Raw genomic sequence first — 71,669 nt, forward strand, 5'->3', positions numbered from 1 at the left:
GAAGCACAAGATCCAGCTTGCTGGAAACTTTCGTTCTTGCTTGTTACTTGGCTTTTGTCCAGATACGGTGTTCGTGACCTGATACTTGACTTTCTACTTGTTATTTTATTCACAGCGTCCCATATCAGTTTCGGTTCATTGCGTATGTCTGAGAAGAGCTGTTCATAATACTCTTTTTTAGCTTTTTAGCAATAACATTTTTTTAACAGCACATTCCTTTTACTTAAAGGCCGATTTGAAAAAGGAATTTCTGAGGTCTTGTTATTGACCGTTTCACTTTGTAGAGACGTGGCGCTTTCTTTTTTCGGATCGTGAGCAGGCAACCGCCACGGAGGAGTAGAGTCCTTGCAAAGTCTGCTGCTTTCTTCCAGTTGATTACCACCATATAGAGAAATGTAGATTGTGTCGCAATGGAAAAAAAACAGCGCTGTATGCTAGCAACAAAATTGCTACAAGCGCGGCTTTCTTATTATGAGAGAAGGCTAATACTAGGTGCTCCTTCGCTCAAGAAAACGCCAAGGACATTAGCAGGCCGTTCAGATTATCTATTCCAGGGGTTGTCAGCAGCTACAGCCTTTCGCTACAGCCTTGCGTGACTTGAAACACAAGTTCAGAGTGCCTGCTTGTCGGGAGCAGCAGCGTTATCAATTTTTTAAGCGAATGTTTGACCGACGCTTACTGCTTCAAAGAGATGCAACCGACTACTCTGATGCGAGACAGTGTAGATATGTGGCAGTGTAAGAATGGTATTGTATTTATTATCTCCGACAAAGCTTGAGTATTAAAATGTGAGTAAAGCACTATTAAGCATTGATATCAAGTTAAGTCGATCACTCCTGAAAGTATTTCTTCATGCCCCCCTTCCACCTAGTCTGACCTCCACTCCTCTCATTACCGAGCAAAATTGGTTTGGTTTATGGGGGTTTAATGTCCCAAAGCGACTCGGGCTATGAGAGACGCCGTAGCGAAGGTCTCCTGAAATTTCGACCACCTGACGTTCTTTAACATGCACTGACATCGCACAGCACACGGGGCTCTAGAATTTCGCCTTCATCGAAATTCGACCGCCGCGGCCGGGATCGAACCCGCGTCTTGCGGGCGGGCAGCCGAGCGCCGTAACCACTCAGCCACCCCGGCGGCTCCACGGAGAAAGAAAACAGGCAGCCTCGTCCTCCCATTTTTCACGATTTCGCTGCACCGAGCATCTCAATTCCCTCTTTCGTGCATTCGGTCACTTGTGGTGGCCCGTTCTCCATAACATCCGTTGTTGGCGTTGGAGTCGTGAGGGAAAAATAGCGAGCATGGCTCTGGGTTGTGGTCCCCAGGGAGTAAACTAGGAGGCAGATGGGCCGCGTAGGTCACGTCATCTTGCGGCGTCAACACAACCTGACCACCGGATACTGAGCAAACTGCACACGATGGCAGGTCTGAGATAAGAGAATGATTGGTCGCTCCCGAAGAGCAACCTGGACTACAAAAGGCCAACCGCTGGGAACAACTGCCATCGTAGAACTGTGGCGCGCCGCTTAACCACTGCACCACTTTGCCAGGAGGGGTATCGGGACTCCCACGGATCTATGAATGTAAAGTAGAAAATGACCTTTTCATACATGGGAATTTACCCATTATGTTATCGCAACATTTGCCCCTATGGCGAAGCTTAAGTGTCCCTTCCAATATTTTTGTCTGTGCACTTTTCATCCCACTAAAGCCTGATTCGCCTCTCGCAACCCATATTACGCCAACGGACGCCAAATGCTAGAGACCATTACGAAAGCTTATATCGACACCTCTACACTTCAGCGCGTTGCACGAGCCGGAGTATCGCATCCGCAAATAGCTTTGATGCTCTGTATACGCCAGCTGTACACGTCGACCGAGTAGGGATCAACACTGGATGGACGATTGGGGCTCGAGTTAAGAGGCAAACGATGCAGGTGACTGTACGCGCCAGTTCTCCGGCATCGCACCATAACAGCGCACACGCGAAACAGGGGACACGTCTCCATGCCATCTAGCAGTCTGTGTGTCAAATTCATCTGTCCTCCATACAAGCGATCGTTCTGGTGCAAAAAAGCAGTATGTTTCTACAGATGCAAAGAGTTTCGTTGCAACATTTGCCATGTCCACGGCGCTTTTCTGCTTAAGGTCTAAACTACGTAATTGTTATCAAGGAGTGCTTTCGGTCTTGACGTCGCTGGTTCGACTGGAGCCACTGGAAACAAATGTTGCAATTTTATTCTATTTTTTCCAGCGATAACGTGCATGTTTTTGTTAGTTCATAGAATGTGCTGTGGCTGTATTTCTTTGTATTCACGGGGTACTACACAAAATGCTTATTTTGTTAGGCTACAACATATTAAGAGCGAAAAGGAGGAGGCTCTGTTGTTTTTTTTCTCGTCTGCTCCTTCCTTCGTGCGGGATTAATCAGTTGTGGCAATGAGCCATCCAGCCCAGACAAAAATCCAGTTTCTTATGGGTACTGTCTTTTATTTTGGGTGGTTTCTTATCATGCTTTCTAAACTATACGTCAAAAATGCCGATCTAAATTGAGTGCCTTGGCCTAATCATGCTATAATGAAGGAGTCTTTTTCGTTGCAAAAATGAATTAGTTGAGTTCTATTTAACGCCTATCAATTGCCGCAATGATCCAAGGGCCGATCTTTACTATGAACAAAGCTGTAAGCGTCCACCGTGTTCCCATAAACGAGCGAATGCAATCGACATTCATCGTTTCTAGGTGAAGTTATTTAAATGATTTCGCTTTTCAAGTTTTTGGTGTCTTCAAGTGCTTATCGGCACTTGAGATGAAAATAATAAACTCAGCCGTTGTGACAATTGCAGTTATGCACAGGTATTTAAATTTTATTGCCCATAAAGATGCATGCAGACAGTGGGAGACAAAGAATCGCAATAATTTCAAACTCATGGGTTTCTTTAATGTGCACTCAGAGGCTTTTTGCATTTCTCTTGCATCAAAATGCAAATGGCACAGCCAAATAACGGAGCCGTCACGGCTACATTTATTGCAACCAGATAAAAACATGCTTGTCTTGCAGGCAGCACTATTCAAGGGCACGACGACACCAGGATCGAACATCCTCAGGACCATCGTGCGGGGTCCGGCAAAATCCGGACACTCGAAAAAGGAACATAAAGGTAAACCTACTCGTATATACACAGACTGGACGGCGACCAGAGATATCATACACGGTTACTTTTCGTGCACCGGTACGCCTTTTCCGCCACCAATCCGTGCTGCCACCTTTGTTTGATTTATATTTGTCATGTTTCTTTACTATGCCGCTCTACAGTTTGCTTGCGTGATATGCATAGGAAGTTAGAATGCTGAACATAAAAGAACTTATTCAAATACGCTGACTTTGGGCAGGCGCTGTTGATATTATTAAACCGCTTACGTTACCTTGACATAGTTATGAATGATTTTGTTAATATGTTCAGGCAAGAGGTTGACCTTCAAAAAACGTGGTTTTAGACAAGAATGCCAAACATGAAGTGATAAAATATCGCAGAGAGGATGATTCTTAACTCTGCGTTCAGTGAACAAAGAGGAAATAAGAACATCAGCATCATGTTCTCCTTGTGTGCGCCAGCAGGTTTTTGGTCCCATATTCCAGATCCTGAAAGTGTCCACAAAACCATAGGAGTTTTCGAGTGCCCAGCGTAAGCCGGTGCCCGTGCGGTACTAGAGCTGGTGCCCAAAAACATGCCCATGCACACTCCGAGTTCTCTTATGTCAGGCACAGTGGCTCCGCCCATGGCTATGCAGGGTACGAAGAGAGTAATCCTAATTATTTAAAACGTTACAATGGCACGGATGAGACTAGTTTAACGTGGTAAATTTTAGTCCCAGGATATCGGGAATGCGTATGAGTGCAGCTTACTTGATGAATTTGAAGGTTGTGCACGTCGGAACATTTGCTATCATAACGAACTAGTACAGTCCGGAAGAAAAGTCTCTGAACCATGTTTTCCTCTAACAAAGCTGATAGCTCTGCTATTAGCAGGCAATTGGAGACCAGACTTGGGGAGATGAAAGAATAAATTTTGGTCTCTCATCTCTACAAGTCTGGTCTCCAACCTGCTGGCTAATAATAGAGCCATCGGCTTTGTTTCAGGAACACGTGGTCCAGAATATTTTGTCCGGACTGTCCATATTAAGATTGATCGCTGTGACACATTCAGAGAAACGCATAGTCTACAGCGTTTTTGCACCATTTCGCATATCCCCATCGATGGGAAATCGAATTCAACAATTGCACGCTAGTGCTAGCGCGGAGCGGAATTGCACGCTAGTGCTAGCGCGGAGCGGAGTGCTTAGGATATTCTCCATTTTGTTTCTTCTGTGCTTCCTTCAGGCTGAATACCTTAGTCTAAACACATACATCATTAAGACCACATATCATAAGCCGGTTGACATTAGTACAGTATACATGAAAAGGGCACCATATGCCCTGCTAAGTGCACGATTTTCGTAGGCTAAATTGAAGCTCGGGTCAAACCTGCTCTAAAAACACGCACACTGTGAGAAGAAGATAAGCACAAAGTAGAGCTTTGTTTGTCTTCTCCTTTCGGTGTTCGTCCTTCTCGAGGTGATCAACCTGAGTATGAGTCCTTACGAACTAGACAAATTCGACGCCCTTACAGCTGAATACAAAAGTGATTCGGCTGAAAGATAGCGATCCCATTTTCCTGCTCATTGAACGCAGCGCCAAGCCCAGCCAAGAACAGTGCACCCAGTTCACCACCCGAGGCACCCTCTGTCCGCCCAGCACCCACCCCGTCGTCAACCCTGAGGGCCTTCGAAGGGGTCGTATCGTTTTTTGCGCTTCGGTCAAAGGTAGGCGTTAACGACAAATAGTTGGCGTAAAACATGCCGTGGTTGTTGGTAATTAGTCTCAAATTTATTTCCAGCCGCTGAAGTAAGGTCGACCAAAGGACAGTTTGTTATTCGTTGCTGTCTTCTATGGAAGGCAGGCCGATCGAGGCTCGTACATATGCTAGAAAGTTCGGCCGGAACGGCGGTCTATAATTCGCGGGTTCTCCAGCGACAGCCAGCAAGGCGCCCAGTTAATGCTCTTCACCCCAATGTAGCCACAGTGGCTAAGACGCCATTATCTGCTCTAGCAGGCGATCAGTAGTTTTGTTCATTAGCAGAACGAGCTGCCACGGTGTCGTCTTTGCGGCACTCGTTGTCGAAGCAATCAATGACAGTGAGTAAAGGCAGAAATTACTAATTGCTGACTGCTGACCCGAAAGATGCGGGTTCGATCGCGGCTGCGGCAGTCGAATTTCGATGGAGGCGAAATTCTAGACGCCCGTGCACTGCACGATGTAAATGCACGTTAAAGAACCCCTGCTGGTCTAAATTTCTGGAGCCTTTCACTGCGGCGTCCCTCATAGCCTGCTTCGCTTTCCAATATTAAACCCCTATAGACCAAACCAAACTGAACAAGATTTTTAGATGCATTGTTTTCATTTTGTAGTTTTATAAAGGAGGCCTAAGCGTTCAAAGTTGGCGCTTTTGCTCAACTAGCATGTTTCATCACGTCGGGTCGACAATTTAGTTGACCTTGAGGCGTCAGGAATGATAGGCCCTTCCACTTCACCACCTGTCCACCTGTCACCGTGGCCACAACTTTACAGCTGCCCCTGGCAATCCGGCTTGATTACATGTTCAAACTTTGAAGTTGCGTGAAACAAATATCGTAGGTTTGCGTGTGACGTTTTAGGTTTAAAGGAATTTTTTGTTGGCTGCTTCAGCTTTCTTGACGAAATCTCTACTACTCTCATAAGTTTTAAGTTATACCTGCAAGTCTCGCAAAAGTTACGTTGCATATGGTTCCGTGACTGCCGCGTTCGTTCTTTTAACAGAATTACTCTGAGAACGCACTTCCACTATTGAACGCATTTACATGAAATAAAAATGCTTAAGCCCCTTTGTAGCTCTATTTTAACTTGCTTTAAAAACTTTGCTATTCAATATCAACCTTAATACTGTCGCATCAGCGTGTTTCATACAGCCTGCAATATAGCCTTGGCACAAAAACATGCCTTGTTCTGCAATTTTTTTATGAGAAGTCTTTGACACACCCCAAAAAAATTAACGCGGGTAAGACCTCCAAAAAATCTGACCCTTAAATGCTCAACATTTTCTTTCTCGTTGAACAAGCTGCACTATATTAATTATTAGCAGGCACGTTCACGTGTGTAAATTGGCACAATTGTGAAACTTTTACGTTTCTCTGATGTTTGCGCCTTTTCTCTCGCTTGAAAATGCTGGAGTTCCGAGATTTATCGTAGTAAAGCCAAAAGTATTCCCGTCGATTCGCCGTGCGTGTCGTCATTCCTTTTGTTGCAGTGGGTATGCCTTGTAGGGAACGTGCTGAGTAATTCATCTCTGGACAGCAACATATAACCTCCAATTTAAGCAGTTCTTGCGACGGTTGTACGAAAATCAGCTTCAGATGTTGATTGGTCATAAGAAATCATACTCATACCGCAACCGTCCGGTCTGAACAAAGTTGATTTAGTCTTCTAAATGTGGGCACGCCTGAGCAATATAGTTTGTGAGGCCAAAAATGTACAAAATTCTTCTTTAGTGTGATGAAGGTGTGTCATCGAATTCTCACTCTCCTAGAGCTCCCGAGGGTGGCGCAGCGATCAGCTAATTCTCGCTTTACACTTCCATTCGAATTTACACTTCCAGCCGAATTTGAGTTCTGCGTTCTGCCTGCAGCTTTTGTTTTAAAATTCCAAAAAAACAACAAAGAAACTCGGTGCGAACGGTGTCATGTGGCAAGAAGAACGCAAATATCTGAACAAATACGGCAGCTGCGTTGTTCTCTGGTTAACACCGTTCGACTGCCTTCGTTTTTACCTACTATAAAGATCTGCACTCTGCCTGTCCGTAGAGAGTCGCAGTAATCATGAAATGTTCCGCTGAGAAGGCGTAGATTATTATACGGTCGTTGGTGAATTGTACAGCTTCTGCACACGGCTACTGGCATGTTCCTCGAGAGCTGGACGTGCCACTCTGTATTCAGCTAGGCATTTTGTATTCAGCTAGGTAGCGCACACTGACCCCTTGGCTCCTTTCGCGAATCTCAGTCAGAACACATAGCTTGATGAACCGTGGTAATGGCCGAGTGGTCTTACGCGTAGACGCATCGTCTCTGTTCTTTCGTTTCCGACGATAGATGGCGCTGGTGGAAAAGCTTTTGCAAAAATTGTTTTCCGAACGAAATCAGCGCAAAAAAATCAAGCAAAGGCCTCTCCGGAACTCCAGGCGCAAATAAAAAAAAACACTCCACCATATGCGCGAAACTTTCTGAGCCCGCGGCACTTCGAAACGCATGGAAGCTGCAGATTCGATGGGTGCGTTCGCCCTATCGATGGCTACGCAGCATTTCGGTACAGTCCTCCTCCCCCCCTCCCCTGCCCGACATTACGACAGACAAGGGACCGCAGCAAATCTATGAATGCCAAGCCGCGCACTGACCTTCTTTGCAATGCATGTCGCGCGTAATCCATACGCTCCCAATACGCCCCTCAAGAGGAGACCTAATGGTATCTTTGAGCCGGACATGCCTGGAAAATTCTGTAATTACGCTACACGCTTCCAAGTTTATGCGTGGTCTGATACAGAGCTTTTTAAGCGTTTGCAACTACACGACTCACTTTCTAAAAAAAACAATTTTGGTACAACAGGTTTCACAATATGCCCAAAACAGCACTCTTGACAAAGGAAATTTCTGTAGTTGTAATAACCAAAATAGAAAATACGAAACATATGTGTATACAATATAACAAGAAGCATGCTTATTAAATTGGCCAACACTTTAGGCAAATGTCTTAAAAATGAAACCTGGCGCAAACAAACTTCTTACCTTTTTATGATATTGGCGAGAAAACTTGGAAGCAACCTCACGTGCCATTGCTGGCATTCAGGCCACACTTGTACTCACGAGGAAGTGGGCGCGGATAAGAGCTAAGGAGGAGGATACCACCTTTCGTGCAACGTTGTCCAACGCGTTTTTCTCGCAGGGAACTTCTCATGTTCCTACGCCGCAAGCGGAGCCTGCCGCCAAGGATGAAGATCTCTCAGTCTGCCTCCTTCCCGACGAAGAAGTGAAAGAAGCCCAGGCCTTGTGGCAGACCACCTGCAAGCTTCGAGAAATGGTAACGAATATCTTCTAAAGCTTGGATTCAGCGGTGTCGTTCCAGCCCAGCTGGGGTTCAGTGCTGTCGCTTCCGTCCAGCTGGGGTTCAGTGGTGTCGTTCCAGTCTAGCTGGAATTCAGTGGTGTCGTTTCCGTCTATCTGCGATTAAGTGGTGCCGTTCCAGTGTAACTGGGATTTGTTGGTATCATTTCTAGTCCTCCCTCGGTCATATGTGAGTGGTCCTACTAGCCAATCGAGCTGTCAGTCAGCTCATTTCAGCACATTAGTCGAAAGAACTCTGGAGCAATGCCTCATTGTAATCACGTAAAGCTTCTCACATGAATTTGTCTCTAAATAAATTACAAGGCAAAGAGAAACGAAGGCCATATACCAAATTGTGTACTTCCCCCTACCTCCACAATAAATATGTAAAGGCAGGCCCTCAAATCATCCCGTTCTCCCGAAGGAGCAGCAAGCCGCAGTGGCCCCATTTCGATTGAGGCAAAATGCCATACCGTCTGTGTGCTGTGGCATCGTCTGGGCACGTTAACACAATTGTTTAAAATAATTTATAGCTCTTTTTTATGGGGACACCGCATAGCTCATGTAGCCACTGTATTACAAAAGGCTCATCACTACACATCGCGGTTAAACAGCGCTATGAAGACAACAAATCGAACAAATTTTCCTTGAACGAATAAGAATGCAAAGAAGAGAGGTAGTCTTTAAACGAAGAGAATTCTCTCCTGTCAGTTCTGTGTTGTTGTAGATTAGCGCTAAGTTTACAGATGAGCAAACTGGTGGCCAGCTCCCCTATGTAAATGCGACTTCATTGGGTATTTTTTTATTTTGCATTCAAAGTTATTCAAAGAAGACTGGCACAAAAAATCTCCTTTTGGTTGACCACTTCAATGATTTTAATCGAAAATCATCGTTCAAAAACCCATCAGACGACCAGAGAGCGTAACGTAAAGGCTTGGCTCAGTGATCTTGAGGGAGATGAATTCTGCCATGCCGTCTAATTGGCTCGCTAATAGGCTCACAAAAGGCACACACACATAAAATGTTTTTGCGAGCGCACCACTTGTATAGGCGCCTACAAGAGTTTTTAAGGTACGAAGAAAGCAATTATGTTCAAGTTCCTCTTGCCCAGACTGGTCGGTTTTGATTGATTTGTGCATTGCATAGATAGGGCACGAAAGAGCATTACATGTTGTTCGTTTAGTTGCAGCACGTGCAGGCAAAAAAAAGCTTTTCCGAAGCATTTCTGATTAGGAATCTTATGTGGGCGCAACTGCGCTTGAGATCTCGACCTCCGTATTATGAGGCGTTCTCCAGACAGCCCTAAAAGCCCACAAAAAATTGCCACAGTCGTTACAGTCTTCCAAGGCTGTAAAAACAGCAATAGCGTCACATTGCCCGGAGTTTTCTCTCAAGAAATCGTGCCCGCATCAGTTCCAAGATAGCTTTCACAATTAGATGAGCCGACTTTCGGTGGCTGGGTTCCCCTGCTTTGTGTTGGTTGCTCTTTGCGAGACCCTCCTTCAAAAACTTAAGCACGGAACCCGAAGAAATACCAGGGAAGGTCGTTTCAGGACACAGAAATTGCTAGTGTTGCCTTATGTACACAAGACCTCGCACAACTTGAGGAATGCGGCCAACAGGTATGGCGTGAGAGTCGTTTTTTCGGCTCCTAACAAGCCGGAAAAGTTGTGCCCCCGAATTCGAAACTCTAGGAAGCGGGGTTGCCAGATAAAGCACGACACTCCGTTTATCGAGTGTTCGGTAAGAGTGGTCTACGCTGTCTCCTTGATTTGTGGGAAGTTTTATGTCGGTCAGACTGGCCACTGCATCAACTATCGTTTGGGGGACCATCCCCGACATTTGTCAGACTTAAAAGATAACAACGCATATTTTGTGGCGCACGTAATGAGCTACGACTGGTGTGAGGCGCTTTTTAATGAGACGAAGATTCTCGGCAAGAGCTTAGATAAGACGGCGCGTGTCAGCCTGGAGGCTTTCTACATAAAGAAATTTGGCTGTAGGTGCATCTGTACTCCTTTCTCTTTTTTTGCCTCCACTGAAATGCGACCACCGCGGCTGGGTTAGAACACGCGTATTTCGGATTAGCAGCCGAGCACCATAACTACTGAGCCACCATGGCGTCTAGTCGGCACATTGTATACCTGCAACTTGTGGATGCTGATGCTTACCCCCCAAACGCCTAAAAGTGATTCCATAGTACTACCTTCTGTAACCGAGGAAGATGAGTATTTGTCAAGACTGAAGATAACAGGGGCTTTTCCTCTAATCCATGTATTGGTTTTAATCTAGCACCCATGATGTGTGAATTTCTTAGTTTCAAGATTCAAGTGTCTTAGACAGGTGGCGGTGAGTTCCGGATCATACAGTACGCCACACAAGTAACTACATTAGGCTTTACTTATTACAAAAGCTGTATTTGTGCGAGGTACCAAGTTGATGCCACATGTGTTGTCTATCCTCTCCGCAGATGGGACCCACGGCCCAGACGTCCCCTCACGGCTGGCAGTTTTACCTGAAGGCGCACGGCGCCTGGTTGGCGTTCATAGTCGGCGCAGGTCTATTTGTGGCGTTTATGTTGGCGCTGTCCATGTTCGCGCGTTACCGCAATGCCATTGTGACAGCGCAGAAGATCTGCCGAACCGAGGACTGCGTGATCCACGAACGACTCCTGCGCCAAAACATTAACGGCAGTGTGGACCCGTGCCAGGACTTCAGTGCTTACGCATGCTCGGCATGGAGCCCGTCCAAACAGTTTGTGAGCTACGCCGCGGCCACCACAAGTTACGCCATTGAAACGTGGTTCAAGGCACGTGCTTGAACACGGTCTCTTATCTCTTTAAAACGCATATTCTTGCAAGTTGTAACGTTTTTGAGCGTCTCATAGGCTTTTTATCACTTAGAGCGTGACCATTGGAAAGCTATTGTCGGCTTGATAGTCGATAGATTTCAATGAACGTTTCTGACAGCGAATAAAATGAACTGCTTTTAACTTCCGCATATTGAGACTCAAAAATTTTTCAGCAATGCCGCGGGCAAATCTTAAGCACCCTACTACACGAATCATCCCTCGCGCAATTCCATATCATGACCACTCCTGGAAGATTCTCACGGCTAAGGCTGTAAAGCCGGATCGCAGAGACTGTTCAATATATGTTTTTAAACAGCAGGTTATTCTCTCCACTTTTCAGTTGCTCTTTACTCCTTCTGACGAGCCTGACTACTGAAAAATAACTGGTTACCAATATGGAAATGAAGTGATTTACATGTATGTATCATTGCAAAAAAAAAAAAATCTCGGTCAGTGCTCGGGTTGTCCGCTCGATCCCCGTTTACGTTCTCTTTTATTTCCTTCTGGCGACTGTTTCTGGTCTAAGACTTCCCGTTCCTCGAGCCCCCCCCCCCCCCGTGGTTTGCTCCTCGTCGCCACTCCTGGAAACGGCACCGGGTGCCTGTCAAGTTCTTGGAAGGCCCAGCTGCAACGTCAACTGTCTTCACTTGCAAACAGGCGGGCCTCGCTGGCAATGGCTGCGAGAGGATTCAGTGTCTCTTTCAAGGTCGTCGCGCTCTCCTACATCTGTTCCCACTTCCGCTATCCTTCTGTCCGGCTTCAGCTTTCCGACCCCCTTCCACTTAGAGCTGTTCTGTGACAAGTTGCGACCGCGAGACATGGTCCCTACAATCCAAACACACACACAAGCACACACATTCGCGGTGCGCTTTCCGTTCGCTCTCTGACGCGGTTGAGATCTACGCACAGTATGTTCTATTGGTCGTTGTTTTACAAGTGAACTTTGGCTTAGCTGAGTACGGAGAGCGAAAAAATTCCAGTGTCGTGTATTTTGCGGAGCCTGAAAACGCACAAAGCGATGTAATCGGGGTTCAGTCTCTCTCAAATGCTCACAATAACCTCCAGGACGAGCGGTGCTAATTCTGGTAGACTGATATCTGGTGCGTATGAATGTAACGTGGCAGTATCGAAGGAAATGGCAATAAAATTTCTTAATGCGACATCAAACATGCACCGTAGTCAGTCCTTAACCTATAATGTTGGGGCATGCCCTTTGAAGGACATGTACTAGTAAAGTGAGCTAGCACCATGAAACAGATTGTCGCCATTTTCAGGGCTATGTCCAGTTAGCATCCGTTAAGAATATTTCATGCAAGCTGCAGGGTATCCACGCGGAACCCTAACCCTTTCGCCATTCGGTTTGTCACCGCTTCAGGGCTTCGAAACGCTCCTAAGCAAGGGATCCCAACTGAGAGTCACAGGCAGGAAGGCGCTGGCCATGTACAGAGCCTGCATGGACACAGAGCGCATGGGTTCCACTGATGACACCGGCATGGCGGACCTCAAGGCGTTCATGCGGGAGCGCCGCATCCCGTGGCCCGGAGAGCCCGATGCCAGTGCGAGTCCATTGGGCATCCTCCTGGACTTGGCCTTCAACTGGCAGACGCATTTCTGGTTCCACGTACAGGTGCTGTTTTCACAAATTGTGGCCTTGACAGCACGTGGCATTTGGAGTGGTGCGTGGCATATCAGGTCTAATGTCGCCAAGGTCCACGTGGCAACGAGAGATGATGCAGGGGGGAAACGGGTAAATGTCGACCGCTGAGCGTTCTTTAAAGTGGGTTGCAAATAACACGAACGTTTATTGCGTAGAGTACTTTGATATGGGGCCGCCGCGTCCGGGATATCATACAGTGACCTGGGATCCAGCAGCTCAATGTCAAGTCTGCTAATCTGCCGCAGCTTATGTGGCATTTAACTTGATGAATTGGTAACATTAAAGCTTACAGCAGACACCATGAATCGCAAGAGGAGCCTTTTGTCATGTAAGGTTTTCACCAGAGAACAGAAGAATTGTGGAAAAAAAATAATTAACCACGAATCTGTGCCATTTCAGTCGCACGATTAGCTATGACAAGCATCGAATGACTCATTTGCAACTTTTTGGGGTGGCGGGTTCGGCAAATGAAAATGCCTATGCAGAGAAATATCAATTTTCAAAATTTTTTTCGTAATCCACGAGTTTTATCCCCTTCCGTGATTGAAAATTATAGAGAAATATGCCGTACAAATTCAGGAAAGGACATTTTTTAGTGCGCTGTGACTGAAGATTTTAAGCAAACCATGCTAGTAATGGTGCCGGCGCTCCCGCATTCGTATCTTAGCGACGATCAAGATACCATCATTTTAATAAAATGGTAGTTAGGGCTTCTTGGCAAGGAGCACCACAACTGTGCTCTCCTTTTCTCTGTTCTCTTGTGCTGCGCTGTGCATTCAACTGACACCATTTCAATGACACTATGAAGAAAAATTGTATCTTCAGCTGGATCCCATGAAACACTTCTCTGACCAAAAGCAAATTCAAATGTTGCGATAAGTGAGGCAAACCGGGGAATAAGATTTAGGGCCCTTTCCTCATCTTTTCCATTTTCTGCAATTGCTAGCAGTGATTACTTTGTCATCTCTTAACGACGGAATTCACTGAATCCAAAGACATTCAGGAGTGCAATAGAGGTCTTGATTTTTGTGTCCACAGGTGCCTTAAGTTCTGAAACTTCTGAAAGTATGAAACGCTCTCATTAAAATGTGCACGCTGTGGTTTAACATATGTTTATGAGTATTGTGGAGAAAAAAAACCTAATAGCCTAATTGCACGCTAGTGCGCTTTATGAAGCTGTCATCAACTCTTTCTCGCTGGCAGTTTTACCCATTGGGAGGACTTTACGATGGTGTGAGCTGTGATTACTGGTTAACTACTAGAGATAACCGAAAATGTTATACACTTCAGAAATAAACGTACCAGCTTGCACGTCTGTGCCAATTTTGGTTTCAATTGCCACGGGCCATATTTAAAAACGCTCATATGCTGCAGGTGCGGGAGAATCATAGCGGAAACCGGAACGCGCTCATGCTTCGCTCGGGCAACTTCATGATGTTCTGGTCCAAGTTCCAAGAGAGCCTGATAGCTGAGCGCGTCTACTACAAGTACTACATGAGCTACTTCGAGGCCTTTGCTGTCGTTAACGAGTCGAAGCCTACTGAAGAAGAAGTCGCGAAGACGGCGGCAATGGAATCGGATATCCTCGGGCGCTTCATGGAGGTGCTGATTCGGAAAAACAAGGCAGGTGAATTAGAAAGAATTGTGAACGCACGAAAAGGAAAGCTAGCGGTCAAGAAAAAATACCATGAACTCTTAATAATCTTATAGGCGGCTAGGTCTCGTATCTTCTTGGTTTTGAGCCGAAAGAATATTTAAACACATATGCTGCGAAAACTATCGTGACATGAAAAAAACAGAGAGCTATCTAGGCTAATTGCCTAATGTCTTAAGCCCATAAAACTACGCATGCATGTAGTTAAATATCATGTAGTTGTATCTATGAAAAGTTTTTTCTGTAGCTGCTTGCTCAGGCCATCCAGTGCTGACACTTACCTAATGGTCCCTTCTATTGTTTTCCATGCAGGGTATGTGTACAAAGTAGTCATTAATTATGTCGTGCAAAGGGCTATTTCTTATTATTTCTAATTTTGGTTTCGTACGCTTATTTCAATTCCCGCAACATCATACCACCATTACAAAATGGAGAAATGTCACGCGACAGCAGTGCATCCTGACGCAAACTCACAGCTGCAGACTCGAAACCCCTAAGAACGATTCTTTCCTTGCCCCGACGGGCCTTTGCGCAGACTCCGGCTGAATTCCCTCTGTCGGAGATCGAACGCCTGACGCCGAGTATCAACTCCTCTGAGTGGTTGTCCGAGATCAGCTTGCACTTGGCGTTGTGGCCCGATTTCGGTGCTGGTGACCACGTCCTGGTCGAGGACACAGCGCTTCTCACGACGGTCGACCAGCTCTTCGCCAAGTACAGCCGGCACGAGATGGCGCGGCACATCGCGTGGTTCTTCGTGCAGGTATTCAGTAACTTGAAATGAGGCAACAGTGCTGCAGTTTTCGGGTCCTCAGGCTTACGGGGAGTCAAAAGAGCTGATAGGAGGGCACAGTCAAACCTGACGTCCACCTGGCGACATATCTGTTTTTACATAGTTTTACAAGAGGTCTACACATCGTTTTGCCTGAGAGATGGGGTATTTTTGTAAGTGAAAATGTAAAATAGTCACAACGACATGTATATCTCTAACACTTCCTCTGCAAACAGAAAGGCGAAATATAATCTTCGCAAGCTGCAAAGCCTTTTTGGTAACATAGCCATTAGACGCACGTACTCTTCTACCACCACCGCACTCGTGTTCACAAACCCTTCTAGAAAATGATGGTGGCCATTTTGCATTATTAGGGAATATGCCAAGGGCACACTAGTCGCATGGTGCGAAAAATGCGCAGCTGATGGGCACATCATCGTATGAGATGCAAAATATCGCATGGTATGATTTCCTTACTGGTGTCCCTTTGTCGCCGGTGTATGTCCGGTGACATTGTGACTTTTCTATGTGATGTCGTAAATTAATTCTTGACGGGGACAACTAGATATCGGGTAAACTGCAGGTTTCAACAGCTAGTGTTGTAAAGAGATTGGGACACAGAAGAGTGCAGCCGCAGAACAGGTTTTGTGCCGCAGGTGTTCGCCCCACTTGGTAACATCGAATTGCTAAAGAACAAGTTCGGCGAATTCAATCGCGGCATCAGCAATCGGCCGGTCTTCTGTGCCACCGAGGTTGAAGCATCCTACGGCGTGCTGATCAGGTTGCTGTTCCTGGAAGAACTCGTCACGACAAAGGTTAGCGTCATGATATTGTATCTTAAGGCAGAGATGCTTAAAACCAGCAACCGCAATCACATTTGGATTGTGTAATAACCTGAGAATATTTTTGCTGACCGATTCTCACTTATATAGGGTGGTAGGCTGGAGTTTAGCGTTAAGAGAAATAACCGGAAACGATTCGTAATCTCACTGGCTATAAGAATCAGATATGCAAATGACTCTGGGAGCGGTGAGGGCTAATTTAGGCGACAACAAAACTGTCACCTGCTAAGCTGCAATGTGCTTTACACAATAAAGAACTTGCAAAAAGGAGTGTGTTTTAAATTCCACGCTTCCTTTAAGGGGAGACGCGGGTATTAAAATTGACATTTTTATTATTAATGATTTAGTAATGAAATCAGATGTGCATAAGTGTGTTTTCTTCTTGTTCTTAAAACATAATTAGTTTTAGTATATTTCAAACACTTTGTAAACCTTCTAAAGCCATCTAAGCATGATTGCTTAAAACTCTGCGCTGACGAACATTCATAGCGCGCATTACTGTACAAATTTTGGCAGATGTTACCTGATATGCCCTGTATTAAAATGGCAGCGCAGTATATCATCACATATGATTTTCCATTCAAGCATGTTGAACACAAAATCTGTTTGCCATGCAAGCATCGATACTTCAAGCATGAGTAAAAACCATTATGGGCTTTGTTTTCTTTTTCTGAAAACTTACCTTGACACTTATAGTATTTTCCATCATTCATCCTGGATGTTAACATAAATAGATTTTCTTGGGCAGGAACTAAAGACTTGGTTGCGTCTATCGGTCATTTTCCTAAATAAAAGTTGTCACACAAAGACACTGTCAGCCGTGGAAGAGCGCAGCTCTTGCACCTCTTAAAATGACAGGAAACCAGCTTTTGTTCTTGCATATGAAACGTTTGTTACAACCTGTTATGCCAATGAATTGTCAAAATACCACCGATCATTTACTGTCTTCTTATGTACTGCGCATCGTTTTACATTTGTCACATACATTAGCTGCGCACTAAGTGGTTCCGGAGACATTATTGAATGTGTCTGCGAAGTAGATTTATAGAAGGGAGAAGGATTCCAATGCTATATTCTGTCATTTTTTGTAACGTTCATCAGTTTACGGGAGGAAAAATGAATGTAGCATACTTACTGTGCGTTTACTGGATTTTGGGTTGGTTCAGGAGCAATAGTTTTGAATATTTTTATAAATTCATAAATTTTCAAAGGCCCGCTCCATTGTGGACCGCACTCTGGAGGACATCACAGAGTCGGCCAGGGAAAGGTTCGCCACAGTAGCCTCGGGTAGCAATTCGTCGGGTTCCAACGCTTCTGCCGCCGCCAAGAGCAAGCTGGACAAGCTTCGCGTCTCTCTGTGGCCTCCCGACTCGCTGCTGAAGTGGCGTGCCCTCAGCGAGATGTACAGCAGCTTCGCTCCCGCACAGGAGTCGCTTGCCCGCTACTGGGTGCACGGCCACGAGCGCCTGAGGCAGCTCTCAGAGCAACCGCAATACGCTCAAGCACTGGCGCAGCGAGCGAACTTCCTCATGCCATTGATCCGCTACGACTACCTCCGCAACGTTGTGTCCGTGTCCATGGCGACGCTGCAAAGGCCACTGTTCTACCTCTACGGAACGCCCGCCATGGCACATGGTGGCCTGGGATTCACATTCGCCAAGGAGCTGGTCAAGTCTTTGGACAGCACGGGGCTCATGGTGAGCGGTGCAGTGCACAGGCTTTGCAGATCGGCGAATATATATGACCAAAACGTTTGCATAATGAGCTTATAATAAATGTATCCCAGGATATGTGAATATTACTGTCATAAAATAGGTGGCGTTCTGGGTTGAAACGCTTGTAAGTGGAGAGGCGCACCAGAAGATTGGATGCTAGAGTGAACACTTTGTACAATATAAAATTCGAAAATAGTGTCGACGCATAGTTAAGCGCAAAGAATAATGTATCGTTTATAATGTAGTTACGACCCAATGAAAGTAAAGCAATCTAGTCCACGCATTGCCTTCCTCTCATGAACAACATCGGTCGGTTCCTGTCTTTCATGCCAAACAGTCTTTCAGTACCGTCAATGCAGGCCTGGCCGATATGTCACTCTCCATACCAATGTTGTGGAATATAGCTCTGTCAGTATTTTTACAAAAAACACTCATATGCGAACATATCGGACTGGAGGCTTTTTCACGGATCCAGAGTAATTTCTGGAAGGCATTAAATAAGCTCCTCTGCTAGTTCGTTATGTCTGGACCATTAAAATCCGCTCGAAAGCAGAAAAAGTTCCATCGCCAGAAAGGTCTTATTACCTTTTTTGGAAAGGCTTATTTTTGGAGTTTCGAGGCAACATTGAAGAAACCGAACTCATCCAGGGCACGTCTGGAATCATCTTGCAGGGGCGTTCTTTATCCGCATTATCGAATCAAACTTTCCGTTGTCGGGAACGAAGCACGCACATGCTTCTCAGAGGCATGGCTGCTGTAGCCGCTTTGTCAAGGTGAATGTTGATGAAGCGACATCAAGGCGGCACAGGGCTTCCGACTTGCGCTCCTAGACCTCTATTATTGCAGGTGGATCCGTCCGGCCGCATCGATGATTCGTGGGTGCCGGCCGAGTGGCGCGAGCACACAGCGCAGAGGGCTCGCTGCCTTCCCTCCGGCGACGACATCTTCCCGGAGGTGCCCGCACTGCGCATCGCCCACGATGCGTTCCTGCGGCGCCGCCGTCGAGAGGCGGGTGGCACGCGCCTCTCCCCGCTCTGGTCCGACCAACAGGCACGCCCTACATTTGCCGCTTTCAATGTGACAACCGCCAATTCAGGACTTTCTCGAGAGTTTGAAGTACCACCATCGGTTTATTCCGCCGTTAGTGAAACGTCTCGACCTTACTTGATGGTGATCTGGAAATGAAATTTAAGGCCTTTGTAATCAGGCATGTGCCAGGAACTGGGCGCTTTGAAAATTGTGCCCTTTAAAATCATATCAGGGTGGGTCCGGTCCCTGTAGCACCTGATATGCTAATGGGGAAGCTAGAAAGGGAGGAAGTGGATAATGACTTTGTGGGGCATGACATACTCATAGTGTGCAGTTCATTTGTTTGGAAAGCAAGCAGAAACTCATCTGGGGATGAAAGAGAGGCCCCGGAATATGTCTGTAGCATGATAAGACGCGAAGCTTAAAATATGCAAAAAATTGCTGTCCTTTGAACACGTAAGCGGGCAGAACGGCATGTGCGATGTTTAGCCTGTCTTCTCGGTGCCATCCACGTAGCAAGGTGTGCATACGGAGTCAGGACAAAAGTAGTTCGCAGTCACGAGCCAGCAGCCCTCTGCACGGAGGATGCACGAATGTGGTAGAGATCATTTTCTCGACTTGCTTTCACGCCTTCCCATCTCCGTTAAAGTGTCGACTAGAGTGAGACACATTCGGCTCCTTCTCGCCACTCATAACCTAAAGCAACGAAGTTTGATCTGTCCGCATATAGTTACACATTTTCGGCGCCTTTGCTTTCTTGCGATGGCAGACGATAGAATGCATCTTGCATGAGTTCCGCCAATCGACTCGCCGCCATGGCTATTAACGGCGTTTCGTTAATGACCACGTAGAGCGAGGAAAATATCCCGGCCACGTCAACCGCACTTCGATGGAAGCAAAATCCTAACGTCTGCCACGCTCTGTGCAGTGCAAGTTCGCTTTATCATTCCCGCGTGACAGAAATTAATCCGGAGGCCCCCGCTCCAGCCTCTAGTTCTCCTTTATTGCTTTCCTCATGACATATGGTTAAGGTGCGTTGAGTTTAAGTGTATAATTTTAAAAACTGCAAGTTTGGGCTTTAATATACAACAATATTTATCGCTTTGATTATTTATCTATATAAAGACTTGGTGGAACCAAGTGTAGATGTCACTTAGACGAATGATGTCTCATATGCAAGAGCATTATTGCCAGAAACAATCCAAGCTGCCGGCAAACAGCAGACCGCCTATTATCAGAGCACCATTGTCCTTAATTGAAGGCGGTTAGCCTGTCATATTTGCCAATCAGATTACATCGTATTGAATTAGGCAGAAGTGTTATAGAGGTATTTATATTTATTTTAAAGCCCACTGTGTTAAAAACGCCTTAACTGTCTTTTGCAGGACGGCGGAATTTTCAGGTCAAACTTTCTTACTGTATGGGTATCTGCCAGAACCCAGTAAGAATCGCTCGGATAATACAATCGGCATAATGAGAACCACTCATGCGAAAAGCGTGTTGCTTTCTCGTCTGTGTCACTGAAAGCACCGTTAAAACCCTGGGCATCTTTAAAGGCCCGCTTTGAGGTTTTTTTTGATAAGAAAGAGCTTTTAGTGATCAGGCACAAATTGAAGCTCATCATGAAGAAAGTAAAGACTTAGTAGCTGGCTTACTTTAGGTGTGCAACTTAAATATAATCTAACCTACTATAATATAAAGGGCACTGACATTTGAAAGCACGTTTAGATTTTTGCATTTAGGCTTCTTCGACAGGCAGCTTCCGCTGTAGATATTCGATCCTCAGGAATATATTACTAGTTTTTTTTTTATGAGGAATCTAAAGCTCTCTATGGCTATTTCATTCCCGGTGAACACTTTAGCCACACTGTCAGCGAATGGGTAGTAGAAGATGTGAAAGAGCGAAGAGAGAGAAAGAGGCGCCACAGTACAGACCTGAAGAATAATTTGGCCATCTTAGGTTATTAAACGTGTGCCGATATTGTACAATATACGGCTATCTTTTGAAGTCGACTTGGATCAAAACATGACTTCCCCAACCAAGACTTAACCCCGACTTTCTTGCTCGGGATAAGAGCGCACAAAACATTCAAACACTACTACAGGTTCTCGCCAACACTTCCTGCGTGACATTCATGACAACGTGACGATTTAAATCAACTTCATAATCACTGGTCGAAAATTGATGCCGGTTTGACCTATCCGCAGTTATCCACGTCCCTTCTTTGACGAGTTTCCTTTGTCACACGCAGGTGTTCTTCATCACGGCGTGCTTCAGCATGTGCGGCCGCAGGAGCTCTGCCGGCAGTCTGGAAGGAGACTGCAACAAGGCGGTCAGCAACCTATCGCCTTTCGCTCGGGCCTTCCAATGTCCCAGTGGCTCACCCATGAACCCGGAGAGGAGGTGCACCTACTTCGAATGACCCGCACCTCTTCACACCGAGAGCAATGCTTGACATCTTGCTGCGCTTAAGTTATCCGTTTTCTTTGTGAAACCTGTGTGCACATCTAAGTAGGACTTCTTTAAATTGACAGCGCGAAGCCACTACCTTCGCTTGTTCTCAGCTGTTTCCTGATATTGCTGATGTAAGCCATAGCTAGTGCCCTGCTCTATTTGAACGGTTGCTACTGTACACTTTTGCATCTAGGCGTTGTTCTGTTCATTGTGGAATAGCACAGAGAACTTGTAAAGTGTTTGTGAGAAAACGCTACTGTGCTGTGATTGTGATGATGATCACCCTAGTGATGTTTAGTGAATGTCGCTCCTCAGGACCTGTTTTTCTGTGAGTTCCCAAGCGAGCTTCTGGTTTTCTGCCTTCAGTTCGCCTGTTACAGAACTATTGTGTTCTACACTTTTCTCTTTATTGTCAACGCTGTGTTTGTGTTGTGGTGGATCAGAGGTGATAATGTGTTATTAGGTAGCGCAGTCTTGGACAAAAGTTTGCGGGAGTCAGATTCGAGGTTTAAAAACTTTATTTCAGCCAGATTAGGCAAAATCATTTGAATAAAAATTTAGATTTATGCGGACACATGCGCACTCTATAGAATGGAAACAATACAACCTAACTGGATAGCGAGATGGAGCAGAAATCTTTGATGAATTCGAATCCTGCAAACTTTTGTCCATGACTGTGCATGAATGAGGTGCTAGTGTTCATACCTTGATATGTTCAGTATAACTCTACACAACAAAGTATGATCTCATCTCAATTGAGAGGTGAGAGGAAATGTCAACCATTAACGCGTTGGTTAATTCTTACGTGAGAAGGCGATCGGACATGTTTGTCTTCCAATACGAGCCTTCATTCATTTGGCGCTCATTATCATGCGACATGATTCTGTATGTATGCTTTTAAGTCTTATTAGGCCAATTCAGCTATGTTCAACCCTCCGCCAATCTGTGACGGTGTGCATATTGCAAATTACTAGCATTTCTTCGCGGTGATTTTACGCTTTTTAATATTTTGACCTCCAAGTCGAGCACAATCGTTACTCTTGGCTTATATGTATGTCACTATTGTCCATAAAGGCTGTGTACTGTTTTTAAGCATACGCTACTTTGTGTATTCGTCGTATTTCGTCCTCAGTTTTTTTTCCTGAAATTGTTATCTATAGTTCAATATTCCTTTGACACAGATAATTTACAATAAATCACTATTTAAACGATCGGTCACGTAAATCTTAACGTCGTATACCTTCTCCATACCGTACCATGCCGTCCACCTGGGGTCCATTATTAGGTGATGGCATCGCAATCCAAGTCCATTATTAGGTGATGGCATCGCAATCCAAGAATTTTCTACTGGTTTTCTTATCAACCTTTTCGATTAAAGTGCCGAGACTCGCTCCCTTGGCGAGTGTAATTGACGTCTACTCGAATGCTCGCTTTCGAAGCTCACTGGCTTCACGTCAGTACCGGTTTTCTAACCCCCCCCCCCAAAAAAAAAAACCTGTCCCACACGTCCATATCGTTTGTGTGAGTGCCTCATCAAGCATATTCTGGGAATCTAGTGGATTCTGCTCAACAGTTGTTTCTGAAAGATGCATTAATGGGATTGACTTTCAACTTCCTTGTTTTCCTTGACTCAATCAGCTTTCGACTGCACACTCCTGGATGCAACAATTGCACCTGCCTGGCTTCTGAAGAGAATGTAATCTCAGCGAATTCCTGAAACGCTGTCGGGTAGGAATTGAGCAGGTGGCCCTCCGGCGGCCACACCCCGCCCCTTTCATTATTGATTTGCATGTTTTTTTGACTCATTATGACATTGAGTGCCGACAACTGTCCCCACCATCGACCCCACACTCCAGCGACGGGCTGTTTTCAGGGAGCCAAATCTCGAGGTAATAAAGGATATATGTCAAGACGATCATGAAAAGGTTAATTTCGGGCTAAATGTCGGGCATCACTGCACAGAAATGTTCTGTATATTCTTGTTTTCGTCATCTTCCCAATATTTCTAAGATATTTGGAAGAATACACATTTTTCCGCGTGTTTATTTTGGCTTTAAAAATTTTCCGCACATTTTATACTTTTAAATGGAAGAAAAATGGCTGCAGCAATAACGCAGCACCGGAGGTTACGGTAACAATGCCTCTCTCCGCTGGCAGCGCGAACCCCGTGACCTATGGTTTTGTCCCTTAGCCGAGAGATGACAGGAAAGGTATTGTTAACGCAGGGAACACTGCCGGTGGGCCGAGGAGGAAGGAGGAGGGAAAAGTTTTTTTGAGGCCAACACTAAGGCCCAGTTAAGACCTGCGCTTGTTCCGCCAAGGCCTACTGACAATCTGCCGAGCCCGAGTGAAGCCAAGCACTCCAGTAAAGAGGGGGAGGGTAAGGCAAATATGGAGAAGCCATGACGATGTTACATGAGAGGGGGAGGGTAAGGCAAATAAGGAGAAGCCATGACGATGTTACATGAGAGGGGGAGTGTAAGGCAATTAAGGAGAAGCCATGACGATGTTACATAAGAGGGGGAGGGTAAGGCAAATAAGGAGAAGCCATGACGATGTTACATGAGAGGGGGAGGGTAAGGCAAATAAGGAGAAGCCATGACGATGTTACATGAGAGGGGGAGGGTAAGGCAATTAAGGAGAAGCCATGACGATGTTACATGAGAGGGGGAGGGTAAGGCAAATAAGGAGAAGCCATGACGATGTTACATGAGAGGGGGAGTGTAAGGCAATTAAGGAGAAGCCATGACGATGTTACATAAGAGGGGGAGGGTAAGGCAAATAAGGAGAAGCCATGACGATGTTACATGAGAGGGGGAGGGTAAGGCAAATAAGGAGAAGCCATGACGATGTTACATGAGAGGGGGAGTGTAAGGCAATTAAGGAGAAGCCATGACGATGTTACATAAGAGGAGCAGGGTAAGGCAAATAAGGAGTAGCCATGACGATGTTACATGAGTAGAGAATGTAGTCAAGGGTTCGACAGAATCCTGTCAGACGAGGGGAAACATAGTGGATGAATAAAACGTACACTCGCCAAAAATGGGTTCTGAAATATGACGTTTCGGGACCACTACGAGTCCCTTGTTGTGAAGGACGCGTTCTTGTTCCGTCTTCTGTGACGGGTGAGGTTGGAGTAGCATTTTGAGATTTTTCTGGTGTTGCAGTAGTGTTCAGCTCTATGCGCTTATTAAGTTGCGGCGTCTTCCACTGACGTTGCATTTGGACAGGAGATCGAAGGCACCGAATGTTGATGTCGTGGGTCCGTTGTTGCACAACTCATTTCTCCCGATCCCAGAAACGACGTGTTAACGCAGGGTGATTGTAATGTTCGAATTACTCTTATAGGATTGCACTAAAATGTCATGTGGGTGGGTTTCCGGTAGTGCGCGTTGTATATTGCGGACGGCTTTTCTGTAGTCGGTATAGATGCTGTTGTTAGTGCTGTGATGTTTATTGAATAAAGAGGCGTCCTGTATGGCACATATTATTCCGTGAGTTTCTTGAGTGGTTAAGTTGGGAGGATTGGAAAATGACCCACCTGTGCGGTTGATTTGGGTCTCTCTGTCCGAATGCGTATATTGGATACGCTTCTGAGCTCTCCTCATTGCCTCTAACAATGGCCATTGTTCTAGGTTCCTTAGCCTGCGCTATAGGGAACAGACATGCAATGAACTTTTTGTTTGCGCATCCAGAGGACATTGGATACCTTGACACGATCTAATTTCGCCTTGCATGTTGCCCTCATGCACTCTTTACGCTGTGAGTTTTGTTAGCTCATTTATCAGAATATGCACTTCATCATTTGATATGTAACCTCATTAACCGCTGATGTACATTTGTACGCATTTAATGGCTGCATTTTATTTTTCAATATTTTTAGTTGTTTTATTTTACTTTTTCCGCCTCCCTCTCCTTCCGCCTTTATCTCCCAATGTCCTTCCGAGCACCGAGTAGCATGCCAGTGTTTAAACACCGGATAAATTCTCTGTTTTTTTCATTAAAGAGCTTCTCTCTCTATCTCTCTTACTGGCGTCTAGAACTTGTCGATATGAGCGGTTGTCAGCAGACCCCTGAGCGCTAAAGGACATGTACCGAACTACGGACACGAAAGTAGCAACATGCACCACCTCAGCTTTCGCAGTTCTCGTCCTTATCACGTGCTTGTTCTTTCCTGGACCAAGCACCTTTCTGATGTGATCGGCCAAACAACTTTCAACACACACCCTGTTAAGCAATATGAACTTTTTAGGCGCTGCGGCTAGCATGAAGGTTTCATTGTAAACACAGAGGCGGTCGCATTTCTAGGCCACTCTCTTTGCTAGGGTTCTACTAAGTGGGGTCCAAGGTATTTGCCCCCAAGGTAACCACTCGTTTCGCATAGTTACGCACGCATGGCGGTGGCCGTCGGCGTTAAACTCCTGCCTAGTGTGACACAGCTGCTGCGTTGGCGTTTCGTCTATTTCGACAGCCGAAAGTGAAAGGGAAACAGGTATTTGCTTCCCCGGTAGCTCGGCGCACCGTAGTCAGACTAAACGCAGCGTCACGCCGAGAAGAGTTTAACCTCGATTGCAACCGCCTTGCGTGCGCAATTACGGGAATCGAGCTGAAATCATGGCCGCGAATATCTCGAAATACAGGTGTGCTAGGATAGCGACTCTTGTTGCTGGACGGAAGCTGCGATCACATCCGACTATTGCGATTTGTGTTTATGTCTGAGAAAGTTTAAGAATTAAGCGGATAATTTTTGAGCGTTTCTGAAAATCGAGAGGAAAAAAGCAGAAAATAGATTTGCGCTCATATGAAAAACGCCCGGCACGCATGCGTCACGCTCTCAACAGTGCGGCGGCAGCCAGGGGCAAGAAAATCCAGCTGGTTTCGATCTCAAATACTCCAGCACACTCTGGTGACTGAAGGACTTATGGCTAAACTAGGATAATTTGAGCGGATGCAATTAGCGCCAGAAACGCAGAGGTGGCCTAATTATCTGAGGCACCGGAAAATGAATTCGCTTCGCGTTCGAAGACAGTAGTTCGAATCCCGCACAGGCGTGAAGTTTTCTCCGCTTGATACCGTTGCCTTGACAGCGCTACGAAGATCCGGTCGGCTTTTTTTCGGCCGATATGATAACTGGCGCTGACGTCTGGATTATCTGGACAATGCTGTCAAAGTTCCTAAGCTTGGCGGCGGCAGTTTTCTTTGAGGCAGTTTCCAAGCGCCAGCGACGGTGAATGTGTACGTCGGGACATTGCCTCGGATGACAGACATCTGGTCAGTGTCGGGCAACTGTAAACAAGTGATGCGGAAATGATGAACGTACTGTTTAGCAATATCTAAGCAAGCTCGCCGCGTACCAGCGCAGTTCGCAGTTCTTGCGCACGCTCCAAGAGCATCTGCCGACACTCACAGAAAGACCTCGCCACGACGGAGCACCTGAAGGTGATTGCATTTGATGAAAAATTAAATTCAAGCGAAGAAATTTGCCGACGCAGAGTGGAAAGAGTGCTGAACATCTTATTCGTTCGAGCAGAAAAAGGGATTACTTGCCTTTATTCGGACGCGTGTAACTTACACGTGTCTGACTAAAGTGTAATAAGTGATGCGTAGTACGAAAAAGCTGCGTTTGTATTCCTCAGAGGTAAGCAAATTCCGGATTCGAACCAGAGTAGGTAGTTCATGAATACTATCTACCTGTGGCAGCTTAGGTGTTCATTTATTTGCATGTGCTGAACGATAGTGCAGTGTAATGGACATTTTGTACGCATAAAATAAAAGTGACGATACAAACGACTGGTTACTTCGACTTTCGCCCAAGCTGAGGCGCCAGCGACAGCGCTAAGATAGGAACTCAGTCGAATGGTGCAAAGAACAGCAGATGAAACGAGTAATTTGAGTTCTGCTCCGCAAGCAACGCTGGGGTGCAAGCAAGATATTTGGAAGAAATTTGTTTTTTATAACTTTCGACCAGATTGGATACACGCACCCACTGAGCATGCGCTTCAGGTAGCAAGTGGTGGTGTAGCGAATGCTCACGAAAAAAAAACATGAATCCCGAACAATCTCGGAGTAGTGGCGCATGGCGCGACTGGTGACAGGGTTGTCCTAATGGCTCAGTGAAGCGGGTGCTCTCAAAGATGCAGAGTCCACTGGTACGCATGAGCATAGACGATCTGAAAGGCGTGCCCTCAAGTTTTTGCGCAGACGGACCAGCTAGCATAGAAGAGGGCGCAGTATTGCGGACTATTAAGAAGTATATCTGGCCGGCTCACGAAGTACTGGTTGTTATTTAACGCTACAGCATTAAGGGCCTGTGTCAGAAAAGCCGGCGTCGTTGGCTGTGAGCGAAAAATTTCAGAAGTATTAATAGATAAAACCGTGAAGGAAATTGTTCGAGTTGGGAAATCGAGCCAGGGCCTCCGAAGTGCGAAAGAAGCATGCTAACCACTCCGCCACGCCAGCTCGATGGTTTGGAATGAACAAAGGCGCGTTTAATGAATACGGTGTTGTCTTAGACGGGCGTTTCAGAGGCATATACTGTGGTGTATATTAGTAATTATGAGAATGGGAATTACAGAAGGCGCAGTTAAGCGAGTAAGTTTTGCGCGCACGAAGCGCCATCAGGCGGCGTGCACTAAACCCACTCCCTCATTCTCCTCCTCGCAACGTACGTCACACCGCCACCAGATGGAGCGCGACGGCAGCGCCTCCCTCTCGTCTCGTTCGGGCGCAGTGGGGCCGTGCGGGGACGCAGGAATCGGGCGGTGAACGCCGAACAACGCAGTGCACTTCGAAGGCGCGTTCACCACGAAGCTTGCGGCTCGGTGCCCGCGCATTCGGCGCGGAAACTATGCGGCTTTCGTGGCATGGGGTTCGTCAAGAACGATGTGCAGACGAACTACGACTGCAAATTTAGTCCCACGCGTTTCGGCAAGGAGCCTGGCAGCGCTTCTACGTCGTTTACCGCTCCACGCGTCCGTTTCACCGTACGTAGCATCAGCGGCATCAGCTTCACGCGGCGTCGAAGGCGTTGGACGTGAGCGAAAAATCCCGGGAGGACTAATAAATAAAAAAAGAATAGCAAGTTGGTCTAGCTAGGGAATCTTCAACCCATTTCCCTTTCGCTACATACCCTTGAGGGGGAGCTGATGTGTCCCCTCCAATTTTTTAAACCGATGTATCCATACCCTCGGAGGAACTCAGCGACCTTCGAGAGCAGATGACCTTTGAGAGGGAAAAGTTTAGGATGCTTTTTTCCTGTTTCTTTGTTCTGAGAGAGCGGGTGAGTGTAGTGTCCATTAATTCCTTTCGATAGACCAGACTGAGTAGGATCAACGATATTGAAGAGATTTTGGGATTTGCGTGAATAATAACAAGAATTTTGCTAAGAGGGGCATAATGCTGATCTCTTCAGAACAGGCTCGTTTTTACTGGGTCAAGATAATTTTCTAGCAGTGCTTCCGGTTATTAAGTTAGTGAGAACTTTTTCTCCTGCCCAATTCCATCTGTGTCTCTTATTTTTTTTCTGGAGAAGATGTACGTCTGAAATTATCTGTGTAACAACGTGATAAGAGAGATATTCATGTTATGAACATGAATATTTGATTTCGTTTTGCGGTGTTTGACGTCCCAAAGTGAATCAGACTATGAGGCACGGCTGCCGCAGTGAAGGGCTTCGGATATTTTTGGCCTCTTGGGTTCTTTAACGTGCACTGAGATCGCGCAGTACAGGGGCTTCCAGCACTTCGCCGCGACCGAAATGGAACCGCCACGGCAGGGATCCAAGTTGATGTGTTTCGGGTAACCAGCTGAGGACCATAACTACTGAAGCACCGAGCACCTTGGTTGAAAGCTCAAAAACATGCGGTCTGCGTGGCGAGCACGCAGTTATATTTTTTGCTCTTTACGTGCTAGTGCTTGCCGGAGAATCTATTTAATATTTTATAATTCATTACTTACTGGTACAATACTCACGTTTTCCTCCTCTGAATAAAGTGTTTCTACTTCAGAGTTATTGTGTGTGGAATGTAAAGTTTGACCAAGCACTGTGCGAGAAAGTACTGTAATCCACACTTGGTTTAGTCGAAGTGCAGTAAGCCATATAATCATAATTTAGGTAGTCGATCCAATGGTACTTTGAAGACTGCGCTTCCCTCAAACGGGGGCATCTTAGAGCATCCAGGTACGCCTCCAGGCATGAGATTCCCGGTGCAGACAATCATGAAGTGAACACTGGGTGTGACTGTTTCAGAAAAAAAAATGTCCTTTCTGTGCATGTGGTGCTGTCCGGCTGTAAAGAATGGCGCTGTCACAATGTTGCAGCTTGCAGATACAGAAAAAGAGCATTGGATACTCCTTTGTCATTTCTTCATACCAAGCTTTTCGGCACAAGAGTATTTTAAAGGTTAGTATTTCAGAAGGTCTTTTCATATATTGCGAGATTCCACTGTAATAATCAATAAATCGGCAGATCCTTGCTCGGAAGGCTTGCATTTTTTGCTATTAAGGTTCCTGCTGTAGTCGAAGACGTTACTGATTGGTTTACTATTGCTGTCCTAACTACTCGATGCGAATGGTAGAAAACTTGAAAAGAAAGATTTTGCCAGGCATCAGACGAATAGATCCTTACCTGAAGTTTGTTCCTAAGTGTACATTACGACATCCCACTAGTCAAAAATTTTCACTAAGAAATCTGGTCAACACCGCTAATTTCTGGCGTTTACTTACTAATTCTAGTGAAAAATCATGGTAGTGAGCACCTCAGAGAGTGCTTTCGCCACTCTGATTTTCACCGAGCCGAAGGCAATGCAAAATAGAACACGTGCATCCGTCGTCGGAGATCAGTGTAGGCGCCTATCTGTCGATGTGCCTGCTGTCACCATGTGAGAGTTTCTGGTTTCTGTTTACTTAAACTATTTACTGTAGCTCGGCTCCATGAATTATTGATACGAAGTTTTTTTTTCCCGCCTGCACGATTAAAACAGACGGCTTTCAGACCTAAAACGATCCGTCATGCCAATATTAGAGTGAATAGTTGTACAGCACAATCTCAAGCATCGGCGCAAAAGTGCTTCGAAATAAAGGAAATCTATTTCAGAAAATATCCTGCGATTGTGATGCCTTTTCTACCTTATAACAACTCCGCGTCCATTGAAATTGCCTCTTCTTAATTAGAACGCGGAAATCTACTGATACATGCTAGCATCAACTGGCAGTTGGAGTCTTGTTAAGTGTCTGTAATCAGACTGTCCCGGGACAATCCTGTTCGCGCGTATGCGAGAGTCCAATCGGATGACGTCTGCGAGTTATTTTGGCTTCGTTTTAAAATCAGATTGCATTGGGGGGAAAGAAACGGAATTGAGTGTGTTTTTAAATGTTTGAGATGAAATATTCAGTGTTCAATTTTTTTTAGAATGAGTGCTTTATTTTCCATAAGTATGCACTGGTGGAGTTGAAACTGATATAATAAACTCTAGTTCCTCACGCGCATGGACACGATTGTTTAAATACTTTTATTTTGAAGCTATGTGGGGCAAATTTACGTAGGTTTCTCTATGCGTCAGCCATCTTGCAAAAAAAAATTGGAGGGGAGAGTTGAGGGTATCGCGTGAAAACTTTAATGGATCAATGTCCAAATGTGCAGAACTGGTCATTCTCTCTTTAACGATACACCACTCCCGTCGGAGTGGTGCAGCTGTTGAGTGATGCAACATTACCCTGCGATGGCGGGCGCTGCCATCTGTGGGGCTTATGCGACCCATGTTGCTCTTCCCGAGGAACCTCTCGAGACCAATCATTAATTTAACGGCAACCTGCCACGGTGATCAGTTTTCGCGCAATCCTTTTTGATGTGTGTGATGACACCACAAGGTAGCGTGTCCTAGGTGGCCTACCTGCCTACGACGTCGACACTGGATTCGCGACCCGATCTCCTCACAGATACCTCTTTAAGGAGTTCTGATTATCTTTCGGAGGAAGTTATCTAGCAGTATGATTTTGAAACTTCCAACCACCTCTCCGCATCTTATCAACAGTAATTTTCTCTCAACGGGATCCGAACGGAAATACCTCAAATCCTTGCATTAATAAAATCTGCAATAAGAGCTTAAACCTTCCCATTTCTCCTGGTTTCCCTGTGGGGCCGACTGCATACATTAGTCCACGGCACTATTGATATCTTACAAGCTCTAGCGGACCCGTTGGTCCGTGTGTGCTCGTAATCCTGGCTATGCTCGTGAACGACCGAATGATACAGAGCGAATTAATGTCAAAGCGACTGTGTGCGGTCTTGTTCTATTTGGTGACCTGCCCTGACTGCTTGAATCGCTGTGGCTGTAAATGTATAAGTGCAAGTTTGTTGCTGTTTACAGGAATTGTCACTTTTTACTGTTGCCAAAAATAGGAACGTTTTAGAGCGATCGCAGTACCAAGTGCGATTCACGATTTTAATCAGCTTCGGACTCAGCGATTTCATAGAAACAGCCTTAAATGAGGTGCGGAAGCATACTTTGACTATGGCCAATGCGACGGTGTCCTCAAACTTGTCCCTGGTCAATATCAACATTGGCCCACCTCGATTCCCAACATTTAACCCGCCCCAACCCCTGAAATTAGTATTTCGTCGATTTAGAACAATATCGATAACCAGGCTAATTTGACTATGGCCAACACGATGATGGCGTCCACATTTGACCTGGGCTAATTTTACCCGGGTTAAGCAATTAAATCTTGCAAATGTGTAATTTAACTTTATACAAATAGCAGCCAGAAACAATTCAAGACAAGAGATAAGAAACAGCAAAATATTAGTAAAGCAGGCAAAGGCTTTCACTTGGCCATCGGTGTAACGGACGTAAAGCACTATCATTCTTTTAACAACTCGACGAACACCTTGACAGCTAAGTTTATTCTGCATCGTGGGTGCAAGAGCAATAGCGGAACTATTCTGCCTTTTTACAAGCAGAATGTGCGCTACTAAGAAACAGAAGTCAGGCACAGAGTGAGAAAAAAAAACGCCATGTGGTGTTGCATAGGATGCAACTTCCCTCCATCACGTTGCTATAGTCGGACGAAAGCAATTCTATTGAGAAATAGGCGTTTTTTTGTCGGAAAGATATTAACAGGGCTAAAAACGAGAAAGAGAGGGCCGTGGTTGGCACAAAGCAGCTGGTAAGTATTTTCGTCTCGCAGAAAAAGCGCGTTATATGCATTTCATCGAAATATCAGCTGTGGCCGGCATTTCTTTAACAGGTATAAGAATTAGGATAGCTGGTGCTTGGCATTACTCCATGAGCTTCATGACAATACGTAGCTCCAATGCGCTTGTCTGGAGACCTTGTCCCGCCATTTGTGAAAGCTGTAATCACCTCCTATATCTGGGCTTGGAGGCATGCGTTAGTGAAATGCTCCGGATGTGTTTAGAGCATTCTAAGGCGCTCGTGTGCTGTGTGATGTCAGTGCACGTTAAAGATGCCTAGGTTAACCAAATTAATTCGGAGCCCTCCAGTACAGCACCTTTTACTCTCTTTCTTCTTTCACTCTCGCCTTCCTCCCTCTCCTTACAGCGCGGTTGAGGAGTCCACCTAAGTTAGAGACAGTTGCTGGGTGATTTTTCTTTCGTTAAACAACCAAAGAATCTTATGCATTAGCATTTTTGCTTCCGACTTGTTGAGACGCCACTTAGGTAGGAATGGCAGGTGTGTATTAATCACAGAATGAGTTCGACGCGGAACGAAGCTAAAGTTGCTGCCAGCCTTTAGGACACAGGTACCATATTGGGTGCTCTAGACTGTCATCAGTTGTCAGGTGCGGCAAGCTCATGATGATGAAGAGTTGTTGCCTGCAAATGGGTGCTCTCTTAGGTGTACATCTGCCACCTATTTTTCGGTGTGGCTCCTCGATAATGACGGAAGGAAAAAACTCGAAATGCGGATCTGAAAATAATTTACTACAATTTATTACGCTGTAGCCCTCATGCCACTTTTTGCGAAAGCTGAAGTTGAAAAACTTGGCCATAGCAATAACGACGTAGTTTGTGACTACTGTTCAGCGCGCGTGCACAAGATGACATTGTGGACAGCGAGCATTCGGGCGAGTTCTCCTTATTATTCTGGAAGGATTTTTGGTTCAACTCGCCGGATATGCCGCTGTAAGCGTTACAGCCCTTGCTGGATTATTGACTACGCGCAGATTCAGGCTGATTCTCGAACTTTCAGGGCCCGGAAAAAATGGCTAGCAAAACCACTTGACTTCCGCCAGTATGAACATTGATTTGGATTGGTTATTGACCATGTTGTACATTAGTTATTGGCAGTGTATCTAAGGCGCATTTCTAGTATCGGGAGCCCAGGTCGTATTTGTAGGTTTGTAAAAGAGATACTTCTATTGTAAGCGTTAGAGATGAATTCAAGCGCCTCATTTTGTTTCCCTTCAATGTGGCTTATTGAGGCAACTCTCATCAGGCCACATGAGTGTTGCAATTCAACTTGCTTTGATTGCCATTGGTGACACTTGTGGTTAGAAGGCTTCGATTGTGCTTATAATTGATGAATGGAATGTGCACTACTCATCTCTCATGGAGTGATCATAAAACCCATTGTGGCTGCTCTGTGCCTTTCCGTTGAGCTGCCAATCCCAAGGGCGCTATTATTCGATGCCCTGGGGCGGCGGCCGTTAATAAACTATAGACCTCCGAATCAATCCTGAAGCCTCTATTATGGCGTCCCTCGTTGCCCGTGTGTCGCTCCGGCACGTTAAAGCCCGCAGTGTATAATTTACAAGCGACCATGAAGCTTTAGTTGCACTTATCTGGTGGAATTCGCTATCTGCATGCATAAACCAAGCAAGTCAAAAACCCCAGCACTATACCGTTAATGGCTTGTTTGTGGTAGATCATGTTGAAAATATGGGACAATACTTTGTCGATTAATTGTCATGATTCCCTGAAATCCGTTTATTTGTTCAGGGTGGTCCTGAGCTGTGTTATCTACTGTTTTAGCCTTTTATATGCCTAGCTGCCAAAGCTTAAGCTATGTGTTTTGCCTTAAGTCTCCATTTGGTTATGAACCCAGTGAAAAAATGCAGGAGCTTACGGAATAGTGAAAGTCCGGGAGCATTATTGCAGGGACTTGTGAAACATTTTTTAAAACTGTTGAGAGCTCCTGCACTGAGGTAGTCTACTCAGTGTTGCTGCTCTTTATGTATGGTGTCTGTGTGACTATGCAAGGAAGTGGCCTCTTGGCATGTAGGGCACCTTGACTTTTTCGGTAAACCATTGCACCGTGTACACGTGGCATTGTCCCTACTTCAATATTATAATAAATTTTGGGCATAATCTGCTCATCAGTGGTCTTCAGATGACCGCCTGTCCTGCTGAATTTCTCAACTTTTGTAAACACTCCTCACTCTTGATGCTTTTTTTCTTTCATTTAATGCTTTCTTGTATAGGGGCAGGCTGTTTGCTAAAGTTTGTTTCACAAATCCTGTTTTCTTGACATGATATTTTGTTTTTGTTAGATCCGCTACAGTTGTGCAGAAGAGCAAGGCCTTGAGCTATTTTCATGCAGATTCATTGTGGCAGCTTGTGCATGGTTGTTTAATGACACCGTATGCATAAACTCAATGAAAGAGCAAACAAAGAACCCAAGCCAATTAAACTTGACGGCTTATGCTACCAAGGTGAGTGACAAACTTGGTAGTAACAATGCAGCCATAGTGCAGTTAAGGCGCTCATTTTATGTGACTGCTCGGGGATAAATTTTTTATCTTGTTTGTTCATCTCCATACCTAGTTCCTGGAGCTTATGTGGACATATTATATACTGCCTGAGGTCTGCTGCTGTTGCCTATAGGATAAATAAATTAGCTGAAGGAACTGTTTGCCAGCACAACAGCCTGGACCATTTGACAAACTTTTGTTCTAAGTGTTCAATGTTCTGGCAGCTAAGCGATCTGATTCAAGGTCATATTTATGTATTTTGGCACGTTGTTTATTCTCCTGGACTGAGCTGTGCTGCTCTGTGCAAGTGCAGGCTGTTAAAGGTTTTTAAATGTCGCCTGACCAGTTGGGCTTCTGACATTTGTGAGCCAGATGTGCAGCTGGCACAGTCGCTGCCTCAACCAGGAGTGGACTGTCACTGAAATACTACTTATTAGGTTATGCTCACAACTGAAACCTTCACATCGGTAACTTTTAAAAGGTTTCGTATCTATAGCATGCCAAGCTTATTTAACACAATGAAATTGAAGAATACGAATAATGTAACAAACTAAAGATATCCAAGATTGACATTCCTCTAAAAATGTAGAGAATAAACGTTTGTAGAGATATTAGAAAAAGTAAAGTTGAAATGCGCACCTGAAACTAATCAAAGCAATTAACGGATAATCACGATAAACAATGCTGATGCGAGTTCGGCGCTTATTCATTATAGTTCAGGCTAATTGTGGCAGATAGCTAAGGCAGTTTCATTTTCAATAAAATCGGAGTCTAATTTCTCGTAGCTAACTTCAGTATGCGTGAATTCAAAATTATGGGGAATAAAAACACCAAGCACAGATAGCGTAAAGCAGTGCACTAAATGTAAAACCAAGCTGAACAGGTCTCACTGGCACCAAAAATAACTAATCTTCGTGTTTTTTAGAAGCGTAAAAGGCAATTAGTTTTAGAAACAGTGCAAATACAAATTGAGATGCACATGCCCTCACAGAAAAGAAACATAGTAAAAACACTCTTAAAAAAGTATGTATTTGCAGGCCTCTGCTCTATGTAATGTTTCTGAGAACAAAAATACAGCTTAAATATGAACTGATGATGTAGAAAGGTAAATAGGATTGTACGAAACAACAGGCACACACGGGCACTGCGTCTCAGAGGAACTGATAAAAAGTGGCTGGATCCTTAACTCGAGGACCGAGTCAATCTGGCATTGCCGTTACTGCAGGCATTGCAAGAAAAGGAAAACCACATGGCAAGAGGGAAGTCTGTGAGAGTACGGATATTGCGCTTGAAGGAAAGGCAAGGAATTAATTTTCAGTTTATCACAAAGTGAAAAATAATGCAAAAACAAAACTTACCATGGCATCTGAGCAACTACAAGGACTTGTGATTTGATGAAAAATTGACTAGCTGAATTCCTGAAGACCTGTGAGCATGCCCATTTTACACTTGAAAGCACATAGGTCTATCAATTCCGTCGTCATATCGAGTTATTCATGTTTATTCAGTGCGCAACATGTATAAATGCCAGGAACTCCGCCAAGTTTGAGCAAGGAAAGTCGACTGATAAACTGTAAAGAAAGACTGAGCTGATGATTCCAGGAAGCTGTGCGAACTAAATTCAAAAAGACTGACTGAATAGCCTACAGTAGCGGAGGACAGAGGGAAAATGCGGTGACAATTTACAGCGTAAAAACCGTTATGGGTTTCTTATTTCTCTTTCGTCTTTCTACAGTGTCACATAACACAAGTACAGCCTTTGTAACAAGTTTATAAGCCAAAATTTTGCTTCCCCGGCTTGAAGTGCATGGCTTGAATTCTCTTCCTGACCAACCTGAATGTCAGGGCGTCTAAGCACGCTTTAGGGCCCTATTACATGGCTTAGATGTTGGAGCCTTCAGCTGTTTACGATTCACAAAGGCTGTAAATCAGATTAATCACGAATTCTTGATATAGTTTTTCTTTTAATGCAATTTAGCCAACTGCCTAATGTAACATGTTAACTTCATGAGATAATGAAAGAACAGTTCTTGTTAAATTTGCGTTGTTCGAAGCTATACTATACAACTAGATATATACACTTCCACACGTAGCTGTGGTTCAGTTCGGCCGGACAAAGCAGTTCAATAAAAATCAATAAAGCACGAGGAGACATAGGTGTTTCTTCTCGAAAAATATCAGCGGAGTGGCTAGCGGAGAACTAATATTTGTTCTTACCCGCATATACGTGTCACGGAAACATTTGTCCATGCCGGTGAACAATGCACAAACAGCTTTTTCTGGAAGATTGAATGGTTTTTAATAAATTTATGATTTGAAGACCATTGCAGAATGACTTATATTAAGGCAGATCTATAAAAGCGGCTAAAAAAGCATTGAAGAGAGATTGTCTTCATTAGGGTCTTTCACATGAAATACTCGGAATGCTGTGAGGAGAATGCGCTCCTGAAGCGAAGGGGTTTTTGATGAACAGGAATGAAGAGGAAAGCTGCGCCTTGATTTGTGAGGAGACATGGTGTAAGAAGTAGCTGTAATTCTGAAAATAAAAACAAAAAAACATTAAGAAATCTAACACCGGTAGCAGAGAAAAGAAAAACTCTTATAGTTAAATGTCTTCCATATTACCTGGCTGTCCTATCCTAAGGACGGATTTCTCTGAGCGAAAGATTTTACTTAAACGCCCAATCTGAACAATATTTTTCCAGAGAACAAGCCATAAGAAATGCATGGTTCAAACGTGGTGATAAGGAAGTGACTGGTACTTAATGATAAATTCGACTAAGTGAATGCACTTCGAACAATCAACGCTTTGTGCAGGTTCCGCTTTACTGCCCACTACTATGTGCTGAAGCAAAGTATGCACGAGCTTTAACTAACAAATTTTGTTGTCTTCTTTCGTGATTCGTTATTATGGATGATTCGCTAGATGGACTGTTTTGATCGGAGGCCGAAATGTTCACACAAAAAGGCACAACTGTACACAATATTTACCTCTCATAGCCACGATCACAAGTAGGGGATCTACACATCTGTCGACAAAATGAGGAAATGCGGCAATCACTCCCCAACAATTAAGTAAAAATCCTTCCATTGTAAAGACCGCACATGGACCAACAACACATTTTTATGCCTAAATGTCCATAAAAATGATAAAGCTGCCCTTGTACCATATCTAAGAAACTGGTGTATAGTGATATAACCAAAAACCCTAAATACCTTCTAGGCCAATTGACTGGGTCGAAAGACAAGATAATGGGAGGCTCAAAAAGATAAATTTTGAAATTCGACCTGGCCGTGAATTACACCTTGCTTATTGCTCATACGAAGCTTCACAAGAATAGTTTCCTGGAAATTGATATTTGATGCACTTTAATCGTTGTATTTACATGCAAAAAGGCAACCTAACGCTAGCCGCCTGCTTAGAAGCAATGTATTCATAAGCTGTTTAAAAAAAGCTACAAAACTAGGTTGCAATCTGCATGAAGTACAAGGTTCATTTAGCAATCACTTACTCACTGAAACAAAAAGCCATTCCCTGTGAAGTTCCGCAAAGAAATGAACATACTCCCGATAGGAATCTTTCTCAAAAAATCTGTCGCTGCGGCTTTTGAAGCGAAAGACTGTTCCACTTCCTAACTCGAATTTCATACCTGTCTTATTGAACTCATTCGCATGTTCCCTTGCTGAGGGCAACCACCAGCTCTTTTTGTTCAGAGAGTAGTGCTATTGTTTAATGAATCCCTGAATGCTTACCACATTTATTCAGCGTTCCACAAACAAAATATAAACCCGGTAGATGTGACACGCACAGACAAAGCGAATTATATACCACGGATAACCTATGCTGGGCTTATACTGCAAAGTGTCAGCTGAACACTTGGGGTTTCCCGACAGGAATTAGCCTTTGCGATTGCCTACGGAATAATTTATTTACACTACACGTTTAAAAAAGTAAAGGCCCACCTTGTAGACTGCGGGTCTCTTGATGTTAAAAGCATCTGTAAGTGAACTCGACGTAGTATCTAAAAGTTCCATCAGGGGTCTGTGAGAACAAGCGTCCAAACAAGCAGACAGCACTGCGCATTTTAAAATGTGCACATTGTGTAGAGGCTCGTTACCAGGCACAGGTAGGCTAGCCATATGATTGATACAGGCCTATTTTATTCTGTGATTTAATTATCCCTCCGGCCGTATATATCCCACATAGCCCTGAGTGTTCCTGATGACAGCCACGCCTGTTGTCAAGAAAGCAATAATTGTGGTCATTATGCTGAACATGTCACCACTTCTGAGGCCACAGGAGAAAATATAAGAAACGCATTCAGAAGTAATTTTAGCCTATACGATCATCTTAATAGTTAAAACTCCCGCTGCACCCACTATATGACAAAAAAAGCTCCTGATAACCTGTGTTAGACATCTCCCGTGCCAGATTCAGCCACTTCATCTCCCCAAATCATATGATCTCATGACTGCATCCCCGTTCCTCGAATACAGTACGCTTCCTTCCTTTATCAAAATGATCATCGATTATATGATCTTTAAATCAGACGCCTTAGTCAAGTACATCGCCTTTTGTCGATTTCGGTAAGGATATCACTAATGGTGTAACCTGTGAGCGTTAAGGCTCCTTTCCTGCTGAGAACCCGGCATCGTCAGAGTTGTCGTTATCGTGTGCTGAGTTGAGGGCAATAATCAGGTGGCCCACCAGCTACATAGTTCACGCAACCTTGTGACGTAATCAAAACCTGGCCACCACTGCGGGTCGGAACCTGCCCACCGGAGAGTGAGCAAACTTCTCACCGTGGAAGGTGGCGTTTAACGATTGGTCGAGAGAGGTTGGTTGGCACGAGCATCTTGGGTGTCGCAGACCCCACCGATCGCTGTGTTTACAACGGACACCTGTCGGGCCATGTATTGTAAAGTAGAGAATTACAAATTACGTATGGATAGGAATGTAGGAAGAACATAGGCGACAGAGGAGCACTTTTGCGGGAGGAATCTAATTATATCACGTTGTAATCTCCTCTCAAGGGAAGGTAAGCGCTATGGGATGATGATAAAAAGAACAAGTGTGTTTCCGAACCTATGCAGAAAGAAGGCTCCAGGCCATCGAAAGGACCGATTAATGCTATTGAGTAAAATCACGAAGCAGGAGCTGGAGTGCCGTCTTTTAGTGCTAGCGTTCTGTAGCGATAGTGGCATTACGGTAACATTATGGTTTACCATAGCCTCAGTTGGTTCACTTCGTTTTGTATATTGTGTATTTAGCCCTGTTCCTTTTTTTTCTCGCATGCACTTTGTTCTGTTAATAGCCTTCTGCCATCGTACCCGTTCAATGTTTCTACGAAGGGTGATGTTCTAGTTCTTATCTTTGTGTTTACATGAAATGTTTTTTAACTGTTTTTGTGAATTTATTCGTTTTGGTGTTGGTATTCCTAAATATTGTATTGTTTCGCTTTTTTGAATCAAGTATTTTCTTGCAGCTAGCTTCCTTTTTTTTTGTAGGCATGCCTATGTATCCGTTAACCCCCTTTTTGTAAGAGTTTCATTTTATATCTATGTACCACTCCCCTCAATAATGCCCTGTGGGCCATGAGGGTATCAGAAATAGATAAATAAATTTGCGCCGTCAGCGTGGCGAGGCCGCCACCCTGTTGTTGCACTGCCAACCCGCGGCTGCGCCGCCCGCAGTCACGTGTAGGTCACATGGTGCAGAGCAGCTACCGGCGGCGCAGCGCCGTGTCTGATCACGTGGTTCATCACCTCGTTGGTCATGCAACCAGCCACGTGGCGCGGAGCAGCGGCTGCTGCCGGCGGCGCGGCGCTCCGGCGAATTAGAGCTGCCACAGCTGTGTGCATGCGCCCTGTCAAGTGGGACGACGATGAAGAAGAAACGCCCAGCGAAACGGAGCGGAGAAAGACTGACTTTGAAGTTCAACTGACCAAGTTCTACACGGCCAGCTGTAGCTATCGTGTTACTCCAGGTACAACCAGAGCTAAACCACCACAATTTTTTTATATCACTTTTCCTGTGAATTGTACTAATGGCTCTTATTATTAATTGCGCACTTGTTATACCTTCTTACTTGATGCTTGATATCTGTACTTCTAGTAAATTTGCCTATCGGTGCAGTGCACAAACTGCATATTTACTTCGTTCACTGCCGATTATATAAGTAGAGCTTTTGCCTAACCTCTCTGTGAATGAAAGTCTGGGCGCTATGACAAGGAGAGCCTTTTGTTGTTACCTTTTACTGAAACTTTATCAGCTAACTGCTACTGCCATTTCAATTTAAAACAGTTTGTGGGTACCCCCAGCTGCAGACTATTTTATTAAATTACTACTTTTTTTCGCCTTCCTTTTTCATCCATGGTAGTTACATTCCAGCCTTCAAACACTGTATATATCTCATATGTAAGAATTTTGCTAGTGCTTCAGCTTTTTGACATATTAACAAGTGTTCTCCCATCTCCTAAAGCATGACTTCCAGGGATGTTAAAAGAGCCCCACTACACGAATTGGAACCTAACCCTTTGGGACCTCTGCCTCTGAGCAATGCCATGACATTTTGGACAAAGCTAGTGCTTCAGATTTTATACCTATTAACAAGTGTTCTCCCTTCTCCTAAAGCAGCACTTTCATGGATGTTAAAAGAGCCCCACTGCACGAATTGGAACCTAACCCTTTGGGACCTCTGCTTCTGATGAATATCATTACATTTCGGACAACAGTGAGAAGAGAAAGTGTTTGTTGCTGTATTGGAAAGACTAAATATTGCTTAAAAGTGTGAATAATATCATGGATGAAGAGAGACGCTGCTATTGTTGGAGTGTCTAGTTAAGTGACTATGGTCCAACAAGCGCCCTTCTACCACCTGCACTATTAAATGGCACTCTCACAACCAGTCTGTAAATGTGCTTTATTAATTGTCCACTGCAACCCGTTCCATAAAAAGGTACAGGCGCGGCCAGAATAATACGGAGCACAGGAACGGTCGCAGAACTGCGGGGTACTGCTTATGCGCGCTACCTAGCATGAGCGTGGGGAACTATTCGTGTCGGCACGCGCAGAGGTGCGCCGGGGCACGGACCCACTTTTTTGCCGCAGGCCTATCGGCATCACTGCTGAACGCATAGTCTGCGTGCCTGCAGCAAAGGAAAGGCTGCGCGCTTCGTAGCGCAGCACAGCTTGGCGCTCCACGCGCGACATCGACGATAAACTCGGCCCGCTTGGAGGAAGGCATCACCTGGCGGAATTGCTCTGAACAGCTCAGCATCTTTCGAGAAAAGATAACGCCACGGTTGAAGCAAATATTGGGGCTCGGTGGCGGGTAATCTCGCTGCGCGCGGAGAGCCAAGTGTTTTTTTCTGTCGTTGATAGGTGGCGCTTAGATGCAGTTTCTCCTTGACGCGTCGCCTGTCGCGTGCTCCGTATTATTCTTGCCGCGCCTGTACATCAAGATTTTTTGATCATTCCAGACAGTTGGTAGTATGTGGAGGATTTTTAATATTTTGTGACTGTGAAACGTTTGCACGTCTGCGTTCTATAAAGTGCGAAATTGAGAGATGGCGTAAAAAGACAATAAATAGCCGCCGTTTAGTACTCGTAATTGGGCGTGTTAGTGCATATTCCGGAATACACAGTGGAAAAGTGCGCACACGGACATAGTGAGGCACACAGGATGTAGTGAGCGGTCGTCTCTGATGCGTCGTCGGCAAACCTTGGCTTGACCACGTGATCACAACGTCACCTCACCGGCGGGCTATAAAAGGGGCTGCCTGAATAAATCGTTCCTTCTTGTTGTGTCATTCCTGCGTGATGCTATATTGCAGTGGCGACGAGATAGCGCGCCGGCGCTAGGCGAACTTACGTGCGCAAGAATGAGTGCCGGGCGGCCACCGGAATTCACGGGTGCAGAAGGTACGTGGCCTACGTATCGTGTTCGGCTGGAGGCTTACTTCGAAGCCCATAGCATCGCGGAACCAACGAGGAAGCGAGCGCTGCTCATAGCTTCGCTCACAGACAGTGCGGTGCGAGTGGTGCAGGGGCGGTGTCATCCAAAACAAGTGAATGAGCTGAGTTACCAAGAAGTCGTCCAGCATTTGGAAGACCACTATGCTCCGCAAGTTAACGAGATCGCTGCAAGTTATGCTTTCTTCAGGCGCTCGCAAAAAGACGGGGAGTCTGCCCAGGACTTGATTGCGGAAATTAGGCGGCTAGCGGAGAAGTGCAACTTCGGAACGTCACTGGAGCGCATGTTACGGGACAGAATTGTGTGCGGTGTGCAAGATGAAGACGTCCGGCGACACTTACTGACTCAACGGAAGCTTACACTAGAAGAGGCGGAAGACTTTGTTGTCTCGGCACAGAAAGCCTCCCAGAACGCCAAAAGCATGCACTCTTCAGAGCCAGGAGAGGTACATTTTGCCCGTCAAAAGAGTCGTTCATCGAAGCCGCGCCCAAGGCTGGAGAAGTGCGATACATGTGGCAGGTGTGGTGGCGAGTCGCACACCGAGGCGGAATGCAAACACCTTCACGCGGTGTGCTACCGGTGCGGCAAACGAGGACATCTGCGCCGAATGTGCCAGTCCAGCACAAGTTTCCTTCGGCACGCATCGCACCCGGGAGGCCAACGACGCCAGGGCTCCTACGCAATGGCAGCAGCAGGGGACACGAGCTCGGACGACAGCGAAGCCCTGTACACTATTGCAGCGGTTCTCCACCAAGAAGCCAGCATCCGCAAGGTTCGGCCAATTTACAAGGACATTAATTGGAATAACGTCCCTCTTACTATGCTGGTGGACACAGGATCACCCGTGAGTGTCATCTCCGTAGCGACGTTCCGGAAGTACGAGGCGCTGTGGCCGCCGTTGCGCAAATCACAGCTTAAGTTATCCTGCCTCTTGGGCGAACTTCCAGTTGTCGGACAGCTCAGTATGACGGCTACATGCGACGGGAAAGGCATTCCGGGTACGGTCGTAGTGGTCGACAGCGTCGGACCATCTTTGTGCGGCAGAGACACAATCAAGGCATTCAACGAGGCTGGGGTGGCAATGCTGTCGAGTGTGGTCGCGAGTGTGCAACCAATCGAGATAAAAGCTGTCAGCACGGAACTGCAAGAGCTGCTCAACGAATATGCTGACGTGTTTGCTCCAGGACTCGGCGTATGCAAGGGACCACCGGTCACATTGCAGCTGAAAGAGAATGCGTGTCCAAAGTTTTTTAAGGCCCGTACGGTTCCCTAAGCTTTGAGGGACAAGATGTCTGAAGCGCTGGACCAACTGGTTGCGCAAGATGTCCTGGCGCCTGTGAAAACCGCCGAATGGGCAGCACCAGTGGTACCCGTTTTAAAGGGCGATGGGTCTCTCCGAGTGTGCGGAGACTTTCGTATGACAGTGAATGCAGCCACAGTGATGGAACAGTACCCGTTGCCTCGAGTGGACGACATTTTTGCTAAGCTGAATGGCGGAGAAGTATTTACGACGTTGGACTTACGCCAAGCCTACAACCAGCTACCTTTAGACGCGGATGCTATAAAGATAGCAGTGCTGAACACTCAGAAAGGCCTCTTCTGTTTCAACCGATTACCTTTTGGCATAAGTTCTGCTCCAGCTATATTCCAGAGGCGGATGGACGCGCTGCTGGGCGATATTCCAGGAGTTCAGGTGTACCTGGATGATATTATCATCGCTGAAAAAAAGGACGATGTATCAAGGCTGAAGAGGGTGCTGCAACGCCTGCGGGAGTACTGTCTCCGACTGCACAAGGATAAGTGCAAATTCCGGCAAGACGAAGTCACTTTTCTCGGCCATCGGATCGACGCTAAGGGTCTGCGACCAAAGGACGATAACATCAAGGCTGTTATCGAAGCCCCAGAGCCTACTTCAGTGAGTGAGCTGAAAGCTTTTCTCGGACTTGTAAATTATTACGGCAAGTTCTTGCCCAATCTGGCCACTGTGCTGGCTCCACTGTACGCCCTCCTAGCTAAAGGGGCCAAGTGGGAGTGGAACAAGGAACAAGAAAAAGCTGTTCAGAAAGTTAAGCAGGCAATTGTGGCTTCCAAGTTCCTTGCTCATTACGACCCGGATAAGCCACTGCGGCTTGAGTGCGATGCGTCATCAGTAGGCATTGGGGCCGTTTTGTCCCACCGCGTGAACGGTGTTGACTACCCCATCGGATTCCGGTCCAGGACACTCACAAAGGCAGAGCGTAACTACTCTCAGTTAGAAAAAGAAGCACTAGCACTGGTGTTCGGCGTCGCACGGTTCAAGGACTACTTGTATGGACATCGGTTCGTGTTAGTAACCGACCACAAGCCTCTTACTGGCTTATTCAATCCAGGCAAACCAATACCACCGATGGCGGCTGCGAGAATCCAGCGCTGGACCTTGTTCCTTGGCAACTACAGCTACACATTGCAGTACCGCAAGGGCAGCGAGACTTCCAATGCAGACGCCCTCAGTCGCTTGCCATTGCCGGTTACGGAGCCGCGGGATGTCGCTCCCGACGAGTACGTTTTGTATGCCCAGTGTCTTGAGGAAACGGCGGTCGGCGCCCGGGAGGTTGAACAAATGACAAACCGAGACGCCACTCTTCAACAGGTCAAAAGGTGGATTGCCGACGGATGGCCTCCGTATCTACCGCAGGATCTTGAGCATCTCCGGGCGTACTTCAACAGAAGAACAGAGCTAACCGTGAGCCACAATTTGGTGTACTGGGGACATCGCATTGTTCTACCTATGGCGGCGGCAAAGCGTTTATTGGGGCTGCTCCATGAGACGCACCCTGGTATGACGTCCATGAAAAGCACGGCGAGAACGCTGTTTTGGTACCCGGGTCTGGATTCTGACATAGAGCGACTGGTGAAATCATGCTCTATTTGTGCACAGGCCGCTGCGATGCCACCGGCACAGATACCTTTGGCGTGGCCAGCAACCGGGGAAAGATGGAGCAGACTACACGCAGATTTCGCAGGCCCAATGGACGGACATATGGTATTGGTCGTCGTAGACTCTGAAACAAAATGGATAGAAGCAATTCCAATGAAAATTGCCACATCGCGAACAACGGTGGACGCACTACGGTCAATATTTGCACGCTTCGGCCTTCCAAAAACCTTCGTTTCAGATAACGGTCCACAATTTGTGGGCGCCGTTTTTCGTGAGTTTCTGGCACGAAACAACGTAAAGCAACTCACAACAGCCCCTTATCACCCACAATCGAATGGTTTAGCCGAAAGAGCTGTGCGCACGCTCAAGGAAGGGCTAAAGAAAAACCCTGGAAAAGACCTGGAAATGCGTATAGCTCGGTTTTTGTTCCGATATCGCCGAACGCCTGTTAAGCATGGCAAGTCGCCCGCGGAACACTTATTCGGCTACCAGATAAGAACAAAGATGGATTGCATCACGCCCGGTGAGAAGTCGGCAGAAAGCCAGCGAAGAATAGGTGCGTCTAAATTGGATGTGGGAGAACCGGTCTGGATGCGCAGTTTCGGAGCAGGTCGCAGGTGGATTCCAGGAGTAGTGCATGGTCAACAGGGCTCCAGGATGGTCTCCGTTGACTCGGAGCAAGGTCTTCAGCGGCGGCACTTGGACCAACTGAGACGTCGGACTGAATCAGAAGACAGAGCCCCTGGAGAAGTTGGCAAGCGGGAACCTGCGGACGACGCTCCGACCACGTCGCAAGATAGCCCAGAAGCATCCGGGACGGAAACTGGCCCGCCTGGTTTGCGAAGATCAACCAGACAGCGACGGCCACCTGTACGCTTTCCTCTTTAAGGGGGGAGAGATGATGCGTCGTCGGCAAACCTTGGCTTGACCACGTGATCACAACGTCACCTCACCGGCGGGCTATAAAAGGGGCTGCCTCAATAAATCGTTCCTTCTTGTTGTGTCATTCCTGCGTGATGCTATATTGCAGTCTCGTTCCCACACTACGTGCGTGTTCGTATTTTTGAGGTACCGTGGCTTTCCTGAATATGCGTGCACACTGTTTCCAGCAGCAGAAGGGCTCTCTTTATGATACGGACCTGAGGACAGGTTTTGCGCTCTACAGAGAGGCACATATCTTAACAAATAGCGAAAGGAACAAACAAGAGTCAAGACCTAGGTACCGGAAAGCTTCTTGACCGGCTTGTATGATCCTCTCTGCAATACATTTTGCAATTGATTTTATCCTAATTCCCGAAGCAGGCAACAAGTCATAGTTTCAAGACTTTTCTAACGCAGACACAGTTGCCTAGAGAGACATGCTGCCGGAATGACAGCATGCAGTGGGCAAAGCAAGTTTGCATCAACATTTTGGGCGACTTCTATGTGCGGTTGCCAATGCACTGGCGGTCAGCTCATTTGTACCTACCAGACTCGCTTGTGTGCTGGCTTCAAGCTTTGTTTTCTGATGTTTATGCCAGTACTTTCCTTCAGAGAAACCGCGTATTATCTTTGCCTATAGACCAAAGTATTGCCCTAAAGTATTTGCTGATAGCGAGGTCTCATCCTTGTCGAGCTTTATTTTTCTACTCTGGTCGCTCTTTCATTGAAGCATTGATATGCCAATTCGTTTTGCAGCCAATTTCTCGAACTACGCTTTCCCACCAGATGTTAACATTATTTTGCTCATATCACTAGTATTTTTATTATACAATGTGATATTGGAAATTATTATTGCTAATTAGAGATTTTATAGTACAATTTGTTTAAGTAGTTGGACAACTGAAGAGCCGTCAGAATATAGCTGGCTGCACAGTATGTTTTAAAGTGCAATATCACTGCCCCTGTTTTTCAAGGGTACAGATTTTGTGTGTCGGTTCAGTATACCGCAGCGCTACATGAATGACACGATTAGAAAAAACAGTCACAAGGCATAGTGCTTACCCACCAAGAGCTCTGCATAGTTAGGTAAGAAATATGCAGACACCTGGCTAGAAGCAGTAGCTCAGGGGAGGTGCTGAGAAAGGTACCTGCAAGGCAGATCGGAAAACAATTGTAATAGAGAAATTATAAATACTTGAGGAGAACTCTGCAAGTAAACACATTTTCGGTGCGTAAGAACACTTTCGTTTGCACTTCTCCCTTTTCTACTGATGGTCGGAGCTGCACGAACAACAATGTTTCATTGCCCAATTGGCTTCAGCACATACGTTGCACATGAATATGTAAGCTTCATTTTTCAGGCGCTTTAATACACACCGTTCGCCTCATCAAGCAACACACCAATCAAAAATGCATCAATCTGTGCAGTGGCGAGAAGGCATTGCCCATGAGAAAATATTTATTCCATGCAAAACACAGATATCAATCCATAAATTGTCAGACTTGCACAAAACAGTGTTCCGCTTTTCGTCAAAATATTTCGCTTCTAGTGTTCTGGCTTTAACCAAGCTATCATCGATTAAAAATGCTCGAAACAATGAGTAGTTATCTTGAAAGAGCACGAAGTATGCAGCATGCCATTGTTCTTTCATTGTGTAGTCTGCAAGAAGACGAGAACACAAATTTCGTGTAATTCCTGGAATGACAAATAACGCAGTCACTTTATTAACACAAAGCATCCCTTAAATTATATAATAATCAAGAACAGTTGCTAGCCTAACAAAGTTCCTTTTTGAAATGCACCTAGAAGACACAGAACTTTGCAAGATAGAACTCATGTCAACGAAGTCAGTCTGAACAGCGACTGTAAACCATTATCGGAAGAATAACAAAAAGTAAATGATCTGACAAGATTCCTAAATGAAGACAGTATGCGTGACATTACTTAACTGTTTCTAACCGTTAGTTCAAATAGTACAAATTATTAGAAAGATTTTGCGCAAGCTTCGTGAGTACCAACTTTTCTTGGCATTAATATTGCCTCCTTCAAACTTGTGACAAAGATAAGGAAGTCTATTTAGAATATGGCTTAGCGGGCAGTTCATATAAGTTCTCGAATAAAATCAGATAGTGAAGGGCGTTAAAAGAGGGAATATACAGCGCAAAATTTAGTATGCTTCCTTTGGCAGCGTTCAGAAATGGGAACGGATATGTAGGCCTCCTTTATATAAATAATCTTGCCGTGTACAATCACGAAATGTTTATTCTCGTTCCATAGACGAATGCCTTCTTTCACACCATAATGCTCTCGAACCTTGGTCTGTAGATATGTTCAAGAAGTCATTTACTTAGTCTACTTGTAATACTAGAAGTGCAGTTCCAAGGTATTGGTCTGTTTGAGTGGGTTTTCGCCACTTTTCTTAATGATTAAGTGAAGCTTTCGCGTGCAGTAATCGGTTGTGAACTTCAAGCACATTTGGAAAATAGTATTACCACAACAATAACTTGGAAACAAAATTTTTAATACCTTTTTTATGTGCATTAGAATTGAAGAAACTATGTTTGGGGCTTCAGACTAGACATTTCAACGTCAGTAAATACATAGCTTCTTAAACTACCATTGAATAAAGAAGAAATCAAAAGAAAAAATCGCGCATAAAGGTTAGTGCGAAGTTTCACTATTACATTACTGAGATCTCAACAGATCTGTACATCACAACCGATTCAGCAGTACATGTATGAAAAATGATTTGTTGCAGTCATTCTTCTTTTTCTTGTTTGCTCCCCTTATTATAGGTTAACTGCACGTCTTGAGAAGAACTACGGCTGTTCAGCAATGCTCAAGTAACAGGTTGTTTCATTATACGTATAAAGTTTTACGCTACCCACCGTGAGTTGTCTGTTCAGTTTTCATGGCCTGCTGCGGAACTGTCGGCAGATGTGGTGACTTGAAGACTGTTACGAATAAATAAATAAGAGATTTGAAACAAATGAGAAAAAAATCACTGTATTCTGCTTTAGCAGCATGCAGAAGTAAAAAGTAACAATCTTTTCAAGCACAAACTATTATCATTATTTAATGTATTTCCAAAATGAGAAATATGCAATTTGGTGTATGACATCATTTTAAAAGAAAACTGATCACCCTGGCTTGAAGTGCGTAACTCGCATACACAATACCAGAAAAAGAGAGTATGCTGCCACAAAGAAACATTTCTCTAGCACCTGAAGCATTTTAAGTGTAAAACTAGCACGAGTAGCCTGTTTAAAATATTTTGATATGCCTCAGAGTCGCTCCTATCTGTAACAGCTTACTGCAGTGCTGTATAAAAGACACAAAGCTTCTTAATCCATATTTATTTGCTACTAGTGTCACAGTCACTTGAATGAACTGAAACAGAGTAAAGAAAGGTGGGTGACGCACAGCACATAAGGAAGTGTTGTGTTGCGTTAGTGGCTCATAAGCCTCCAAGGCCATAATGCGCCGAGCTCGAAGTGTAGGAAAATTGTTTTCCGCAGAAATTTACAAATATGTAAAAAATGGGGGAATAGTGTTTAACGTCAGGCTGTGAGGGACGCCGTTGTGAAGGGCTTCAAATACTTTGGACCACCTAATATTCTTTAACGTGCACAGTACACGGGTCTCTAACATTTCGCCTCCATAGAAATGAGACCACTGCGGCCGGGATCTAACTGTCCTCTTTCTGGTCTGCAGGCAAGCACCATAGCTACAAGCCGCTGTTCCGTCCTTATGCAGAATATATCGACAACGTAGAGGGCCTAAAATTTAATTCTGTCTAGTTCGTAATGAGAGAGGAAAGAAATCTTATAAATGGCTAGTAGTGAAAGTTTTAAAGAAGGTCGGGTGACCTCAGCGGCCATTGTCGGCTGTTCAAGAATCGGGAAGCTCCCAACGAATAAATTAAAGGCGTTAGCTATTTTCTCTGGAATGATAAAGTAGACGATATAAATAGATCAGTCGAAGCAGTCGGTCATACTTTAAAGTTTATCGAAAAAAACGTGCTTCTCTTGAAAATTGGAAACCGAAGACGTGCCTCGAATTTCATAATCCCCTAAGAGCGATGTTGTTTGAAAAGGAATGCATTTATTATAAGTTATACCAGAGTGATTTTTTAGTTATTATACTTTTGCATAGAAGAATAAAATGCGATTTTCTGGAACTAAACCTCGAGAATTTTCATAAACCGATGTCATTCGTTTTGTCAGCAGGAATGAGCTTAAAAGATTGTGTCCAAAGTGAAGTGGACATAAAGTTCCTGGTGCATGGAGGTGTTCCGTTCCCCCAGAACAGGCTTTACATAATTCAGCCTGTTTATTTCGTTATTACAAGTTGTCTGCCATTTTTTCTTAATGGTATTGTGCATCGAATTCATGCAGTTTCTATGCGGCATGCTGAATTTCTTGTTCTCAAGACAGGGAGCTAGTGCAACACATAGATCGGCTATATTATTTATTGTGACAAAAGTAGCGTACTCACACGCTGCCTTTTGTTTATTCATGAAGAGATTATTCATTTTTCCGAACAGTTAGTAGTGATGAAATTTCCACTGGAGCCGCCGCGGTGGCTGAGTGGTTAAGGCGCTCTGCTGCTGACTCGACAAGCGAAGGTTCGATCCCGGCCGCGGCGGTCATACTTCGATGGAGGCGAAATTCTAGAGGCCCGTGTACTTTACGACCTCAGTGCAACTTAAAAGAACCCCATGTGGTCGAAATTCCCGGGACCCTTCACTACGGCGTCCCGCATAGTGTGAGTCGCATTGGAACGTTAAACACCGTTAACGATAAACCTTGGTAATTGAACCAGCGGGTGTATCTTAACGGAAAGTTAAAGGCCCTACTAACTATACATATCGTGCTTAGGACGTAACTAGCCCCACATGAAAAAATTGGCTGTGGTTTAGCTCTGGTTAAACCTGGAGTGACCCGATAGCTGCAGCTGGCCGAGTGGAACTCGCTCAGTCGAAATGCAATGCCAGCCGTTCGCCACTCCGTTTCGCTGGCGCTCCTTCATCTTCGTCCCACTTGTCACGGCTCATGCGCGCAGCTGTTGCAGTTGTTGCCCGCCGCACCGCCGGCAGCTGCAGCTGATCCACACCACGTGACCAACCCAAATGACCAACAGCGTGACCAACAGCCGCACTACGTGATCAACCCACGTGACCAGCCACGTGAACAAGGACGCAGAAACGGAGCTCAAGTGGTGTCACGCTGAAGGGTCATGAGTTGGCGCAGTGTAGCTGTCGCTGCAGAAGTGAGACCTGACAGGAATCTTTCTCTCTTTCCGCACTTTTTGGAGTGACATCTTATTTTGCTGCCATACTGAAACTGACGAGGAATCAGGATTGAATGCTAATAATGATGGCGGCATCGGTGAGCGGAAAAAAATCGGCGGTGGTGTAGCTTTGGTTACACCTGGAGTGACGCGATATCTACAGCTGGCTGAGTGGAACTTGGTCACGTGACCAACGACGTGAAAGCGCGGCGGCGCAGACACAGGGTGGCAGCGCCGCCATGGCGCCGCCACGCTGAAGGCTCGAAATGCTACCATAATGTAGCTATCGCTACAAAACGTCGCGATAAGGTGTTTGCTGTGACGTGCACAATAGGCGAAATTGTATTTTTACCGCATTTGTCACAAAGCGCAAACGTTTTTAACAGAAGATGCATAATTAGCGATGCCACATGTCGCTTAATACGCGCAGCCAATAAGGAAGCCGGTCCAGGCCAAGGGGAAAAAATGAGACGAGTGCTTCCAAGTGCGCTAAATAAAAAAAATGTCGAAAACCTATCTCCCCTTATAACTGGGAAGTTGAGTGCAGATGTGAAAATATGTGTACAGAATGTTTCTGCGGTGCTTTGAGGTGTGAAGAAAGGAGACTGCAACGCGCAGCTACTGAGATTATCTTACAACAATGGCGCTCGAATGCAGACGAATGACCCCACAAACGAGAAAAACTTGCATAAAGACGTTTCCCAAACACTGTATAAGTGCGTTAATACTGTTCTTTATTCCCTCGAGCGTTCAGGACAAGACATGCCATGTCTGAAACCCGCGACACTTTTTAACACATAAAGACTTACCATGGCTTTTACCGAGAGTGATGCCAAATCGGGCTTCAGGTATATCCTTGACGGCAGCCTTGTCGACGCAGAATGTGTGTAACGCTAGTCAGAGGTGCGAATATGCAAACATCTGCTTCAATCTGTTGAGAGCGGAGCCAAGTCACAATTCGCAAACCAAAGTGAGCCACAAACTCAACCCAAGTTCACGATATTCTCAACTGAAGTCACTCTGAAGGCGTTCACCATGGCGTCTTCTCTTTCTCAATCGCACATTGAGAAACAGTGGAGGCAAAAACATAGTTGGCGCTCAGAGTATCAATTTAAAGAGGCGATTTTATAAATGATTGCACCGTATTTGTTTAAAGAGAATCCAAGGCCCTAGTGTTAGACCGGAGGTGGTCCATTCTGTGGCGTGGCACAACAACACTCTGCTGGCACTGCTGGGCCTACGCAGCGTCTGCGGGCCCTCTCGCCGGCGTCTCCCCCCCCCCCCCCCTTAATCCTTTGCAGCGTTTGCCAATCACTACAGATCAAAAAATTTGAAAATTGCCGCTTGGTGGTATGTGTTAGAAACAGTTAAGGGAAAAGCACACAGTTCCCTCTGGCCCGTGCTTATAAACCGCGGCGGTGTTTCGACCTGGCTCAGACGTCATTGCCCGTACGTTGTTTTTAAATCTCATGCATTTCCAACCTTGAGTGAAATTGGTGTTTATAAATATATGCGCTCCGCTTTACCCGAGTTCGAGCCCGGTGAGGCGGAGTTTGAAAACAGACCAACGCCGCTAACCTCCCATCTCATGACATTAGCGTGTAGTGTTTTGCCATCCTCCGGCTATACTGCTATTCACTTTCTGGCCACACCGTTCCCTCCCGAGCGGAGAGGAGGATTTCCTGTTTTCCACTTTGGAACCTGCCCACCATCACAGTTTGAAGCTGGATCTTCTTTGTACCCGCGGCTGACCGATAAAGGCCCATGTCGTACTTGATAGGTCTCTCACCAGTATGCGTGCGCATATGAAGACTAAGATTATAAGACGAAGCAGATGGGAAAGAACACTTGTCCTTCTGGAGGGGTCACTCATCACTGTATATGCGTTTGTGCTTAGTCAGTTTCAGATGAGCTGCTGCAGATGGGCACCTGCCATATTTGAAGGATCTCTTGCCAGTATGCGTGCGCTTGTGCTGAGATAGATCCAGAATGAGCTCCTGCAAAAGGGCGCAAGTTGCACCTGAAGGGCCTCTCACCAGTATGTGTGTCCATATGCACAATGAGAGTATAAGACCAAGCAGATGGGAAATCACACTTGTCCTTCTTGACGGGTCACTCATCACTGTATGGGTTTGTCCTTAGTCAGTTTCAGATTAGCTGCCGGAGATGGGCACATGTCACATTTCAAGGATCTCTTGCCAGTATGCGTGCGCTTGTGTTGATATGAATTCAGAATGAGCAGCTACAAAAGGGCACACGTCGCACTTGAAGGGTCTCTCACCAGTATGTGTTTCCATATGCACAATGAGATTATCAGACCAAGCACATGAGAAAGCACAGAGATTACAAGACCAAGAAGATGGGAAATAAAGCTTGTACTTTTTGAAGGGCCTCTATTCACTGTGGCTGCATTTGTGCTTAGTTGAGCATATTTGAGCATATGGACACAGGTTAGCATACCAAGAGCTGAAAAAGTGCGCTTGTCCTGCTTGTCTCTCCAATATGTGTTTTCTTGAGCTGAGTTAAAGCTATAGACTGAGCAGCAAAAAACTGCAGAATTCACAAATGAACGGTTTCGCCATTATGCGTGCGCTTGTGGACAGTGAGATCAGAAGACTTGGCTGGTGTATTTGAGGACTTGTGGCACTTGAAGGGTCTCTCCGCGCTGTGCCTGAACTCGTGGATTATTAAATTGCAGACTTACCAGCAGCAAAACCGCACAAGTCAATCTTGAAGGGTCTCTTGCAAGTGCGAGTGAGCGCAGATATAAATACGGATTTCATTTATGAGATGCAGAGGCTGCAAAAGAGCACTTGTCATATTGTATAGCCGCTCGTCACTCTGCGCTTGCGCTTGCTGTGCTGAATATTCAGACTGAATAGCAGCAAAAGAGCACAAGTCACCCTAGAAGGGTCCCTCGTCAGAATGCCAGCGCATGTGGAGATTGAGAGATTGACGCGTAGTAGTTGCAAATGAGCACCGGAAACAAATGAGGGGTGCGTCTCTGTTGTGGCTGCGCTGGTGGCTTACTAAATTTGAATGCTGAGCAGCAGCAAAAGGGCATAATTCACACTTGTAGGGTTTCTCGCCAGTATGCCTGCGCATGTGTAAACGCAGACTAACAGGCCAGTAAGATGCAAAAGAGCAGTTGTCGCACTGGTACGGTCTCACGTTCGTTTTTGCAGGCTTCTCAGGAGTGGTAGGTTTAGACTCAGCAGCTGTGGAAGGGCGCATTTCGGATTTAAATGGTCGCTGTTCTCTATGGCACGGCATTGGGCTGCTATAGTCACGCTTCACAAGCGCCAGTGCATGTATCGGGCTTTCAAAGGGCTGTGCTCCCGTGTGACACTGCTCGTGTCTCCTAACATCGGCATAGTTCGCTGAACTGTATGGACATTGATCGCACATGAAGAGATCTCCTTTTCCCGGAGGTCTCCACCCCTGAGCTACTGCTTTCCATCAAATAATTCGAGAACTAAGCGCCTTTGCTGGAATTGCGTTCGCTGCTCTTCCACGCTGGTCGTTGCCGCCAATGTGCCCGGAACCAAACTTGTGTGACGAAATTGAGGAAAAGCTCGTCGCTTCTGGAAATAAGGTTAGTATAATTAGCACGGTAAAACAATCGGTGTGTTTGTCTTTCTTAATCCTACATCTAAATTTACATTCAAAGGCCCAATCGTGGCGGCCGTTTGGCTGCAGGGAAACAATATTCGGACAGAGACTGATGCTAAGTTAACACAGAAAAAAAGGCAAATTGAGGAAGCACACTACGTCGACTACATCAAGAACTATAAGCAATGTATTTATGCAGTCTTTCAAATTATGCCCGTCATGTGTGAACAGTGTTCGCAGAATTTTTAATTAGCCCCGTGGAAAGTTGTATCCATATAATAACGAACTGTAGAACTATGTCTTTAACATTGGGTCGGAGCAGAACGCTGTAGAAGCGATGGTCTTTCGCCTCAACGATGATTATAATGCTAGAGCCTTCAACAGGCCTATCTGCAGAGAAATCTGAATTTTTCGGAAACACGTTTGCAAAGCGGGCATTTCTAAAGAGCACTGTTCCGATAAAATTGAAAATATTTGCCTGCTTCGCTTCATTGTTAAGCAAACGGTACATTATTCGATGAGGCATTTCCTGTTGACGAATGAAATTATTATTGCATGTAAGCCCATCCCAATATCTATATGTTTAGCACAAATCTCACAGCATGCCAGAAGGTCATCTATAGTGTGGCAATTAAACACAGCTGGTGCAATAAAAATGTGACGTACAATACCAACACTCAATGCAATGTGCAACCCATTGATGTAATATACAGAAAAAAAACGAATTAATGCTTTTGAAGAGCTGCAAATCTTGACGTTTACCCTAAACACTGAAAAAAAAAGAACTCAGCCGAGAAAAGAGCGATTCTCTTAAGCTAAAAGTAATGCGTCTCATCTTGAAGATATCCGGCTAAGTTCCAAAGCTCCCGAAGCCGCGCAACCCATTTCACATGACGGTAGCCGCTAGTTCTGCGTTTAGGCCTCTGCAAAAAACCTGAAAAAAGTATATTCGATACTGGTACCCGATACAGGCGATAATTGTATTTCCGATACGGATAAAAGGTACAGATCTGAAATTGACTTCCAGCGCAGACACTCGTTCGTGTATCGTCGATACTTTGATACCTCGTAAATATCGCCAGTATATGTAAAGCTAGTAATATAATTACCTGGAAATGTTACCGTGGCATCAAGAATATTTAGTGTATTTTATATAATGCACGGTTTATCGCATCAGCTGTGAGCAAAAGGTGCTACTTAGCGCTGTTTCTTTGCGCCATTCGCTCTATCGGTGAAAATGGGTGCAAGCGTCCCCCTGCTCCTGACTTCCTCAGGGATGCGCTTAGGAAGCTACGGACATCCCGCTACGCAGCGCTGTGTTTCCCTTCACGGGATTCTCGCTTTTTTTAGAAGTTTTAACGTTGGACCGAGTACATGGTTGTGTTGAAATGATCACTTCCATAAGCAGCGTGGCAAAATATTTTTTTAGCTATCAGTTTTCAATCATTGCTGTGAGCACATGACATTATAGAAGCTAACTTGAAAAATTTCTGACGCTTTCTTTTACTGCTTCATTAATTACCTGCCTCTGTCTTTACGTACGCTAAAAAGTTCATGCACCGTACGTTTGGGACAACAAAATGGTTTTTTCCTCAGCACTGTGTTTATCTGGCGCCCGTCTGGGCATTGGCCGGTCGCTTAACTGCGGCACTAATGCCTCAGAAAATGGTACCGTTACTGCCCGCTATCTATGAATGTGAATAGCAGAACGGCGGTTGCTGCGAAATGACATACAAGGAGGAGCACAGGCTGCTGAAGGGGCCCAATAATGCGTTCATGTCACACCCTTCATACAGATGTTAAGCATGGGGGTGGTGGAGGTGGTGGTGGTGGTGGTGGTAAAAACAGTTATTAATTATAGAGAGAGGCTTTGGGGTCCGTGACCTGAAGGGTCACGCCCTTACAACCACTAGGTGGGGATGCCTAGTCAGGCACACCATTGGCGGTTGCCGCAGCCCGGGCACGCTGCGTTAAGGCCCTTTGGGCCTGGAGGGTGCAGCAGCCGGACAGGGTCGCCTCCCAGTCCTCTCGGGTGGGGTTTGGGATAGGGGGTAGGGATGGGTTCTGCTGGCAGGCCCACACCATGTGGTAGGTGTCCGACACCTCCCCACAGTGTGAGCACCGCCCGTCGAATTGAGGATTGAAATGCTTTAGAGTTGCCGGGCACAGCATCGTGTTAGTGAGCAGGCGCAGGAGTACCCGCTCGTTGGCCTTCCCCAGCCCTTTGCAAGGAGTGGGAAGAGTTTGGTGGGTGGATTTGTAGTAATCGCATATTTCCTTAAAAGTCTAAACCGGATTGAAATCGGAGTCCTAGTGATCGTCGGGTCCCGAGGGAAACGCCCGGAGAGAGAGCGCGCGGGCGGCGGCGTCGGCTCCTTCGTTTCCGTGGAGGCCTTGGTGACCTGGAGCCCAAATAATAGATCGGTGCGCAGGATCGGAGTCTCGGCTACAATTTTGGTACATGCGATAAGCCAGGGGAGTAGCCCACCCTTGCTTGACGTTTCGACAAGCCCCTCGCGAGTCGGTGATTATGTATCTGGAGGAGGAGTCGGAGGCTGCCAGGGCGATGGCGACCTCTTCTGCGTGAATTGCTGACTGGGCCTTGAAAGTAAGGGCGTCTACTGTTTTGCCCTCGTGGACTACCGCGGCCGTGTACCATCCCTTGGGGTCCGGGCCGGAGGCGTCCACGTAGAAGACTCCTGGTTTATTCCCGAAATGGCGGTCCAAGGCTTCCGCCCGCGCCTGGCGCCTGCCATTATGGTCCTCTTTGGACATGTTGGTGGGGAGAGGCCGCACGTGGAGAGCGCGTCTCCAGTGTACGGGAAGGCGGAATCTCTCCTCTGTGAATTGGGTGTGCTGGATGTGAAGTCGGGCTAGAAGGCGGCGACCCGACCCTGTCTTTGTGAGACGAGTGTATTGGTTGGTGAGCTGGGCCTCCCGAAGCTCCCTGAAAGTTTTCACTATCCCCAGTCCCATGAGGTGGCTGGTAGAGGTAGAGACCGGGAGGTCCAGCGCGCGTTTCATGATTTTGCGGAGGATGACCTCGAGAGCATCCTCTTCCTGTTTCCGCAGGTGGAGGTAGGGAGTCGAATACAAGATTCGACTGGTAACGAATGCGTTCGCCAGCCGTAAGGCGTCTTTGCATCGTAACCCTCCGCGCTTGTTGGAAACCCGGCGGACCATGCGGCCCATCTGGTCCCCCACCTGCCGGAGCTTGGCGAGTGTTGGGTCGCAACGTCGCTGGTTGTGTATGAAGAGTCCGAGGACTCTGATTTCCTTGGATTCGTTAATGGGGCCGCTTTGCAGGGAGAGATTGATTTGTGTCGAGCATGTGCGCGAGGGGCGCAGATGCACGAATTCCGATTTCTGCGGGGAGCATTGCAGACCACAGTCCCGGGCATAGCGGTCCACTATGCTGGCGGCCGTTTGCAGGCTGGTCTCCATGTCCCCTAGGCATCCTTGCGTAGCCCAGAGGGTGATGTCGTCGGCATACAGCGCGTGCTGGACCCCTTCGACGGCACCCAGCAGGGCAGGTAGGCGCATCATGGCTATGTTGAATAGCAGAGGGGACAGCATCGCGCCTTGTGGAGTTCCTCTCGTGCCGAGCAGGAAAGGTCCATGCTCTTGGTCCTGTATTTTGATGTATGATAGTCTGTCCGTGAGAAATTTCTTCACGTAATTGCAGGTATTGCTGCCGCAGTGAGTTTGACTCAAGTGTGTGAGTATGACCTCGTGAGTTACATTGTCGAACGCTCCTTTCAGGTCGAGCGTGAGGACAATTTTGTCGTTTTGGGGGTATGTGATGGGGTTCAAGATTTCGCGGTCGAGTTGGAGCAGGACATCCTGTGCGGATCTGTGTGGGCGAAATCCAAACATGGTGTCCGCGAAGGTGTGTTGTTCGAGGTATTCGGACAACCGATCCCGTACCATCGTCTCCATCAATTTGCCCACACACGAGGTGAGAGAGATGGGGCGGAGGTTGTCCGTGTCGATTGGTTTCCCGGCCTTCGGGATGAAGGTGACAAGGGCCGTCTTCCAGTCTATGGGGAGGGGGATTTCCCCCGTCCAGATCGCATTAATGTATTCTAGAAGGCACTGGTACGCTGAGTCAGGAAGGTTCGCCAAAAGTTTGACGGTAACCTTGTCCCGGCCCGGTGCCCCTCTTCATTATGGCCAGACTGGCCCGCAGATCGTGAAGCTGGAAAGGCTTGTCCAACTCCGAGTTTTCCCTGCCTGCGTAGGAAAAGGCCGATGTGCGGCCGTCCTGAGTTGTGCACAGGTAGCGATCCCGGAGTGCCTGTGCCAACTGCGTTGTATTTACTTGGAATGAGTGCATGGCTTTGTGTAGTTGCTTTCGCGTTTCTGTGCGGGTCTGCGTTGGGTTGATGAGGGCTCGGAAGAGCCGCCATGTGTTGCGGCTCGACATTTGCCTAGCCGCCGTGTTGCAGCGTTCCACCCAGTTGGAGTCAGCGAGTTGGGCCGCGTACTCTGCTGCCTGCCGGGTGAGGTTCGCAATGCGCGCTTTGAGCTTCTTGTTGTGTTTCTGGCGCTTCCAGCGGCGCGTAAGGCCGCGGCGCGCTTGCCAGAGGTGGAGGAGGTGGTTGTCCACGTCCGTGACTGCCTTTGTGAGCTGTATCTGCTTCTCGTGGGAGCGAAGGTCCGATATGACTAACTGGGACCAATTCGTGTAGCCTTGCTTTGTGATGTTCGTGTTGGCGTCGGATGGGAAATTTTGGCGAAAGGTGGTCCAATTGGGGATGTGTGCTTGTGTGGTGGGGCGCTTGAGGGGGCGTGTATAAACAGTGGTGTTGAGGATGCAGTGGTCGCTGCCGAGGGTTTCCTTGGTGTTAATCCAGTCAGCGTGTCTTATGTTGCGAGTGAAGGTGAGGTCCGGGCATGTGTCTCGGGTCACCGAGTTGCCTGCGCGCGTAGGAAATGCCGGGTCAGTGTGGAGGGTGAGCCCCAGTGTGGACGCCAACTCCGCCAGCATGCGTCCGCGCAATTCCTCCTTACGATAGCCCCATAGCTGCCTAGGGGCGTTGAAGTCGCCCACAATCAGCAGGGGGTCGCGACCCGCCTCTTTAAGTGCACGGCTAAAGAGGTCCGCTTGTCACTCGCTTCAGTTTCGGGGAGCAGTATACATTAAGTACGTGTAGGGGTGGAGGCGGCCGGCCTTCCCGCCCTCCCTCATCCATCATAAAAGTTTGCATAAGAAAACCGTGCTAAATCCAAATTTCTGTCCACACATGTCTGAAAAATACTTCCACTCCCTTCCCACCACACTCCCAAGTTCCTCCTCCAGATGTGCCCTTATAAATGTGCCCTGAGGTGAAGTGTGCCCCAAGGATTTATGGCGGATATTATACCAACGGGAAAGAGGGAAGTTTATAGAGGCGTCGAGTTGAGGATCCTAGCGGTGTAGTTAAGAAACACAATCTTTACGAATGCACCTTAACAACTGTGGCTGGTTGCAGCGCTTGCTTCTCTAGAGGGAAAGAATGTGGACTCGAAGCCACTTCAGGGACCGATTTTCGCAACGGCATTACACCCTTAAGAAAGAGCTTAAGTGTCCCGTGAAGCTTTTAGTGCAGTATTGCTTTTAGTGGCTTTTCTCGCATTTAACAGTTGTGTGCTCTTTCTTGCTTCATTTGCCTGTTTGGTCATCTGAAGCCTGTTCACCGGGTTGTGGGTAGCTTGCCAGGTTCAAAAGAAGACAGTCATAGATCTTACTATGGTCCGACACGCGAGCATATCTCACGTCCTGCTCTAATTAGTGTACAATGTGAAGGAAGAGAGCAAGTTCGTACTGAATGCTCAAAAGCGCCTGGAAGATGGAAATGAGACACGCCTGAGGAGTTTTTCAATGACGCACTCATGCTCCCTATACCTAGACGAAACTCCTTCCTGACAATGGGGCACTTTATTTCAGCTCACATTCTAAGCGGGTGTAGGACTGAGAACCTGTGGCCCAAAAACAACTAACATTGCTAAACTGAACAAGAGCACTCGACAAGACTGGAAAAGAGCATTAATCTGGACGCGCACCCAGACTTGACTCTGGCATGGATTCAAAAAACAGTGCGGGTGGTGATATTGAGCGAAAAATTTGGGTAGAAATCATTTTATACTGCATAATGCAGTCCAAAAGAAAACGTACGTTAAAACTGACCGCCTGGGATGCTTTAGGAACCAGAGCGTGGACCGAGAGAAAGAGGAAAAAGTCTGCTCTTGCAAAATTGTTCTGTGAACTCTAGGCAGATATAACCGGTGTGACAAATACTTTAGGCTACGGCAAACAATACGGAAGTCGAACGATAGTATTAAAACAGCACTAAGCAACAACGACCAAGAACAAAGGAAAAACATTTTACGTGTGTGCTGTGTCTCTTCCGCTGTGTGTGTTCCCTTTGCTTTTTTCCTTGTTGCTTAGCGCTGTTCGGATAATATGGTGCATTTCCAACGCACTCAGTCTGCCATTCTTCTGAAGTCGACCTATAGTTGCTCCCCACGTGGGAGGCGAGAAGAGGGCTGACCCGAAGGTGGCGTCTACAAAAAAGATAAAGGGCAAACTAAAACTGAGGATAACACCAATAACGACTGAGCTAGAGCTGTATGCTGCGTAGCTGACACACGAACTGTAATCAAGAGAGCGATAAAATACACGCATTAATGGCGACAGCCCCACACCGGCTCTTGTCATAGGGCTCACATAAGGAACCATAACAAAACCGGAGACCTGCAAGGCGGTTTCTAAACTACTGCACAAGGAGACGCACGAGAGAGAAGCGATCATTCGCGTACTTGAAGACAGATACAGAGAGAAGGGCCGTAGGCAGCAGTACCCGAGCTAACAGTATGCGACAGAGGGGACAGTAATGAATGAAGACACACAAAGGCACAGGACACGCGTATCACTATAGAAAGTGTATCACGATGGAGTCTAGAGAACGGACCCACTCCCAGAGGGATGGCGATATGAGGAGATAAATTGCATCCCCAAGCCGGGCAAGCCGGGCAGCCTTCAGAATCTCATCGAACACGCAGTACTCAGTCCACTACGCGTTCGCCTCGAAAACAACGAACTTTTATCTCTTGAATGTTTGGCTTACAACGCAAAAGCCAAGCGGATGTAGGGAAAAGGCATTCCAAAATATCTGTCTAAGGCATGGCTTCTTATAAAAATTCCACACATTTGGCAATGCCAGCTTTTAACTAAAGTACTCTATACACTCGAATGACAAACAACAATTAACACAAATAATAATGACCAATTCAAAACGTTTGCGTACATGATTGGGCAGTGCGATCTACATACGAAATAGTAAGAAGACTTCAAAAAATAGCTGGTTACGAACAAATCGTTCAAAAATACAGTCTATCTGAGATTACTACATCGGGGTGAATAGCTCGAGGTAGGTATGTAAAACTCGGGGAATTATAGACGCCAGCTGTTTATGGCCGTAATATGGGCGGGACTTAGAAGGGTGGAATGAATTACATCGAAAGTTACAAATTTGCGGGGTGTCAAGAGAGACTTCTTCGAAAATTTGTCTGCTTTGTCTTATTCGGTTTCTTATGTATATAGAAAGCTTCTTACGATACATTTTTTTGTCAGTTCCAAGTAACCTAACTTGAAGAAGAAACTGCTTCTTTGTTTTGACTGAGAGCGAGATTGGATATTGCACGCATAGCTCTTTTTCTGAGGAAAATAATTTTGATATAATAGTCAGTGTTTATCTGCCCACACAGGGCACAATATCACAACAAGCAAAACAAAATGCTTGCTTCCCGAAGGCATCCCTCTAATGCAGGCATACTTCTGTAATTTAAACTGTGTGCCATATAACACCCTGCAAGGAAAATGACTAAAGCAGTACTCACAGTAGACTTCAACGGATCATTTGATAATGCGACTCATGAGGCCTGGCCGCAACAAGCTGAGGAAATTGTTCGTGAGAGCTTTGCTATCCTTGAGAACAGCCACACTAACCAACACGATCAACCTGACAGGAAAAGGGACGCCGCGGGGTTCGGAGAAATGGCTCCAGATAGCGATGTTGGGGTTTTCGTCAAGGCTGGATGAAATTTCTAATGTGAGGCGCGCCCTATATGCGGACGATGTACTGATATGATCAGCGAAACGGTTGGACCACCACACGCAACAAAATATACAAGAAGTTATTAAAGTAACGCTGAGAAGTAAAACGCAATGCAGGCAAATACTTGCGCTGCGGAGAAATCGGAACTGTGATAAAAATACGAACAAGAGCCGTGAAGAACGAACCCAGAAAAGCGCTGAAAACGAGCTGTATGCCTTTGCCGAATAAGGAAATGCCAGAAGTATTCGGCTTAAACCTCCTTCAGATGGACAACCAAACCGATTTTGCTACCCCTCAAATAATTACCTGTTACTTCAAGCAGACGAGGTGGCCTCTTAGAAAAAAAAACCGTACGAACTGTGCTAGAATTCCTCATCAGGTGAAAACCCCACCATGCTGGCCAGTAGCGTTGCTGCCCTAACACAAATGTACAGCCTCAATGTGTCGATAATATTTTCATACAAATCTTCGTTTATATGTTTAGCGTCGAAAACATCAACCCAGCAACTGCACCATTACGTTTTGCACAATGGAGCAGAACTAACCAAGGTCCAAAGAATAAGCCAAATAAAATGCCTCCAAAGCATCTGGACGGGTATGACTTACAGGGAGCTTAGAATACATTGAAGCAGAAGACCCATTCCATGAGTGAGCACAGAAATACTCATCGAGATTGAATCCGAAAATAAGTACCCTTACAACACGAAAGAACACGCCCCCCTAATTACACAGAATCGCAGATAAGCCACGCCGAAGCTCTTCAGACGGTACAGGAATAACAAGGAATTGCTGTGCGCAGAAGCAGCTAAGTATCAGGAGAAAAAAATTAGGGGGACAATCTCCACCTGAAGGGCATCACACGATAGCCATAATGAGTCATTTCAGTGGCCTGGTTTCCTTTTTTGCCCATAATTTCGTAGGCGCTGGGAATGGCGTGTACCTAATTTTTATTTTTGCCGAGTTATTTTCTTCTTTTGCACAAGAGAGAGAAGCCCCCCTTCCCCTCCTCCTTAACCATGTCGAAGCAAGGCTCCTCAAAGGTTAAGAGGTGAGGACACCGGCTTACGGCCTTAGGAGCAGTGGTTCGAATCCCGCTTCCCCATTTTTCCTTTCAACGAAATTGGGTGTCAGAATTTGCCCGCGCTAGATCACGTGGTTTTGATGCAATAACTAGGTTGATCAATCGCGATGTTCTCGAACGCCAATTCCGATGCCGACATCTTCGCTTAACGGCCCCTTTGAATCCGTAGAACCATAAAACCAGCGGTCACCATTGAATATGACACTATCGAAATAAGGGGGCCCGGTACTCAGAAAAAACAAACAGAGTGATGATAAAGCCGTTGTGAAAAAAACGAGTAGTCTTACGTGGCGCACTCTACAAAGACCTATAGAGAGCTTGAAGCGCACCCGATAAAGAGCTCACTTCCGCCCACAAAGATTCGAAGAACCAGCCACCGGCGATAGGAAAAGCCCTGCTCGCCGACAGTCTGCGAACAGAATCACCACTGCCCACAACCGCGCTTTATTGTATCTTAAAAAAAAACTTCCAAGGTAAAACGTAAAAAGCAATGTCAGCAATACCGCTGTTCAAACAAAACTTGTGCTTGGCTGCGGTAATTCCAGGTAAATCTAGTTGAATCACGCGCCACAACGCGATAAAGCCGCATGACGGCGTTAATGTGTCACCAAACATTCCGAACCATTTTGGAAGCTTAAGCAGTTGACTGAAATACCCAGCCACTTTCTTTGTTCACTTGGCGGTCTGAGCTTCCGCCAGAAGCAGATATAAATTCATTCCGAATTGGCATCGCTCGAGAAAGTGTTGCCTGGGCGAGAGCTGACGGTTTAGTTTCTAATACGAAACACTGCACATTTCAGGCACCGTCGGCTTCGTCTACCTGGGCCGAATTGCTCCAGGGTGCTTCTTGAGGTAATTGCCATTGTAGGTGAAGGCTCCTTGCCTACATTCAGAAAACATGCGGCTAACACAGTCGTCAGCACGTCTGTCTAGATGTTTTGAACGCCGCCTTGTCAAACAAAGGCAGGGTAATATTTCAACAGGTATGCAGCCTAAACACAATGCTTGGGTTGGAACGAAGCAAGAGTAACGCACAATTTGCTCTGACGAGCGGCACCGCTCATTTTGTCCGCTTCTCTTCCCACGCCCGGTTCCTGTCGCGGTTCTTTTCTGCCCTTCATCATCAGCAATAGATGAACTGAGGGAAGGTTTCCGTTGATTCCGCAGCCCACTACTCCAGCGCTCTAGGAAGGTGTGCTGACGACTGTAAGACACAGGCAGGAGCGCGCGACGCTTCTCGCGATGTATGAGCATAAGTACGCGAGAGGAGGGTTGCGTAAAAGAGCAGATCTACTTACTTTGGCTCTCTTCAGGTATGGCTCGTAGGTGTGGAAATCCAGCTACGTCGTTCAATGCACCGTGGGCTTGCTCAGCGGGCTAGAACTTTGTGAGTACTCTGCCTCTGCAGCAGCTAGACAGCGTAGCAAGCGCAAAAAAGTGAACTATGTGATTGCTGCACCCAGTACTGCCGGTCTGACGACCATTCCCACGCTCTCTGGATGGATGGATAAGGCATAACCCTTTTAATCGGGCGGTGGTTCCAGCCACCGAGCCATGACTTGTGAAATTTTATTCTTGTCTTGATTTTAGCCACCAATCAGATAACCTTCGCAGATATCCTCTTAACTTTTGGTGTGGCGCCATCATGCGGCACCAGCAACAAACAACACGCACAAGTAAACAAAACCAGGGCAAATGTGATATTAACGCAGCAGTGTTAGAGCGTACGTTGGGAGGAAAAACCGTGCCAGTGGTCAAAGCAATTCAAGATTGGCGGCGAGGATTGTAACGTCAAACCTTGCTGTGTGGATAGAAAGCTATAAAGGTTGAGGTAAATTGTGATGATGAGGTCGTAGCATGACTGAAATGTCACTGTGACGTATATGAAATAAAGTAAATTATTCCGTGTTAAAGAAATCTGGGATAATGAATTGGGAATAGTAGCCATGACCCTTGCGTTGGCAGTCAGACTGGCTGGCCCGGGGCCATTGAGACAGGTTGGTTTGTTACCACGTGGCCTAGTATGGATACTGTTATAGACTAATCAGTGTGAACAGAAAGTGGTACCAATTCAGAAAAAGTAGCAAAAATTACAATATATACTTGAGACTGCCTTTGCGCATTGATTGCGAAAGCATTGCCTCCAAATGAATTCTGCTGCGATGCTCATTGAAGATTCCCCCCTTCCTAATGAAACGACTGCTTATTAGCGTACGCACGTAACAAAGCGCATACACTAGGTTCACAGTTATTCAGTTAAAGGAACGCCGTTCTTTGGTCGATGGGTTGCGTGAGCGTCTCGAAATCTGGAGGTCCTTAGCTCTAGTCCCGGTACCTTCTGAGGAATTTTTATTTTTTCTCATTTGCTGTAGACATCCAAATCTTATGGTGTAGTGCTGGCGTCATTAAGAGCATAGTGACATCACTGAGGAATGACGGTGCAATCGACGGTGAGGGATTCATTATTAACGATTCACACTTTTACGTCATACCCGTAAGGCGGAGCTTATGTGTCCCAATAATTATTCTTTTCAAGTTCACATAAAAAATAGAGAAGTAATATGCAGAAAACACCAGAAGAAACACCAAGTTAAAGGAAAGCATCTATTATATGAAACATGCAACAAATACTGACCTAAAAACGAAAAATAAATGTGGATTGGCGTAGCAAACCCAGGAGATACAAAACAAAAGCTGTCGGCGCTCATTGTGTTTGTTGACGTTGGCATTGACAACTTTCTAGGCGCCGATGATTTTGAGGAAAGGAAGGGCCATTCGCTATGCTCGTAGCGGCTATGCCGCCGCGGAGGATATAAGCTGCGGAGTGGCCGCTCGCCTTGGGACAAGGCGCAGTGGAAGGATAGGACGCGGCTGGTGGCCGCGTGTATTGCAAGCGGCATCTTCAGAGCCTGCGGGAAACTGCCTCTACCGACCCCGAAGTAATTGCGCGGCGTAAAGCTGCCCGTCCACGTAAGAATCAAGCGCCGAGAACTAAGCGCATGTCGGAGACTCCTGAGACACGTGAGGAACGTCTCGCCAAGCGTCTGCACCTTCCGCCAGCCGCGTCTTCTTCCATTGCGCCTTCTCCCAAGCCGAGCGGCTGCTCCGCGGCTTATGTCACCGCCGCGGCGCAGCCGCTGAGGATAGCGCATGCGCAGTGAGGCGCACAACTAAGTGCTGACGTCATCCGCGGCACTCCGCGGAGACCGTCAAGGCAACGGCGTGTGAAGAGCACCTGCGACTCGGCACAGCTGGTTACCATGGTTACGGCGCATGCGTAGAAGTGACCAGCGTGGACCGTCTGAAGTGCGCTGCTGACTAGCCTAGCGTAACTTTTGCTACAAAAATGGAGGGGCCACTTGAACTCCATCTTGAAGGCCATTAGGCGATGACATAATGGTATGATTTCCGTATATGCAGAAGGTCATTCTCCTCTTTACATTCATAGATTCCTGACAGTCATCATACCCCTGCGGCATAGTGGTGCAGCGGTTAAGCAATGCGCCACTGCCCTGCGATTGCAGGTGCTCCCGAGAAGTGCCTTGGGCGGCCGAGGTTGCTCTTCCGGAGCGACCAACCATTTATTTTCTGCCACCTGCCACGGTGGGCAGTTTTCCGCCTATCTGGAGGTCAGGTTTTGATGACGCCGCAAGGTCACGTGACCTAAGTGGCCGAATCACCTCTTAGGTTGCTCTGTAGTGAGCACCTGCCAGAAGCATGCTCCTAATTTTTCGCTCACAACGCCGACGCCGACAACACCAGCACCGGATTGTCTGGTGAACGGAGGCTTCAACGCCATCGCGCTAAGAGCCAACTGTCCGGTGTCGCTCCGGTCGCTCCGTAGCTTTGACATTCGGCTCTTCATCCCACAGTCCCTGGATGAAGTCCGGACCACGGCGGCCGCATTTCAATGAAAAGCTTGCTGATATAAACTGCACGAGCGGCGCGATTCTTTCCATAGTGGTGCCTGTCGGGAGCAAGGCTTATGAAAGGCTGCCGAACACTTCTCCCTCTGATGTACTTACACGGATCGGCAACATGAAATTAAACATGAGACAGAAGCGCGTGTCCTCTGGCTTTTGCGAACCTGGAAACAATCGGCAGCGAACAAGCTTGTTCAGCAAGCACGGCCGGCAGCGCTTTCTGCGCATGCGCCTAGTGCCGCCGATTCTCGCCGGTTCGCAGCGGCAGCGCTTCGGGGCTTCCTTAATGGCGCTACCTGTACTGCCCGACGCCGACAGCGTGCGCTTGTGTTGGTGACGTTGCGGCGGGTGAAACTCCGCGCACACGGCAACGGACGTCGTCCGGTTTTCAAGCTGATCGGCGGATAAAAAATCTGTAAACTCAATTGCTCTAACCATGCAACACATACCCTTATCAACAATACTGCAAACTTTCTGCTTTCCTGCGAGTTATGATCCATCACATGACTTGCGCATACGCTAGTCGTGCATGCTGCGCATATTTCCTGCGATGGGTCACGTGGCATCTGTGAGTAGTAGAAGCAGCATTGTTACATACGCTCTTCCATGTCATAGGATCTCTGAAGTCGTGATGTGCAGTTATCCAGGCTCTCGCTGCCACAACAGACGGATAAGCGCACACAGCAAAGCGAAATGCCTCAGATCTTGATGCTTCACTGTGTGATACACTAGTGCCTCTCGGGCCAGGCACATATCCCACATGCACTCTTTTTCTGTCGTGTGTGTATCCTTGTGATGACCTATTATCTAAGACCTTGGCGCTGTAAAATTACACTTACTGCACTTTTGCTACGTGTGCCTAAAACGAGGTACAGAAATTCCCACTTCATTACCCAAAGTTACAGAGGCACTCCGATAAGCATCGGCTATCCATACTAACACAGCTCCCTGCCTTCTTCCTCTCCTGCTTGTCATTGCAGCTTCATATGGTACGTGCATGAAAACCATTCGTCATGAGTGCCATCCGCTATAACTAACTGTTCTGTCTCCTGCCTTCTTTCTTCTGGTTTATGGTTTATGGGGGATTTAACGTCCCAAAGCGACTCAGGCTATGAGTGACGCCGTAGTTAAGGGCTCCGGAAATTTCGACCACCTAGGGTTCTTTTACGTGCACTGACATCGCACAGCACATGGGCCTCTTGAATTTCGCCTCCATCGAAATTCGACCGCCGCGGCCGGGATCGAACCCGCGTCTTTCGGGCCGGCAGCCGAGCGCCATAACCACTCAGCCACCGCGGCGGCTCCTTCTTTTTCAGTATGGTTGTCCTCCTAATGCAGATTTCTAAGTAAGACTCCGTAGTTACTAAGATTTCCTCACCCGTACCAAATTACTAAAACACCCCAACAGGATTACTCGTGTCGCAGCACACAGGCTGTTGTCGAAATTTTCATTATCTCTTGAGTGAACGTGCCGGCACTTCTTTTCATCTGTTTTGTTTAGCGCCTCCGCAAAAGCCACACATCGCGTTCTTTGCTACGCAAGACACAATCGGGAGCTTTGGAACAGCAATCAGTGTACGTGTGAACTGATAGATGAGCTTGCATAAGGCCTATGAATCAATTTTTAGTGGCTTATGGAGATCTTCAGAGATAATTCTCGCGAAGCTGGCATCATTAGCTGCAGATCTCAAAATGCGCTCCCAAGTTATCGAAGCATGCAAGGAGGAATGAAGGTTCTCGCATATATGTTTGAAATTTTTTAGTATTAAAAAAATCCCACTTATGCTCAATTCACATTTCGCATTTTTTCATGCTTTTATAAATACCTGGCTTTCGTGTCACCGTATCTGCACAGTTTATATTATATATAGATAAATGCAGGCAATTTCTTGCTCAATTTGCCTAAATGCAGCGATGCCCAATCTGATGTTGTTAATTCCTCCATAAATTTGAATGCATTCTTCAATATCTATTGTTATGCTCAGCACAAAATGAAAGCACACTCGCGTTCTGGCGCGCTACTCGCTTGAAGTCAGCGGTGCTTTGGTACATGTACAACGAAAAACTACTAGGCAATTATGGTTCACTGCTTTGACAAGTACTCATGTTGTCTACTTAGCAGACTACATAAAATGATTCGTTCATATATTATCTGAAAACAAAATAAATTCGTTTAGTTTATGGGGGTTTAACGTCCCGAAGCGACTCAACCTATGAAGGGCGCCGTAGTGAAGGGGTCCGGAAATTTGGACTACCTGGAGTTGTTTAACGTGCACTGACTTCTCGCAGTACACGTGCTTCTAAAGTTTTGCCGTGATCGAATTGCGAACGCCGTGGCCGGGAACGAACCCGCGTCTTTCGGTTGAATAGCCGAGCGCCATAATCACTGAGCCACCGCGGTGGCTAAAAAAATAATATGTTTCATATTATTTTATTGTGTGAATGACAAAGATATCAAGCCACTGGGTAGGGCTTCTCTGTTGAGCTTTTTCATTTTCTTCAGGAAACGTGGCGCCGCATGGCTTCTTCCTAACGCCAGTCTTCCTGATCGCTTTTCAGGGGCAGAACTCCTACGTAGAAGCAAAGAGAAATCCTTGTGGGGCAACCATCATGATCATCATGATCATCATCATCACCTTTGCTGAAGCGCCTCACGACGTCAGTCCTGCGTATCCCCAAGTGGGAGTCCTCGATATATTCACGGCGGGAGAATACCCGCCAGTAATTTCAGGTCAGATTTCCTGAGCTGTAACAAGAGTACATTTAAGCGATAATCTTTTCCTGTTTGGTGGACGTCATCAAACAACGACACACTATTAGTAATAAGTTTCCTTTTAAAATTGCGCATGTGTCAGTTTCACGTGTTTCGAAGCATGAGAAAAATGAGGCCGTCACGAGCCCCGCGCCGATCGCGTGACAAGAAGAAGAAGGAGTCAC

The 71,669-nt window shown here is 46.3% G+C and overlaps 2 protein-coding genes and 1 long non-coding RNA gene across 5 annotated transcripts; 2 read left to right on the forward strand and 1 right to left on the reverse strand.

Annotated features, from left to right (window-relative positions):
• The first annotated feature begins 3,044 nt into the window (after positions 1-3,044).
• LOC144108481 (uncharacterized) lies at positions 3,045-11,046 on the forward strand. The gene is made up of 4 exons (XM_077641703.1): positions 3,045-3,159; positions 4,731-4,861; positions 8,068-8,202; positions 10,696-11,046. Exons 1-4 carry the CDS (start codon positions 3,045-3,047, stop codon positions 11,044-11,046), a joined length of 732 nt encoding a protein of 243 aa, XP_077497829.1.
• A 1,309-nt stretch (positions 11,047-12,355) lies between these two features.
• LOC144108482 (endothelin-converting enzyme 2-like) lies at positions 12,356-21,165 on the forward strand. The gene is made up of 7 exons (XM_077641704.1): positions 12,356-12,703; positions 14,108-14,356; positions 14,923-15,147; positions 15,813-15,971; positions 17,210-17,695; positions 18,560-18,853; positions 20,995-21,165. Exons 1-7 carry the CDS (start codon positions 12,386-12,388, stop codon positions 21,163-21,165), a joined length of 1,902 nt encoding a protein of 633 aa, XP_077497830.1. The 5' UTR covers positions 12,356-12,385.
• A 16,073-nt stretch (positions 21,166-37,238) lies between these two features.
• Positions 37,239-54,838, reverse strand: LOC144106349 (uncharacterized). 3 transcript variants are annotated; one of them, XR_013308980.1, is made up of 6 exons: positions 54,722-54,838; positions 52,827-52,910; positions 49,610-49,679; positions 47,787-47,872; positions 39,714-39,812; positions 37,254-37,446 (listed from the first exon to the last, which is right to left on the reverse strand). It is a non-coding gene; the product is annotated as an uncharacterized LOC144106349 (long non-coding RNA). The 3 variants fall into 3 exon arrangements; XR_013308981.1 differs by lacking the exon at positions 39,714-39,812 and having other exon boundaries at positions 37,239-37,446; positions 47,791-47,872; XR_013308979.1 differs by lacking the exon at positions 39,714-39,812.
• Between the last annotated feature and the right edge of the window lie 16,831 nt (positions 54,839-71,669).

Source organism: Amblyomma americanum, chromosome 10, assembly GCF_052857255.1.
Source record: "Amblyomma americanum isolate KBUSLIRL-KWMA chromosome 10, ASM5285725v1, whole genome shotgun sequence".
Lineage (NCBI taxonomy): Eukaryota > Metazoa > Arthropoda > Arachnida > Ixodida > Ixodidae > Amblyomma > Amblyomma americanum.

Excerpts from the sequence above, each read along its gene's own strand:
- LOC144108481 (XM_077641703.1), top strand. The coding sequence starts at position 3,045 with ATGCTTGTCTTGCAGGCAGCACTATTCAAGGGCACGACGACACCAGGA. Across the intron at positions 4,862-8,067 it reads TTTTTGCGCTTCGGTCAAAG|GGAACTTCTCATGTTCCTAC; the intron begins GTAGGCGTTAAC and ends TTTTTCTCGCAG. Across the intron at positions 8,203-10,695 it reads CCTGCAAGCTTCGAGAAATG|ATGGGACCCACGGCCCAGAC; the intron begins GTAACGAATATC and ends TCCTCTCCGCAG.
- LOC144108482 (XM_077641704.1), top strand. The coding sequence starts at position 12,386 with ATGCAAGCTGCAGGGTATCCACGCGGAACCCTAACCCTTTCGCCATTC. Across the intron at positions 14,357-14,922 it reads TGCTGATTCGGAAAAACAAG|ACTCCGGCTGAATTCCCTCT; the intron begins GCAGGTGAATTA and ends GCCTTTGCGCAG. Across the intron at positions 18,854-20,994 it reads CACCATCGGTTTATTCCGCC|GTGTTCTTCATCACGGCGTG; the intron begins GTTAGTGAAACG and ends TGTCACACGCAG.